We start from the raw sequence: 72,089 nt of genomic DNA on the forward strand, positions 1-72,089 counted from the left end.
AAATAAAACCATGTTGGTGTATTGTGTTAGTGCTGACAAAGCGCCAGAATAATTTTTTTGGGTATGATATCGCTAACTTAAGTTATTTTTGATTGAAAATCAAAGATATGATAAAATCCACAGAGCTGTGCAGTTTCCTTTGTTCCTCAGTGTATATTTGGAATGCAACACAGCGGTGTAGCAAGTTAGCAACTACGTGGCACAGCAAGCGCTCACACTTTGAAACCGTGTTTCTGGACGACCCAGAGTGGAAAGTGTCGTTTATGAGTTGACTCGATATCGTTGTTTGATTGTTGCGTTAGTTTTTAGGATATATGGGTTTGATCACAGTGATCAAACTGAGATTTTATGAAAGAAGTTATTAATTTCCCAGAAATTTCGTGAAAAGAATAATTATGCTTCAGGCTTTTGGGTAAAAACGATATTGTTTTCCAAAACAATTAAAATAACCCATAATTATCAAGATCAAATATTTAGGCTCATTTTAATTTTAATTATTTCTAAAAAATATCTTGTTTTGCCTCAGTAGCTGAAGAATGAAGAAATATCTAAATCTAAATATGGTCGGTCCCTTAGGATGTATATAGCGTGAGTCCACTTTAAACAGACCAAATTGCTGGGTAAATCACTACGTTTCAAGTAAACCATTGGTGGGGGGAGGGTGTAGCGTTGGGGTAGCTTTGAGGTGGTTAAAGCCCCGTAGGCCCGGGTTCGATTCCCCACATGGGTACAACCCGTGAAGATCCGCGTTATAGCTCTTCAGCAACCAATGTTTGCAGTAAAAGGCGACTATGCTTGTCATAAACATGGCGTAAAACCGAACTCACTCACTCAGAAGATATGGGGAAAAGGGGAAACAAGCTGGAGTTACAGAAAGGTGCTAGGATTAATAATCAGTTTTATAATGATTTATGCAAATACACTGCCACATGCACAAAGCTCTGTAGCTCACCTGTTTTTGCTGGAATATTTAATAAAAAAATAAAACTATTTATAAACAAAATTAACACGAAAATGCCGAACTAAAATTTTTCACAGAAGTTTCAATACAACAAAACAACATGCATATTTCAGAGACACCCATACTGGGATTATAAACAGTAAATATTGCGCCTTGTGCGCATAACAATTATGAATGGACGCAAATAATATACATTGGACACACAGGAATATGGATGCTGGAATTATTTTTTTCAGGTGAACAATTGACTTGCCTTTGCATGTGTTTGGGACGGGTTCCACCGGTGGGGCAGGTTACGCTCACCTTTTCGCAAAAACCTGGTATCTTTACTTTTTGATAGTGCTTCATAAACACATGCTCATGATATAGTCGGAATGGTACAATCGACTCTGTTTTGTGCCGAGATATTGATATGGAAAGGGTTTTGTCGCTTTATTTACTCAGTCATTAAATTTCGTTTCAAACCAGAAAATCCCTTTCTGAAAAAAGCAAAAGGCCTCACACATAATTTGTATGTTTTTTTGCTGTTGGTACAGTGGTCACTAATATAAGCTGGTACCCGATTATATTCCTGGGACCATCAAAATTCATTACCTAGAGTCCCCAGGACTCGCAATTACATAGGTAAGTCCATGCGGTACCATTGCTGAGATGATCGATCAAAGTCACTGTCTTTCTGCAGTAAACGTTCATCACGTCAGAGTAATGTTTCATATGGATGCCTATTCCCGTTTTTTTTCAGGTGAACAATTGACTTGCTTTTGCATGTGTTTGTGACGGGTGCCACCGGTGGGACAGGATACGATCATCTTTTCGCGAACACCTGGTATCATTACTATTTGATAGGGGTTCATGAACACATGATCATGAAAGTGTAGGACTCGTACATTGGAATCTGCGTTTAGCAGAGAATTCTTATGAATGTAGAAAGGGTTTTGTTGATTTTATCTATTATTGATACGTAAAGGTTAAAAGTCGTATGGTTTGTTTGTTTGGGTTGTATACTCCCCAGGGAGATGAGAATGAAAATCGAGTGCTTACTGATCCATTGACCGGGGTAAAAATAGTGTAGCATCCACTTGGTGAATGTAATCTGGCGCATTTTGAATGCATTTATTATTATTGTATTATTGTATTTATCATTTGTTGTTTAACGCCACACTCAGCAAAATTACAGCTATATGGCGGCGGTGTGTAAATAATAGAATCTGGACCACACAATCCAGTGATTGACATCATGAGCATCGATCCACGTAATTGAGATACGATGACATGCATCCACCAAGTCAGCGAGCTTGACCACCCGATCCCGCTAGTCGCCTCTTACGACAAGCCTAGTCGCCTTTTACGGCAAGCATGGGTTGCTGAAGACCTATTCCGACCCGGCTGTTCACGCGTCAAAAGTCGTATGCAGATAGATTAATTGTTAGGTGATGTGGGCCATTGATTGATTGATTGATTGTTGTTGTTTAACGCCACACTCAGCAATATTCCAGTTGTATGACGGCGGCCTGTACATAATCGAATCTGGACCAGACAATCCAGCGATCGATGCTGAGATCACGCCGTCGAAGTAGACGCAATGAAAAAAATATTCGAGTCTGACCACCCGATCCATTTAGTCGACTGAACGACCACCATAGGTAACTGGGGGCCTATTCTAACCCGGAAACCCACGGGGCATTGAGAGTGTTTGGGTCAAAGGAGAAGAAACAACTTCAGGTGTATGGTGGTTATGGGTTGGCAATGCTAAATGCAAAAATGTTCTGGTGTTTTGGTGGAGATATATGGATGTATATATATACTGTTGACGTCATTTATATGTTTGTTGCAGGAGTGAAAGTCTTCACAAGAGGTTTTTCCAAAGAGTTCACACACACGCATAATGTGTGCATGATGATTATTTTTCACGTATGGGTGTATAGTGAGTGAGTGAGTGAGTGAGTTGGTTTTTACGCCGCTTTTAACAGTATTCCAGTTATATCACGGCGTGTCAGCTTAATGTGGGAGGAAAGCCCGAAGTGATGCAGGTCTCCGGCGTTTACCACTTTGGTGAAACCCACGATCACGGGTATGGTGCTGACAAACCTAGAAACATAACCGGGGCGGACTGGGATTCGAACCCACAATCATAGGTTTTGGGCGTGCCCAAGGGACGCAACTCTGCACAGCGAATCGCGGCGCCTTAGACGGCTGGGCCACCCGTGCCTCCTAAGGGTGTATAAATAACAGGGTTTGTTTGGTGACTGAAATTCAGCATGGCTGTCATGACGACCATGTTTAAATCAGATTGGAATTCTCTTTGAGATAGAAACGGGATATTTTTCTCTGAATGCTTCAAAACATACAATTTCCTACTTTGAAAAGGATAACTAAACACTATACACGACAAATTTTATATAGAACATCCACTGAACAATTTACTATCAAAACTTTTGGAAAATTATTTTCCCAGGTTTTCGGTGGGAAAATATTAGAATATGTTAAGGTCCTCGGATTCATCAGTACGGCAAGGAAGGCAAACGTAAAAACGTTCGTTCCGGTTTGGGGATCCAAATACTGCAGTCTACCCCATAATTTCTCATACCAGAATCTGCTTACTGAACTGTGACTTAGATACACGTATAATGCTTGCTGTTTAACACTGCACTCCAATATTCAAACAATCTCATGTCAGAAAGAAAATAATTGAAGAGCTTAGAGCCAAAAGGGCCAATGTCACGTGGAGTCCCATACCCATACCCACATGCATGCTAATTAACTCTTTTTTTACCGTTAAATTCCTGGACATTAATGCATTCTGACAGCAGAAATATAAATGTTGTTATAAAAAAAATCAAAAAAGGAAATAAACTTACGTTTTTAATTTGTGTAAGGGTGGAAAGGGCCAATGTCTGTATTCTGGCCCTTTTTTACCCTCAGGCATTTGTATGGGATTTAACATGTGAGATTGATAAACTACTACTGGAAGTACAAACACATACTATTGAAGTACTTTTAAATGATTTAAACTAATGCCAACTTTGTTGTAATAGTTGAAACATAATAATAAGGTGTCCAAACTTTCAAAATCTCTCTGAGATAACCAGTCTCAACCACACACGGAGAGCGTACCGAAGGTGTCACGCGCTGGGAAGGAGCTTGATGACGTAATTGGTGCCAATTTAACTGGGTCCCTGTCTAGTCTCAACGCAAAAGATATCAAGTACCAGTTTTCGGTAAAACAACATGGCCTTCGAGTCCGACTCATCATCGTCTGATTGCGAAGAATTGCCATTAGACCAGCAAGAAATTATGAAGCCATATGCCTTTGAACCTACACCAGCCAATTTCCCTAATTTCAAGATAAAATCAGGGTATGGGGACGAAGAGGAAACAAGGGAAGACCTTTTGTTCGTGTCGTCAAGCCCCGACCCATCTACGCAACTACCGACGAGGCCACAGTGGTAAGAATAAACTAGGCCTAAATATCTCATTACAGTTCATTGTATAATCGGACCCTTTGGCACCGCGGCATTCATCGTATCGCGGCATTTGTGATTTCCGGTAGTTCACGCGGGACACGCCTCTTAGCGGCTGTCTATTAACGCAAATCAGTAACCAGGAAGTGCTTGCTTCGTAAACAATTTCAATTTCCTCGGAATGTTCCGTCTTCTGTAAGTAAGGAGTTATTAACGCGATAATACTTACTTCTGGCATCTTTTTTAATATTGCCTTACCCCAATCTATCAATGGCCAACGATATAAACCGCAGTTCCCCAAGTAAACTTGCTCTATCGACCTGAACAAGATCATCTGCATATTCACGGCGACTATTAAGGTAACGGAAGTTAACGGAAGCACATTTTTGTCCCCGCTCTGAGCCCAGAATCTATTAGATCATAAGGGCCATAATGCCATACTTAGAAGTACATTCTTCATTAGGAGCCAAAAGATAAATACATTCTTTGGGCATACTAGAAGTGTTTTTTTATATATTTATTGTTAACTTTTAACATTTTTCCATTTTGTTTTACAAATTATTGTCATCCAATTTTTTTTTTAAAACAATCTTAAAATATCATTTGATATTTTGTTGTTGATTTTTTCAAATATTTTTCTCTTACTTTTCAGTAAATACATCTTGCATTGAATACCTTTTAGGTCTCATTCCGAATTTTACTTGTGCTGTCTTTGCACTTATCTGGACAAATCACTAAAGTCTGGCATCCTTATACACAATGTACTTAGTGGTTAGAATTATGTCCTGTTTTTGTCCAATTTGGACCTGCTACACAACTTTTCCCTGTAGCGCGATACGATGGAGTTCTCTCCCTTGTCAAACTGAGCACGAGGCCCAGCTTTTACTTGCCACTACTAATGTAAATAATGAACTTCTATTAGTAAAAATGCATAGTTAGATAAAATAAATGACATCTGATTACACGAACACGAATAATTATAAATGTTAGTGAGTGCATTTTGCTCTGTTTAGCATACATAACAAGTACGGAGATGCGCCAAGGTTGCAGGCTACTACCTTTTCAGAAGCGAAACATATTCTTAGAGATATTTGGCCTGCCTGGTAACCCACAGTCTTCTTTAGCTATTTATCATGTTCCATCCTGTTTCGATTCTGTGGCAATGTCATACAATCTTAGCTTATCAAAGATGAGACCCGTGAAGATCCGGGGTAGTGAGTGAGTGAGTTCAAATTTAACGTTGCAACGGCATTATTTCAGCCATATAGCGACGAGACCAAGTGTAATATGTTAACAACTGAGTCATCTATGCAAAGTATTATTTAAGATCAATTCATGCATGCTATATTTAAAACCAATTTATGAAACATATTTGAGCATAATATAATACAGTTTTAAAACACGGGCTACAGGCCACCAGTAACCAAAGCTAGGCCACCTCGCTGGGGATCATGGGGACTTACAGTACCTCTGCTTCCTGCATGATACCCCAGCAGGATTTACGTCATCACTTTAGCCACTGGTGGTTGTGCATAATACTAGCCAATATTAGAATAGGCCTTCAGCAACCCATGCTTGCCGTAAAAAGCGACTATGCTTGTCGTAAGAGGCCACTTACGGGATCGGATGGTCAGGCTTGCTGACTTGGTTGATGCATTTCATCGATCCCAATTGCATGGATCGATGCTCATGATGTCAATCACTTGAATTTCTGTTCGAGACTCGATTATTTACAGACCGCCGTCACATAGCTGGAATATTGCTGAGTGCGGCTTTAAACAACAAACAAACAAATGTTTCGCTTTCGGCCTACCTTTAGAATACAGTGCCACAAACCTTTCAAACACATGACAATACCCTATGACATAATTTGTAGTATTTTGTTGCAAGTCACACCGGCGAAACAATGCCCTGTGACGTAAGGGGTCATCGAGTGTGCATAAGCTCCCCCCTAGTGATCCATTATCTCTACACACAATGTCATTGAATACGCTGTGCGATGTTGAGAGTTTTGAATATTTGTTTACTAAGTATTACTATAGTCTGTGGCGGCGCATTTTATAGCAAGCGCTAGTTTATAAAAGCACTTTTATTTTCAATATATTTTTATCCCCCCCGGCATATAATGCGGGGGGATACAGCGATCAGCCAGTCTGCCTGTCCGTCCATCATCATTTCCTTTTACGGGGCAGAACTCGAAAATTATTCAGTGTATTTGATCGAAACTTGGCAAATCTATCAGTCACATACTGAAGTTGTGCCTTTTGCTATTAAGGAATTTTATAAATTTTTATTTTTTACGTTTCCTGGTCCATGGCAACAAGTTGGACTTAGGTTCTTTGGTGTTTATTTCCGGATCGTAACTCAAATGACGTTCTTACAAAACTTTGTATATCTACCAGGCACATACTGAACTGGTGCCTTTTGCCACTTAGGAATTTTAAAAAAATTATTTTTTACGCTTCCATGGCAACAAGTTGGCCTTAGGTATTATAGGGTAGAGTTCTTTCCGGAGCATAACTCAAAAACCATTCAAAACTTTCTGACCAAACTTTGCATGTCTACCAGGCACATACTGAACTCGCGCCTTTTGCTATTTAGGAATTTTATAAATTTTTATTTATTTACATTTCCATGGCAACAAATTGGATTTAAATTTTAATATAGGGTGGGTTCACTTATGGAGTATAACAAATATACTGTTAAATATTTCCTTGCCAAACATTGCATGTCTATATATAATGCACACACTGTTAAAATGGGCAGGGGATATAGATGACTTCGTTAACTATACGCTTGTTTAGTTATTGTTTCTTGTAATTTGTCATTTGTTTGCATAAAAAAAACACAGAAACACACTTGTTTTACTTTCCATTTCATATGGATGTGACCATGGTGGATCTTTTTCGGGTAAACAATGTAAGCATGCTTCTTAAAGAACATTCAACTCTTGACTCATTACATACAGAATTGTACATTTACTTGTGGTTACTTTATAGACAGCTGCGGGGGGGATATGTCATCTTTCTGATGACTCGTGTTTATTTCATGTCTTTCGCAATTGAAGTGGCTAAAATGATGATAAATAGAAACTATTACACATGCATTATTTTTTCGATTCATTAATTTTCATTATAATGCACAGGAATGCAGTTTATTAGGTAGAATTATATTGGCGCCGAATACATCCAAATGTCACTGGCGTTAGGGTCCTTAGCCCTTGGATCCCCTTTACGATCAATCACCCCTTTACGATCATTTGGGTTAGGTACCCGTTTAGTGGTTATTAGATTACCCCGAACTCTATACTTAGCCCTTGGGTCCCCTTTACGATCAATCACCCCTTTACGAGTTGGGTTTAACACCGCTTTTAACAGTATTCCAGTTATATCACGGCGTGTCAGCTTAATGTGGGAGGAAAGCCCGAAGTGATGCAGGTCTCAGACGTTTACCTCTTCCGTGAAACTCACGAGCACGGGTATGGTGCTGACAAACCTAGAAACATAACCGGGGCGAACCGGGATTCGAACCCACAGTCATAGGTTTCGGGCGTGCCCAAGGGACGCAACTCGTGACGGGGAATCGCGGCGCCTTAGACGACTGGGCCACCCGTGCCCCCTACAGGTGTAGCGTGGTTGCTGTGGTCACATGCAGTCTGAGGTAGAGGAGCTGTGTTGTTGTGATGTTGCTCCTGTCAGGAATAAGGAATGATGCATCAACCTGTAACGGCTACAGCCGCATCACTGCTCACCCTGGCAGCCATGAAGTACCTATCACTCAGCAAGTACAGTATAGAGGCGTACTACGAGTTCATTGACCCCAGTGGTCCGATGATGATGAACCAGTACACAAGTATGATACATTCTAATAATTTTTTGAATAATTGTTTGCTATATTAAGAGAAGATTACATATTTGTAGACTAATTTGAATCCGCAAATTTCACAATAATTGAAATACGAAATTTAATTTCCATAATCTCGTATATCCAGGGATGAGAATTTTCCTCAGATTTCGTTATGTCAAGGGAGAAAGGGTTTTCTTGCTAAAACCATCATTTAACTTTTTTGAATGCATGTAGCTTCAGGAAATATTAAAAAAACTGATACAAATTTTAGAAAAAAATACCTGATTTATTTTCATGAAAGACTGAAATCTTCTATTGTTTATTGTAGACTACGAGTCAAATTTTCAACTTGTTTTAAGATGTGTATTTGGTATTTGAAGATATGTCATGTGAAACAAACAAATCTGACGAGTGAAATAATCCTCCAATCCATAAAATGTTTATTTCTCGGACAAGTTGTGTAATCATATTCAAAGCAATAGTATTAAACATACCATGACAACATGATCAAATGCATTAGTCATTACTGAATCATTGACAAGGCACCATCACAAATCTTTCAAGGAAATTGTTATACCTACGTCATTTATCATCACATGATTTTATTGGAACAGTTGCCTCAGCTTTTTTGGACATTTGTGAATTCATTATGCATCTTTGAATTGACCAGTTAGATGCTGTGTTGGTCAAGTAAGGCCCCCCTCTCCTCCACCCCTTCCCAGACAGATTCTACATTTATTGATAGAATAATGTAATAGGTCTAACACGCTGGACAATCTAGTATGTATTGTTTGTTTGTTTGTTGTTTAACGCTGCACTCAGCAATATTCCATCTATATGGTGACGGTCTGTAAATAATCGAATCTGGACCAGACCAGTGATTGATATCATGAGGATCGATCCACACATATGGGATCGATGACATGCATCAACCAAGTCAGCGAGCCTTACCACCCGATCCCGTTAGTTGCCTCTTACGACAAGCATAGTCGCCTTTTATGGCAAGCATGGGTTGCCGAAGACCTATTCTACCCCGGATCTTCACGGGGGAGACAAGCATGGGTTGCTGAAGACCTATCCTACCCCGGATCTTCGTTCACGGGTCCTAGGATGCATTATGAAGTGCATGTCGTCACTTCAGTCAAAATATGTAGGAAAGCAATAATACTTTTACATTCACATGCTACTCAAATAATTAATAATTAATACTATGCAGTATTATCGAGCCCAAATTATTTTATATAATTAAGTTTAATACGAATACTCAGGAACTAAATTATTCAAAAGTCACCAATTGTCAATATCATTTTTAACAAGAGGACAAGTCACCAACATCCCTGATGATCAGAAATCACATCACTTTCATGATCTGGTAAGCAACGCTCTGATTGGTCTGATGAAAGGTCGTTCTGACATGATCCCTAATGGGATGTCCTCAGATCTTTGTTTAGCGGTAGCGAGAACTAAGATCTGATTTTAATGAGATTGTGATCAATGAAGATTCTGATAGTACAAATGGCGCATGTTAATTTCTTCAACCTAAACAAACCGACAAAAAGAATGGTGGTGGCTCATGAGATGTTGTTGTATGGAAATACCCTTGATGGTTTTAGTTAACAAAAAATGTATCGCTGCAGTAAAAGCATTTTTGGATTTTGGATTGTGTGGAATACAATTGCTACTCCCTTTTTGTCATCCCTGTATCCTGGTATAACCCTACACCTGTGTATTTGTCGTCATTCACTTGATGCTCAGTGAATGAATTTATTGCAGGTATAATTAGTGGTAGCACCACTCAGATCACCTGATAGGTTCCTATTTCGCCTTTCCTGTGTCTGGGGTAATTATTCAATCTAAATCCAGGTTTGAAGTGGGGTGAAATGTATTTTATGTTATATGCATGCCCGGTACAGCAAAGCAGGAGAGGAATGATCACCTGATGTAAAAAAAAAACACCGATCAAAGGATTACCCGAAAATATGTTGATTGATTAATCACTGTTATCTTGCAAAGTGGATTTGTCAAAATTAAGTGTATACATGTGTAGGTTTACTAAATCTCAGAAGGAATACACCCATATCTGGGCATGAAGTGCCTATGTAAAAACAACATACTAGCTGATCTGAGTCCGGTGTTTGCAGTGTATGATCGACCACCCTCCTTTTCCCTCATTACCCTCTACCGCCTTGTAGACGTTGTGGTTCTTGGACATGTAGGTACATTTAGCACATTAATCCCATCCCCTCCCCCAGTCCAGTTAAGACCCCACTGTTGAGTTCCATCATGAGGTCACCCTCATACATTAGAAATTTCTGGTTCTAATTCACCTTATAAAGAATGTGACATTGATCTACTTTACTAAATTATCTCCCCTGTTTAGTAAAATGCATTGTTACATTTGTATATTTCTGTTCCCGACAGGTTCTACCACACCAAATGAGAACCAGTTGTGACTGTGCAGTTTTTGAAGGGAGCCTTCAGTGCAGATCGAGAGATATCTGCTGGCTGTGATTGGATGATATTGTGTAAGATTTTTATGGTTTTTTAAATGTACATCCATCCAGTAGTTAAACTGACCATGTTTTTCTATATTTAGTACTGTCTTTTGCAACATGATGACTTATGCTGAATGTGACCAGAGATATTTTCAAGTAGGTGACATTTGGTGCGAAACTGGGGGTGGTGTGTTTAGCTTCCTGTACTCGGAAAAGGAGCTGGCTAAGCTTGTCATATTTTTTGTTTTTATTGCTGCCTTGAGGCCAAACTGTGCACACACATACAGGTAATAGCTTTTGAATTCTTAATTATTTTAAAAAATATATAACGTTACTATAGAAGTCTATGGGAAAACATTGTGTTTAACCTGCAGGGTGAGTGCACATTTCAGTAATTCATACTTTTTAGGCTTTTCTGTTTATAATTCACCATGGATACATATTGGCATGAATGTGGAGGCAAATTTGAAAGTAATGCCAGTGAAATTGGGGACAGTTTGGGTTGAATGGAGCAGTTGGATGGCCCGGAAATGAACGTCTTCACAAGACAAGAGAGTTAACTGACTTTAAAAGTCCAGTTTCCACCCTTGCCAAACTAGGCTGGTATTATGGAGTTACATTTTGGCTGGACTAACGAGTCTATGCATAGTCCAATCAAAATCGTGCACCGAAATCAAAATCCGGTTCATAAACTTCATGCAGATTTCGGTCGACTGCAGGATTTGGAAAGCATGTGCACCGCTAACTCGTTGTCAACAGATATTTTCTAAATCTTTTTATGTTTTTAATCAAGGTGCTCACGTGATTTGATGCACTTCGCTATGTAAGATTCGTTTTATCACAATATAGATACTGCTTATCAATCAGATCGTCTTGACTGGGTGCCACCTTTTTGTTTGAAGCAAATGCAAGTGGTACGAGAGGTGGAATCTGATTGGTCCATAGGAGAGGCGTAGAAGGGACATAACTCGTAGTAGCCACTGGTGGCGCTACGATCGAGCCAAGTAATTCCAGCTTAGTTCGGCAAGGGTGGAAACTGGACTTTAAAAGTCAGTTAACTCTCTTGCCTCGTGAAGATGGGAAATGAATGCTGCTTCGTATAGTGGTAGAACTCGGCACGAGCCCCCGAGGGTAGCTCTGTCCATCAAGACCTGGCCCCCTGCCTTCTGAATTTGTTGAAACTGATGAATTTGACAACAAATAAGGATAAGGTCACCACTGCCACAACACCTTCTGTCTCTGTGTTAATCGTCTGAATGTCAAGTCACGTGATGCTGATATCTTGATAATGATACATGTCAACTGCTGACAGCAGAATATGTCACAAATTCCCTTATTGAATGTATAATTATCAGCATATTACAGCGCAGGTAATGTTGTGTTAGAAAGGATTAGATAAGGGTGACATTCTATTTGAGATTATGTTGGTAGTAGGTTTAGATTGAATTAATGTGGCAGTAGATTACTATGTATATTATTTTATGATATTTATATTAAAGTTAGAATGACATGTGTATGTTATTAATAGATGGATCTGAGTGACGAGTGATTTGGCCTACTATCACCTGAGTGCCATACATTCGGTAGGCATAATAATTTAGTTATTCATTGTTTATATTTCATGTCTGTATTATATACATCTTGTATATAAAAGTGCATTGATGCAGTTGAAGTATTATGGAAAACATCATATAATAATGTGGTGAATGCATTTTAATTATTATATCAATAACGGTGATAAGTGCAATGTTTCAATGTGTATAACTATTTATTTATTATTTGTTCAATTATGTTCCAGGGTGAATATTGGTATGGAAAATAAACTTGTGGCTTCTTGGTCACAAGTCACCCCCAGCAGGCGTTGGTCTTAACTGTGAGATTTACACCACCCTAACCAGCTACATAAACAATGTAGCATACCATCAGTCCTTTCTGTTAGGTGTTTTGTGTGAATGATGCTATTTTTCTATTAAGTTTCTTAAAACAAACTTTTTTTTCACCAATATGACTTTCAAATAATTATTTTTTCCCCTCAAGAACTGTCTCCTTGCTGTTATATCCAAAATGGTTGGACATTTAATATTGTCTCAACACTGTTTTCAGCTTTCAGCATGCCTGATGTTGACTGGGGAGGTATATGTGCACTCATGCAGAAGAAAGAATTTGGCATTAAGAGAAGCCGATCTGAAGTCCGGTGTTGGCAGTGTGTGATCGACAACCCTTGTTTTGCCTCGCTACGCTCTATTACCTTGTGGAAGTTGTGGAACTTGGACATGCAGGTACAGTAAGTACATTTAAGAACCCCAGTCCACTTAAGGCATCTTTGTTGCTCACTATCAAGTTCCATCATAACATCACCCTCATGCATTAGAAATATCTGACAGTGCTCCCTCAATGCCTCACTGTGCAGTTTTTCAGTTTGCAAACATGAAGTAAGGGCTATACACCAGTCCCAGAACCTGCTTAGATGAAAATAATACCCACTGGCTCTTTTGGAATGTAACATTATGGTTCTGAAATCTTCTGTAAAGAATGTTATAGTGTTTGACATTACTAAATTATCTCCCCTGTTTAATAAAATGCATTGTATCTTTCCATCCCCCATAAACTCATAAATTATCGGAGAGAAACACTTTTTAAAGCTGGTATTGCATGACACTGGTAATTGTGAATAAAAAGGATTGCATTTTTGTCAGGATAAGCTGTACATTTTCTAAATTATATGGAATTTTGACTTTGTTTGCTTGAAACTGGCAAATAACTGAAATAAGCCAGTTAAGCCTCCTTGAAACATTAATCAGTAAGTATTTTTGATTTCCTGGGAATATTTTAAGGTCTTATCTAAATAAATCAATAGAGTTAAGTGTAATTTCTTTTCATGTTGTGGTTTCAAAGACGTCTCTTCTACTTAAGGTGCCCTTTCCATTTCTCCGGTTCACTATTTTCTGGTAAAGTTCATTATCCTGCCTTACATATATGATGACTTTAAAGCTGCTTAATGTGTCCCTTGCTAATTGTTGGCCTGAATTCTTTGCTCTCTGTCCAACTTTGATATTTTTTTCTGATTCCTTTCTATGTGTACTTATCACTCAAGCTTATATCATATAGGTACTTATACTTTTGATTTTTGGAATAAATGAAAGCACAAACATTTGTGATAGCCCCTCCATAGATGATTAACCAAATGCTGACAGTATTTTGAGTGTTTTATTATATAAACAATGCAGGGTGTCAGTTCAAACCATCTCAAACAATATCAATCGCATCATGTCATGAGTGTCAAAACCATATTCCATGAATGTAGCAGACTCTGCTATGTTCTGATGATGTCAGCAAAGGAAGGTAAACAACAGACCACTACTCAATTTTAAATATGTATTGTTACTGGTTTTGAGGTTTAAAGATTTGTTCATTTTTTTTAGTTGAAAAATTTATTTTAAGGTGATATGAAACTGAATCTCAACCAGAAACGAAGTAACACAGTTACAATCATTGTTCAACAATAAAATACGTTGTACACTACCATATAATAATACGACGCTTGGACATATCATGATCCATGTCACATGTAGAATTAACAATACACGTAAATGACACCTTTGTCATTCACACCCACTTATACATCCTGTTGTAAATGATGTTCACACACTCACAAATATAATCCCGAACAATATCCAGATGTTACAAAGACAGGTGATACTGCCATCAAGCTCCAAAACCAAACTTTACCGATATTGTTATGATAGTGAATCCATGCGTTACGAGCAAGGTAACATTATCAGCTGTGGATATCAGTTGTTGTTATCGGGACGTTCATCTTCATCGCCAATATACAGGACGTGACGTATGTTCACACCCACATACACGATTCACCGTCAACGTGTGAAATCAAGGAGGGGGAGAGGGGGTTGTGCAATAACATATAATGTAACCTGTTACTAATGAGATATGTGACAGAGACTGGCGCAGTTGAAATACAGTGGTGCAGGTTTTAGACAGAAGATGTTCGCCACGCTGTTGTTCGTTTTGATGTTCACTCTGACTGCTGGGAAAGGTAATATGTTTTCTCTTCTATTATAGAGTAGGATTTCCAGTTTGTTTTGTTTCAATACAACGACGCTACTGCCAAGATATTCAGTGTCCGTATACGTGTTGAAGGCACATGGTTTACGCATGTGACACGGATGCTCCATGGGTTAGACATTGGTTGAAAACCCGTTGACCACGCATGTGCAACGTGCGTTAGCGCAGCAACTTGTGAAGGACCCTTGCGCAAGCCTGACCCTCTCATAGCCAAGGCTTTTATACACAAGGAATACGGATGCTGAAGTCTAGAAGGAAATTAAAAGATAAACTATTCTCTATCATAATACAGTTCCTAGGTTGCCAGCTACAGCGGGAAGTTCTGATACGAATCATGAGATAGGTCAGGTGTAAGGGTAAACAAGCCCCTGATTCTGTTAATACATTAAATGTTGGGAATAAGCACCTTCTGACAGTCTTGGTCAATTTGTTCCTGTAACACGATGTAAAACGCATCAAAGTAGACGCATACATCTGAAAGAATTCATGTTTCAAAGCAGACAGTAAATTAAGTTTACACATTTTATGACACATGTCTTGCCCAGAAATGACGTTATAACAAGAGAAAGATGCAAGAACAGAACTGTCGATTCACATGTCAGTAGTGTGTGTGTGTCCCCCTCTCGCTTGGATGCATGCAATGCGGGATCGCCTTCGCATTGTTTGTTTGTTTCTTGTTTAACGCCGCACTCAGCAATATTCCAGCTACATGACAGCGGTCTGTAAATAATCCAGTGATTGACATCATGAGCATCGATCCATGCCTTCTCATTGAACGGATCAAACGTCTAACACAGTATTGTTGGATGGCATCCAGTATCTCCACCAACCTGTCTTGCAGTTCCTGTACAGTAGTCGGAGCATGTGGCAAACGTCGGAGATGGCGGTCCATTTCATCCCACATATATTCAATTGGATACAGATCCAGAGAGCGAGAAGGCCAGTCACGTTGTTCTGTCCAAGTGCTTGTTGGATAATCCCGGCTACATGGGGTCGGGCGTTGTCATTGCTGAAAAATCATACCAGGTCCATGTTGATTGCATAGTGATGCAGTTGTCAAGAAAAGCAGAAACAATGCATACCGAATCCCAACAACACTCATGCTTTTATACCCTGGTTTACATATTAATTGCATAATTGCTGCATGAAAGACACTTTTTGCCATCAGATCACAAATACTCATTTGTGCTACATATGCATGTTTTCATATTTTCATGTCCGATTTAAACACAAGAAAGTGTTTTTTTCGAGTAAGGAGCCGATTGGAAAGGGGTGTCACAAGAACTTTTGTTGCCGAGTATATTTATCTTGATTTTTAAAACTGAACATGTATCTGATGTGCGGCTATTTATATGAGAGAAAAAAAGAAAAAAATGTAATCACTTTGGCCCAACTTCTTATCGGCCCATAACTATTCTTCGTTGTCTTGGAAAATTATTTACTAGTACATTAACAATTATCCTTTCAAGGTTTCTTGATATCAATGCAGTGCATCCCAATCTCACGCAGGGTTCCACAAAGGGTTATCAACAATTGATGACATTTTATTGTGCATATTATGAACATTCTTCTCAAAAACAATAACAAAAATATTTTTTATTTGGAGAGACCTGACATAAAAAGCTGGAACATGGCATATGGGGCAAACTGTTTTCATTAGTGAGAAAAATGACATGTAAAATAAATTCATGTGTCTAGCAGAACAATAACGTTTTTTTAATATATCCCAAATATTTCAGGTATACGCCCAGGAGAAAAAAAAAATTAACCTTTACAATATGTTCACAATATATTCAAAATAATTAGAAGCTTACCTCTTATCACGACGAGTGACGGTAATTACGTAGAATACGTCAATGATGATATGATGTGATGCGCTTAGTTTGTTCAAAGACGACACCGTATGGTCCTCTTTCTTTACGGCACTCACTGAATGCCATTTATACTGTTATAGTATATGGAAACTCACTGTTATGAGAAGGAACGTTGCAGTATTTCACAAAAAAACATGTAATTTTATTTTAAAGAATAACAACATAAAGTAGCAGATAATCATTATAAATAAGGTAATGCAATTCCATACAAAAAGCAAGGAATATAAATTTACCCTCAGATTATTTACTTAACGCTTTCGATGTCATGATTGTACTAATGTTTTATCTGCATCCGAGGTTTTGGGTAATGCAAAACATATTATTGAAAAGGTTAACCTAAAACACTTAAAACTTGCTACATGACCCAGACTGTCAACTCCATGGCATTTGCAGTTTAACAATATAGATCATTCAATACCCACCAGCCATGGAAGATTAACAACATCCACATTAGAGAGTTGGTGTACTTTCACTGATGAATGGGGATACTGTCTAGACTTCACAGATCGCCGTACTCGAGTGTGACGTAGACCATGACTTTTTTTCAGAATTCCAACCAAGCGGAACATGACGGCTGTGGAGGGGGCGCTATCATGATTGGGGTGGGATCAGTACAGCTAAAAGAACGAATAGCCATGTCCTACAGCTTAGTGCGATGACAGGGACGGCATTCTGGATGTTTAGCAATCAGACCAGACGATAACGCATAACTTCATCGGCTTAAGTGGCCAGCCTGGTTACTAGACCCCGACCCTATCGAACACACGTGGAACGAGCTGCAGATCGCCCTCTCACTACGCCCTGTCCTTCCGGCAACTCTACGGGAACCCAGCAATGTCTTACTGAAGAGGAATATTGCTAAAAGTTGCGTAAAACCATTTCTCTCAATCACTCTTACTGACGAGTGGAACAGTCCTCTCTTGGCAACCATCTAGACACTTATAGGGAACATGAGACGATGGTGCCAGGCTGTCATCGCATCACGTGGATCACATACCCGGTACTGAATGTTGTTGTTCAGATAATAAAGTTGTTTTCGTGATTTTTTTGTACGTTTCAGTGTGGTCAGATATTCTCATTTTGACAGTTGATCTGACTAGTATTTGTCGAATGTTTTTGGCATTATGGAAACGGACTTTTGTTCATAATCACGTCTTCCTGCAATAGTATCTTTGGCTATTGCAACATATGCACACACTTTGACGCAATGCCTTTAAAAGTTGTGATCCTTGGCACACTTTCTGTAGTATAGTTTTTTGCAGATATCCGTTGATTGATGTAAAGTCACATATATCTATTCAGTCAGAAGGTTTTAGTGAATAATGCATTTCAACATTCCTTCCTTAGATATAATTTGAAATGTGACTGAAAGTAATCTCATATCTTTTTTTATAAAATTAAAAAAGCCTAAGCCACAAAACATGATGAAAACAACATGACAACCACTCACACAACTACCCACCCAAGTATTAAATGGTCCGCCCCTTAATGATACTAATGAGTGGTTTAACAATTCATTACTGTTGTTTTACGTGTAGAAACACATGACACAAGGAACCCCACAGCGGAAGAGAGGGGATGTTGCTTTACCATCAGAAAGCAATAAAACACGAAATGGGAAAGCGATGTGTACTATTGCCTTCTCGTCTCGTGCTATGGCTTCCTCGTCCCGTGGTATCGTATTTGAAGTTGATAAACCGAGAAAACAGTAACAAAATTACGACCTGTTCTAAAACAAAAAAAACGATCCAAATTGTAGCATGTCAACTTTTCAATGACAACCCATATCTAAATAGTTTTTACTGATGTTTAAACAGGAGCAATGAAACGGATACAAATATATAACATATTCTGTCATAATATCTTATCTAAAACGGGGCAATCAGCACATAAACAAATATCAATTGTTCTTTTTCTCTATTAACTGAACACAGGACCACCTCTTTTCAGTTTATTTCCTCCGCTATAACTGGGTCACAGGTTGCACACTCGTGGCTACATGCACCTGTTGAACGCATTGCAAGCGGAATGCAGACGTGTGGTAAACGTGTTTGACACTCATGGGTAGAAATTATGTAGCTTACTGGTAGAAAGCGTGTAGCTCATGGGTAGAGTGTGTGCAGCTCATGGGAACACTGTGTGTAACTCATGGGTCCAAAATGTTTAGCTTATCAATACAATGTGTGCAGCTAATGCATACAGCGTGTGTAGCTCGTTGGCATAGTGCATGTAGCTCATGGATACAATGTTTGTAACTAATTGTTACAGTATGTGTAGCTCGTGGTACAGTATGTGTAGCTCGTGGTACAGTGTGTGTAGCTCATGGGTACAATGTGTGTAGCTTGTGGGTACAATGTGTGTAGCTCATGGGTACAATGTGTGTGTAGCTCGTCGGTACAGTTTGTGAAGCTCGTGGGTACAATGTGTGTAGCTCATGGGTATAGTTTCTGTAGCTCGTGGGTAAAATGTGGTTTGCTCGTAGGTACAATGTATGTAGCTCATGGGTACAATGGATTTAACTCGTGGGTACAATGTGTGTAGATCATGGATACTATGTGTGTAGCTCGTGGGTACAATGTGTGTGTAGCGCATGGATACAATGTTTTTTAGCTCGTGGGTACATTTTTTGTAGCTCAAGGGTGCAGTTTGTGTAGCTCGTGGGTACAATGTGTGCAGCTCATGGGTACAATGAGTGTAGCTTGTGGATACAATGTGTGTATCTCAAGGGTACAAAGTGTGTACCTCGTGGGTACAGTGTGTGTAGCTTGTGGGAACAATGTGTGTAGCTCGTAAGGTACAGTTTGTGAAGCTCGTGAGTACAATGTGTGTTGCTTGTGGATAAAATGTGTGTATCTCAAGGGTACAACGTGTGTAGCTCGTGGGAACAATGTGTGTAGCTAATGGTAGAGCGTTTGAACTCATGGGTACAAAATACAACTTGCGGTGTTCATATTGGGAAATTTAACAATCCCATACATAACGTGATTATATGTCCATCTCTGAGTAGTCATTAACATTTCAGCGATGAGATGCCCACTTGGATTTATGAACCTTGGCCCAACATGCTACCTGTTTTCGTATAGCAGTGCCACCTACGCTGACGCCAATGTAAGTTTATTGTATTAACTGCGTAATAAGCATTTTGTCCCCTGTGATTAAATGACAAGCATAATCCGCTGTACTTTGTGGCTTATTAAATCTTCACCTCTCTCCATGGTGAACTAATATCTAAAGTAGAAGTCTTTCAATATGTTTAAGTCATAACGAATTCACTACTTCAGTTGAGTAACATCAGTAAAACAACTCTCCACAGTCCTTCTGCCTGTTCTTCGGGAGTCACTTGGCCGACATCACCAGCAAGAATGAAGATGACTTGATCAGGAGCTACCTTCTCAGGCATGGCAAAGGTAACTGTAAATATGACTTGACATACAGATTTGAAGTGTCAATGTCACAAGAACAGACTAGATTTTTATTGACATCAACGATGATTTTTATACACATTTCCTTCAAACAATCGTATCTCTAAAATAATAATAAAAAACAATAATAATATCAATGAAGGCCTTCTGTTTGTTGCTCAAGACCAGTCACTGCCCACTCGAAACCGTCAATGTGTGCTTTTGCAACAAAATGAAATATGAAATGTAGAATATGCAATGAATTTAATGAGACTGTCCTGTCAGTTGATGCCCAGCTTTGACACAAACACAGTCTCGTAAGCAACTTGATGGAATGGCTCGATCTTTTTATAACCGTCTTCACCATGCTTGTGGTTTTGACACAGAGGTCGATCAATGGTACGACCCAGCATCTGTAGAGTGCCATATGGAAAATGATAAATACAAAATTCTTTGGAATAGGCCTCAGACGCATCAAACAAACCCGATCTTGTCATTCTTTGTAAATCGAATGAAATCATTAATATCATTGAATTTTCTGTCCCTTTTTATATTAATGTGATTGACAAGATTCAGGAAAAACATGGCAAATATGCTGACCTCGCTTTCGAAATGTCACGGTTGCATCGCAAGTACCAAGTTGTCCGACTCTCCATTGTTCTCGGTGTCTTATGTTTGGTACCTCCCAAACTGTTGCCTGACATTGGGAGAGTATCCGGGTTCGCTACCAAGAATACAGCCGTTCTGACAATCTGGGTAATGCAGAAGGCTGTAGTGTTGGGGACTCTCCACATTCTCCGAAAGGTTCTGGGTGGGTTTGACTAGGCAGTACTTCCTGGGAGAAGTCCCATTCGCTGTCTTGTGCGTTTGGGTATGGTAAATATCCTGTATTAGGAATAAACACTATGTATTTAGCTCGCCTCGTCTCTCGCTCGTCTCTCTATATACACTGTTTATTCCTAATACAGGATATTCACCATCCCCAAACACACTCGCGTGATAACCTCTATTTATGAGTAGTAAGCAGTACGTCGGGTGACGTCAATAATGACCGTGGTGTTTTACTTTCGCTCGTCACATACGATTTGAAACAACTCGTTGTAAGATATATGATAGCTGACAGACACCCGTGTGGTAATCTCTATGTCTTATCTTGCAAGCAGGCTCTCACTTCTTCATCGGCGCCACTGACCTGAGATCAGAGGGCATCTGGACCTGAGAGCACCCCTTGAGGAAGGTAGTGGGCTACACCAACTGGCACCCAGGTGAACCCAATAACAGCGCGGGGAAAGAACATTGCATGGTGATGTCTGCTGGGTATAGTTACAGGTGGAATGACCGTACCTGCAACAAGGAGTTGCGGTTCATTTCTGAACAGTCTCATATTTGATTTTGGCATACATGCACGAGGAAACTGCAAAACAATGAACTACTGTGTTTAATTTAATTTATAGTAACCTAACATAAGTCACACATAGTAACATAAATATAGCCAAACAAAGTTAACTGGTAAGACTTGAATTAGGTTCGAAACATGATGTATATCTGTGTCATATTCGGTCCGGGTAACACTACAATTGATCCGTCAAAATATTTTTGAAAGCTCTACACTGCTAATAATCTAAACTGTTTATGTGAGTTAGAACACAAGTTATCACGTATTTTCACATTGATTTTCAAAACATCATTGACTAAGCGCATCCATAATTTTTACTTCCAAGCTATGAAAAAGTTCAAAATTGGCAGAAAGTTCGAAAATTCGAGCTCCTGAAAGATGATTTCGAAAGTGGGAAGTGAGACGGGATGTAGAGCTTTCGAGCTTTTTAATCTTTCCTAAACAGATTTCGGAAATGTTTACAGGAAGTGGAAGCTTTCCAGCTTTAAAAAATAAAGTTTCAAGGATGAATTGACAAGTGTTACCCGGACCTTACTCGTGTCTCTGTAGCCGATTTAGTTCAGTTGACGCTTTAAGACGCTTCCCTAGTCTAGTGGTAGAGCGTCCGCCCGAAAAGCGGAAGGTATGGAGTTTGATCCCCGGCCGCGTCATACGGAAAGACATTAAAAGATGGTACTTGTTGTAACCCTGTCTGGCGCTCGGCATAAGGGGCTGAAACAAGGACTGGTGAGGTATTTATGGTAAATCTAGGCATGGTATCTCAGTGGACTAGCACTAGAACAAGCAGCCATACACACTTGTGCATGCACGTCGCTATATAGGTGCAATTATGTTGGACACGACTTTAAATCCAATTTCACCTCACCTCACCTATCTACTTGACACTGAAGGCAAACACAGGTTACCTCGGACCAGTTCTAGTCTAGAATGGCGTCAGAATATCGGGTCACCAGAAAGTGTTTATGCTCAAATGAACGACACGAAATTACCTAAGTGGGATAAAAGTACAGTAAACACGGTATAATCCTGACCTGTTGCCTTTACTAACGACGTCTGTAATCCTAAGACCACGTCACACCCGCCCATTTAGTGGACACCTGGTGTTATCACTTGAACTAGTGCAGTGATTCTTGTGTTTGAAACTGTAGTGTCTGCTTAGACCTGTCACAGACGTGCTCTAAGTGAGAAGGTCAAGATTCATAACTGGCCATTGCATTTTGGTGACGGTATGCTGCTGGAGGTGGCCAGTTACGATACGTGCACGGTCGACACGGGCGTTATCGTCTTCAAAAACGTGGACCAGTATGGCGTGCAGACGGTACACCTATTGGCGACAGTATGTTGTCTGGGTAGAACTGTACTCTATGCAGTGGCATTCTAGCAGTGAGCGTGATATCAACCCATATCATTTCAGATCCAACCTAAAATCTATAATGTTGTCTTACGTTGACTTTCACAAGACGTTCGTTAGGACGCCTACAGACTCTGGACACATAGCCCTGTGCGGAGCCGATCATTAACATTTTATGTCTGCAGAATCCTGTTCTAAAGAGGCAAAGAACATATTGGCTTGATCTGCTTGACTTCCATCAGGCATGTCAATATCACATTGTAAACGACAAACAACAAAATGCATTAACAACGTGAATACTTCAGTTACGAAACCTATAGTCAGTGAAACATAGACGCTGTCAAGAAAAATTCGTGCGGCTAAATTTACAATGAGGTGAATACCCTATTGTTGTTAGACTTCTTTAATTTCAACATATTAACATTCAAAACTTATTTGTTTTCCTTGAAGCAAAAATGAATAAAACGTGTGCATGTGAATGTGAGTATTCTAAAGTCACATTTAAGAAATAAACGACTAGTGGGAATTGTTTATCGTATGATAAAACAGTGCAAGGAGAATAAAATCGGGGCGTACATATAGGGTGGTTTATGCTCCATGCAGTGTTTTATAGTACGATAAACAACGACTACGATATAAGATATCACATTAACAGCCTCATTAAATATGTTTAAGAACTAAAAGCTTTAAAAAATAATATCCGTAATTAAATAATAATCACTCCCTGAAAAGAATTCAATCTCGTCAATGCAGGACAAGCACAGAGGTTTAGCTTGGTCTTTCCTCAATAGCCTCAAACAAGGAAACATCAAAACAATGACTATTTCATTTTCAACCAGGATAACGGAAATTTTGAAGCATTGAAAAAAATAGCAACATGTATTAGAACATTTCTAACAGTCGACAAATGCATTTGAACTATGAGATTAAATATCAAGTTCAAGCGAGTTCATTCAGATTTGTTTTGAATCTGAAGTGCAAATTATGTGCGAATTATTGAAAGTTGCACTGCTGACAAAATCCCGATGCCGACTTTCTGATTGGCGGATACTTCGATTTGTGACAGCATATTTGGTTCGGTAATTGCAACAGCTATAGTTTAAAAGTTGCTAGATTCTGTTGCTTGCATAGGGTAACCTGATGAACAGTTTTCTCCTGAAGTGTGTGGCTTAATTTCCTTTTCTGTTCTACCGATGTATTATTGCAGTAACTTTACTGAGAACATCTTCATCATTTTGTTGAGAGCGTTTTCACCACGAGGTTCTTTACCATACCCTGAACCTTCAACTGGCACCTTTCTCAGTGGATACTGCGAAACATGCAGAGCTTTCTGGATTTAATTTGGACGTATAAATAATATAACTTGATTGTTTTGTTGGGTTACACACTAGGTTCTATCACGTATAGATTTCTGTACACGTAACGATAGACCAATTTTTCATTGTGAAAAAAACACGCTTCGTTCTTGATTGTTCTTTGCGATTTATGGCGTAGGTATCTTGTATTCCCTGATTTAAAAAACCCACATAAACATAAAAGAAACAGCAGCGCACACTGAGGCAGCACCACGACTTACTGATGGACGTGCAGCCAGGCAACTCAAGTACATAAAACTACTGTGCTACCCGCATGGATCCCTGCAGGACTTACACCATTACACCCTTAAGTCACTGGTGATGATGGACACTCAGCCAGAGATTAAAACGAATAAATATTCTTCGAATAAAACTCTGGTAAACATAGCAATAATTGAATAACGCGGGCTTACATACCCACTCAGAGGCACAATAATATTACACTACTTCAACCCCAATCAACTAACAATCTTCGTTAGTTGTCCAATACTACCAATTTATAAAAATACATAACATTCCATATTCAAATTTATCAATTATTCCATTCTTATTTTTAGAAAGAACAATAGTTAAAGGTGCTCATATCTGATTAAAAGGATCCCTTATAGGCGAAAAATTAAAATATGTATTCTTCATGATGGAAAAATGAACACAGGCAAGAAGGACATGCTTGCCCTTGATTATGTCATCATAAGGGATACAGAATGGAGGATCCTCAACTGTTAATAAATGTTCATGTGTACACGACATCGGTGTAATATGACCTCTTCAAGTCTGATTGACAACCCAAGTAGGGGTAACCGATATTTAGTTTGATTTCATGTAATTTATCAATACCTACTTGGGTGTCTCACTTTTTTTACAGACCCGTGAAGATCCGGGTTAGAATAGGTCTTCAGCAACCCCGGCTTGCCTTAAAAGGCGACTATGCTTGTCGTGAGAGGCGACTATGGGATCGGGTGGTCAAACTCGCTGACTCGGTTGATTATCGATCCCAATTGCATGGATTGATGGTCATAATGTCAATCTTTGGATTGTCTGGTCCAGACTCGATTAAGTACAGACCGCCGTCATATACCTGGAATATTGCTGACTGCGACGTTAAACAACAAACAACAACAACACATGCGATCTCGGATGTAACATCTTATCACGGGTTTGTAATCTCTGTACAGGATAAGTGATGTCACAGATTTGTTGAGCGCTGCTTTTGCTCCACAATGCCATTTAGTAAGAGGTAAAATGTATCAAATGGTATATTTGGGATAAAACTTTCTAAATAAAATACAGATTCTATTACTTTCTTGGGTTGAATCCCATCCCAGAGTGAGGTACCTAATCGCCAGCACACAAAGCCAGCGACCTAACCCACTCAGCCACCTCAGGCTCCAACAAACTGTTCAACAACTGGTTGTCTAGATGACAAACTTTGTGTACCCCTTTCTAAATGGCATTGTGTATTCATAGTTTTCGGCCAAGTGATGGGTTCCAATTTACACTCCTCAGAGGGGTACATAAAGTATGTGATCTAGAATAGACTACCAGTTGTCGGATTTTCAGTTTGTGGAAGCCTCGGGTGTGTGCTGGCGATTAGGTGCCTCTCTCTGGGAGTGTGGATTCGAATCCCGGATGGTCTTAATCCTCAATAGAGTATCTGTACTTTACTAAGAAAGTGTTATCCAAAAAATAAACTTTGGTTAGATCAGTCATTGTGTTTCACATTTCCTGTTGTTAAGCATTTGAACACACTACACCGCCCAGTGATGAACAAATCAAGATTAGACGTAGAAAAGTAAAATTAAGTTCACAAATATATTATGCATGTTTACCTCCGAATGAAGAACATTAAACCGTTAATTCTGTCGAACTCTTGCAGCACACACGCTACCATTGTATCTCTGGAGAGCATTCCCTTGTGGTGTCATACATGGGGATAGGAGAAAAGGCCTGCAAGGGTATCCACTATAGAAAACAATCTAATATTGACGTGTATGATCCCTCTTAATATGCACACAAAGTGGATGTTCTAAATATGTTGCTGTCATGGCTTGATCCCGGCCATTTGTTTGTTTGTTTGTTTGTTTGTTTGTTTGTTGTATAACGCTGCACTCAGCAGTATTCCAGCTATATTACGACGGTCTGTAAATAATCGAATCTGGACAAGACAATCAAGTGATTGACATCATGAGCATCGATCCACGCAATTGGGATACGATGACATGCATCAACCAAGTCAGCGAACCTGACCACCCGATCCGGTTAGTCGCCTCTCACGACACTTCTTGCTGAAGACCTATTCTACCCCGGATCTTCACGGGTCTCCCGTCCATTTAGCACACACATTCGTAAATTTTCCTACAAAAAAGATAAAGCATCAGACTTTAAGAAATGTCGAGAATGGATTAATTGCATTTCCACTATAAGAGTATATAATATTATAGATAAGAAAATTTATTCAGCAATATTGTCTAAGAACAAATTACCGACTCTTTGCACTGTTTCTAGCAAAGTTGACAAAATACAATACTATGTTTGCTGTCGTGAACATCACATTTGCATTCATTGAGAGCATTTACGCAAAACCTTCCATTCTTCGTTTTCCGAATCTTTTGAATACGTACTTTATTGGCCTTAGAAGGGAAGCTACAGACCGTCACGAACTCTAATTGCGAAAAAGGGACAGTACTCTAATATCACAAGACGTGCCTTCGTAGTTACACACTGCCTGTACGTTGATATCGTGGCATCCTTTCCGTTTAACGTCAGCTGGTTTGTCTGTAGTCAGCTCCTGAATACGTATACGCGTTCCATCAATGCAGCCAAGGACACTCGGAAAACCACCAAGGGCGAAAATCCACCTTGAACCTGACGTATGTAACATTTTTGTGTTGGCCATGTTATGAACTCGTTCTCCCGTTTAACCAAAGCATCAGTCACATCTACAATGACACGGGAAACTGTACATTTGTCAACACCCATCGTAAAAGTAAGCACTTAAAGGAAACTGCCACTTGCACAGTAAATTAGCAATTCAGTTGATAGATTCCCGTCCATATCTGTACTTGTCATGAAGTTCACTGTTCAGTTCATACATGCAAAATTAACAGTTCGGAATCGCTTCTGTTGCATCGAATATGCCTCAGGAACCATGTAAGGGGCGCTTGGTCAACCAATGAACGCCATTTCGTTTTAAAGATAACCAAGATGTTACGTATCAAACAGAGGTCGGGAGGAGTGTTTACCTCAACGGTCATTTAACCAATCGTTACAGATAAGCATGCTTTGCGAAACAACAATACCATTTGGTTAAACGTAAGCAGAGTCTACGGCTCGTTAAGAGTTAACCGGGTCCTGAACAACAGGGCCCACATCTTTATGAATTGCGTGGATTGATGCTCATGATGTCAATCACTGGATTGTCTGGTCGAGACTCGATTATTTACGGACCGCCTTCATATAGCTGGACTATTGCTGAGTGCGGCGTTAAACAACAAACAACAACAACATCTTTATGCTGCAGTCCTATCATAACATTAATATTTCATAATCACCTACGTTTCGGAAAGTGTATTTGTTTATGACGAACTCATGGTCATGGTGGCTATGTTTATCTGAAACCACATTACCAACCTGCGATGTCAATCGGATTTGTAAGCACTAGAGATGTTGACCGCGATCTTCATTTGTGTAGTTGCCGTTAGAATGGTCAAGTGGCAAAGCGTCCGCCCAGAGAGCAGGGTTCGATCCCCGGCCGTGTCATACCAAAGGACGTTAAAAGATGGTACTTGTCTGGCACTTGGCTTATATTAAGCAAGGACTGCCAGCTCGGATTCAGTGTACTGTGTCTGAGTGTGATATTCATGTTAAACTGTGGCATGGTATCTCAGTGAGCTTACACTATAAATCGGCATCAGTCCAGACTAGTACAAGAAGCCACACGCACGTGCATTCACGTCGCTAGATAAGTGCAATAAACTTGGACGCGGCGTTAAACCCCATTTCACCACATTTCAACGCGGTTGCCGTCGGTAAGGAATCCGTGCTACAAATATAGCACCAGGAATCAGTTGCTCACCTGGAGGTATAGTCACTGTCATCTTTTATATTAAGATATGTTCTGCATAAATACTGAGGATTAAAACTAACACAAAAAATTTACAATTTGAACACAAGATGTACACAAATTCCTTACCTTGGCATGGTGAAACATTGATCAATAGTGTAATTGCATCGGACATCATTATTGTTTTGACTGATGCGTCAGATTTGGAAACGTTGTCCTAATTTTCTACCATGAAACATAAAGCAAGACTAAGGTTTTGAATGTTGTAATGCTACAAAAAGGACCAATGAGCGAGAATCTTTAAATTCTTCTTAAGAAAGGCATGCTCCTTCGTACCTAAAAAGATGTGAGCACACTTTTTTTTAGGGAGAGATCAACACGAAATTACATTCCGTGCATCGTTGACAGTTGGGGTATGGATAGACAACGGATTGTTGTTGTTTTTTTAACGCCACATGCGACCACATTCCAGCTGTATGACGGTGGTCTGTTAAAAATCTGGACCAGACAATCCAGTGAGCATCATGAGCATCAAGCTACACAACTGGGATAAGATGACATGCATCGACCAAGTCAGCGAGCCTGATCCCGTTAGTGTCTTATGACAAATGGGTTGCTGGGTATTTATATTCTTACCCGGATCTTTACGGGTAGGACACATCAGGTAGTCAAGCCCACTATACAACAACGCTACGTCCTTACACAAGTCCATTGTTCTGTGCTACTAGACAATATTTCTATCGAACGCGTCCTGTCGATGGCATATACGCATGCTGAAAAGTGAATACATTTAATTTGTTGGAGTGATATAATAAATGGCAGATGTATTGAATTTAATCAGGGCACCTATTGTATTCCCATCTATTCACTTTTGTACATGAACCAACTGCAAGGACGCATGTGGTGTCACAGACTTGGCGTCAGGAGGGGATATTATTACATTTTGGATTGTGTAAACTGCCGACGTTGAATATATGAACATGCTGGTTAATTCTTGTGATATAATAAATGGCAGGTGTATGGAATGAAATCAGTGGACCATGCCCAGGGAATCTATTGTATTCCCATCTATTCACTTTTGTACATGAACCAACTGCAAGGACGCCTGTGGTGTCACAGACTTGGCGTCAGGAGGGGATATTATTACATTTTGGATTGCGTAAATTTTCGACTTTGAATATACGAACACGCTGGTGTATTGTTAATTATTGTTCACTTTATAAGCGGCTTATTGCAGAGAATGAAACACACGTCTAGGAACACATTTCCCGTTCTCTAGGCATGAGCACAGAGTATGTTTGAACATAAATGGTATAGAGTGTGCTATACCCTTCTAAGCCAGCTTAGTATAGTGTCTGATATGTCCCGGGCTCAATTAGGTACGGACATTAGGCGAGGTACGTAATAGTGTATTTGAGTCATGACGAAATCAAGGGAGGTAAAGTTAAGATATATTTTGCGGACCAACGTGTTTAATATATTTATAAAAGTGGAAGCAAGAAAAGGACCTATCATATCATTCATGGCATACCGTTTTGTGAAACCGTGGTATATAATAGATTAGTACAAGTGGTAGCTGGCATGAGAATGAAGGTGAAATGTTACGTTCTTCACGCCTGCGATGTACGCTTTTGAAGGGGCTTTATATTTACACCCGTCAGAATTCCATGATCAAACATATATAGAGTGTCACATACTGAACCTTTTGGGGACGGAAAACGTGTAGCATGTACACAATTCAAAGACCATTCTTAAAAGTCTGACCATTCAAAAAGACAGTATCTGTAAATATCCCTGGATGGCAGATACTGTATCGTGGATACCCTTGCAGGCCTTTTCTCCTATCCCCATGTATGACACCACAAGGGAATGCTCTCCAGAGATACAATGGTAGCGTGTGTGCTGCAAGAGTTACAACAGAAATAACGGTTTGATGTTCTTCATTCGGAGGTAAATATGTATAGTATATTTGTGAACTTAATTTTACTTTTCTACATCTAATCTTCATTTGTTCATCATTGGACGGTGTAGTGTGTTCAAATGCTCAACAACAGGAAATGTGAAACACAATGATTGATGTAACCAAAGTTTTATTTTTTGGATAACACTTTCTTTGTAAAATACAGATACTCTATTGGGGATTAAGACCATCCGTGATTCGAATCCAGACTCCAAGAGTGAGGCACCTAATCACCAGCACACACCCGCGGCTTGGTAGCCTGCACCTAACTGGTAGTCTAGATCACATACTTTATGTACCCCTCTGAGGAGTGAAAATTGGCACGCCTGGGATGGGACTCAACCCAAGAAAGTAATAGAATCTGTACTTTACTAAGAATGTGTTATCCCAAATATAACGTGTTACATTTTACCCTAAATGTCATTGTGGAGCAAAAGCAGCACTCAACAAATCGGTGACTGTACAGTGATTACAAACCCGTGATAAGATGTTACATCCGAGATCTCATGTAAAAGAAGTGTTGTTGTTGTTGTTGTTTAACGCCGCACCAGAAAATCCAAAGGCTGACATTATGACCATCGATCCACGCAATTGGGATCAATGACATGCATCATTCAAGTCAGCGAACCTGACCACCCGATCCCGTAGTCGGCTCTTACGACAAGCACAGCCGCCTTTTAAGGCAAGCAGGGGTTGCTGAAGACCTACTCTACCCCGGATCTTCACGGGTCCTTAAAAAAAGTGAGACACCCAAGTAGGTACTGATAAATTACATGAAATCATACCAAATATTGGTTACCCCTACTTGGGTTGTCAATCAGACTTGAAGAGGTCATATTACACCGATGTCGTGTACACATGAACATTTATTAACAGTTGAGGATCCTCCATTCTGTATCCCTTATGATGACATAATCACGGGCAAGCATGTCCTTCTTGATTGTGTTGATTTTTCCATCATGAGGAATAAATATTTTAAATTTTTACCCATAAGGGATCTTTTTAATCAGATATGAGCACCTTTAACTACTGGTTTTTTTTCTATAAAAAAAATGAATAATTGATAAATTTGAATGTGGAAAGTTATGTATTTGTATAAATTGGCAGTATTGGACAATTAACGAAGATTGTTAGTTGATGGGGGTTGAAGTCGCGTAAAATTATTGGGCCTTGAGTGGGTATGTAAGCCCGCGTTATTCATTTATTGTTATGTTTACTAGTGTTTTATTCGAAGAATATTTATTAGGTTTAATCTCTGGCTGAGTCGTGTCCATCATCACCAGTGACTTAAGGGTGTAATGGTGTAAGTCCTGCAGGGATCCATGCAGGTAGCACAGCAGTTTTATGTACTTGAAATTGTTGGCTGCACGTCCATCATTAAGTCGCGGTGCTGCCTCAGTGTGCGCTGCTGTTTGTTTTATGTTTATGTGTTGTTATTTTGTCAGGGAATACAAGATACCTACGCCATGAATCGCAAAGAACAATCAAGAACGAAGAGTGGTTCTATTGTTACGTGTACAGAAATATGTACGTAAAAGAACCTAGTGTGGAACCCAACAAAACAATCAAGTTTTATTATTTATACGTCCAAATTAAATCCAGAATGCCCTGCATCTTTCACAGTATTCACTGAGAAAGATGCCAGTTGAGGGTTTAAGGTATGGTGAAGAACCTCGTGGTGAAAAGGCTCTCAACAAACTGATGAAGATGTTCTTAGTAAAGTTACTGTAGTAAGACATCGGTAGAACAGAAAAGGAAATTAAGCCACACACTTCAGGAGAAAACTGTTCATCAGGATTCCCTATGCAAGCGACAGAATCTAGCAACTTTTAAACTATAGCTGTTGCAAATACCGAACCAAATATGCTGTCACAAATAAATCCGCCAACGTGAAAATGATGAAGATGTTCTCAGTAAAGTTACTGCAATAAGACATCGGTAGAATAGAAAAGGAAATTAAGCCACACACTTCAGGAGAAAACTGCGCGTTCCACACGCTATTCATGAGGTTACCCTATGCAAGCGACAGAATCTAGCAACTTTTAAACTATAGCTCTTGCAAATACCGAACCAAATATGCTGTCACAAATAGAAGTTTCCGCCAATCAGAATGTCGGCATTGGGATTTTGTCAGCAGTGCAATTTTCAATAATTCGCACATAATTTGCACTCCAGATTCAAAACAAATCTGAATGAACTCGCTTGAACTTGATATTTAATCTCATAGTTCACATGCATTTGTCGACTGTTAGAAACGTTCTAAAACATGTTGCTGTTTTTTTAAATGCTTCCAAAATTTCGTTATCCTGGTTGAGAATGAAATAGTCATTGTTTTGATGTTTCCTTCATTGAGGCTATTGAGGAAAGACCAAGCTAAACCCCTGTACTTGTCTAACATTGACGAGATTGAATTCTTTTCAGGGAGTGATTATTAATTAAATACAGATTATTATTTTTAAAGCTTTTAGATTTTATAAACATATTTAATGAGGCTGTTAATGTGATATCTCATGTCGTAGTCGTTGTTTATCGTACAATAAAACACTGCATTGAAAATAAACCACTTTATCTTTACGCCCCAAGTTTATTCTCCTTGCACTGTTTTATTATACGATAAACAACTCCCACTCGCCGTTTATTTCTTAAATGTGACTTTAAAATACTCACATGCACATGTACTCATGTTTTATTCATTTTTGCTTCAAGGAAGACAAATAAGTTTTGAATGTTAATATACTCTTCAAAAAGAAACTTGACATAGATGTAAAACAACTTTTTCCCAAATATCTAAAATAATTACATTAAATGAGAACCTAATAAGTCAAACAGAAAGATGATGTGTCTATAATTCGCGAAAACACATGCAAAGCACATAAACGTAGCGATTGGGGATCAGTTTTACAGCTTCATCCAAACGCAACCGCCTGTAAAAAACGTCCAGCACAGGATCCTGCATTTAGGCATGCAGGCCCCCCTGCTGAATGGGTCTAAAAATCCTCATCAACGGCTGTTCATACAACCCTTCTAACGGCAGTAGAGGCGGTGACAGAATGCCAAGACTGAATGCAGCTCAACGGAACAACGCGATTGGGAGATTACAAGCTGGAGCAACTCAGCAAGAAGTGGCCAGGCACTTTGGCGTGTCCAGACAGACAATCTCCGCACTGTGGACCCGATACAACAACAGACAGACCAAGGTTAGGAAGACAAAGGGTGACAACCCAAGCACAAGATCGATACATCCGGCTGCGACACCTCCGAGACAGCACTACCATGGCCACGTCTACAACCACACAGGTCCCTGGGTAACGCAGAATATCAGATCAAACGTTACGCAACAGACTGAGGGAGGCTGGACTTTTTGCACGAAGACCTGTTCGACGTCATGTATTGACCCCACGTCATCTGGCGGACGGTCTGCTTTGGTGCCAACAGAGGGTTAGATAGGCACGTGCAAGGTGGAGAAATGTATTGTTTACTGACGAGTCTTGTTTCCTACTCACACATGCTGAGGGGCGCGCACGTGTCTACAGACGTCGGGGTGAACGTTACGTCCCCAACTGTGTGCAGCAGGTTGTCCCATTTCGCGGCAGGAGTGTCATGGTATGGGCCGGAATTCATCACGGTGGTAGGACGCCTCTCGTGCATGTGGCAGGTGCATTGACAGGTGTGCGTTACAGGGACTTGATCCTACAGCCTTACGTTCTTCCTCACGTCAACGTTCACGGCGGACAGTTCTAGCAGGACAACGCTCGACCGCATATTGCACGTGTTTGTCAGGACTTCTTACAGCACATCAACATCCAGACATTACCTTAGCCAGCCCAGTCACCAGATTTGTCCCCGATTGAGCATCTGTGGGACGAGTTGGATCGACGCCTTCGCAGAAGGAATCCACCGCCCCAAACACTTCCGGCGCTTCTTGATGCACTTCAGCACATCCAACATCGTGTTATTGACAACTTGATTGCATCTATGGGTCGTCGGTGTCAATAGGTGATTGATGCACGTGGTGGGCACAACCGATACTGACATTTGCTGTACCCCTGTGACATTAACTGTATCTTGTACGTGTGTCTGTCTAGGTGTTACGATTAATGTTTTGACCATTGTGTACATTAATCTTCAAACAGTGTTTCAATTATGGTTTCTGTGTCCTATTTTGAAACAATCGCATTATATTACATTTTGAAAGTCAGTTTTTCTTTTTTTGAAGAGTATATGTTGAAATTAAAGAAGTATAACAACAATAGGGTATTCACCTCATTGCAAATTTAGGAGCCCGAATTTATCTTGACAGCGTCTATGTGTCACTGACTATTCGTTTTGTAACTGAAGTATTCCCTTTGTAAATGCATTTGGGAATGTGTCGTTTGCAATGTGATATTGACATGCCTGATAGAAGTCAAGGAGATCTAGCCAACATGTTCTTTGCCTCTTTAGAACAGTATTCTGCGGACATAAAATCTTAATGATCGGCCCCGCACAGGGCTATATGAGTCCACTGTCTGTAGGCGTCCTAACGAACGTCTTGTGAACGTTAACGATAGATTTTAGGTTGGATCTGAAATGATATGGGTTGAGATCACACTCACTGCCAGACTACCACTGCATATTGTACAGTTCTACCCAGACAACATACTGTCGCCAATAGGTGTGCCGTCTGCACGCCATGCTGGTCCACGTCTTTCAAGACGATAACGCCCGTGTCGACCGTGCACGTATCGTAACTGACCACCTCCAGCAGCATACTGTCACCAAAATGCAATGGCCAGTTATGAGTCTTGACCTTCTCACACAGAACACGCCTGGGACAGGTCCGAGCAGACACAACAGTTTCAAACTCAAGAACAATTGCAACAATTCAAGTGGTGGCACCAGATGTCCGCTAAATGGGCGGGTGTGACGTGGCTTTAAGATTACAGACGTCGCTTGTAAAGGCCAGAGGTCAGGATTATACCGGTTTTACCATACCCTTATCCCACCTCTTGTTGTTCATTTGAGCACAAAGACTTTCTGCTGTCCCGATATTGTGACTCCATGGTGATTCTTTTGAGTAACGGGGCGGTCAGGTAGTCTAGTGGTTAAAGCATTCGCTCGTCTCGCCGAAGACCCGGGTTCGATTCCCGACATGGGTACAATGTGTGAAGCCGATTTCTGGGGTTTAACGTCGCGTCCAAGATTATTGCAGTTATATAGCAACGTGCATGCACGTGTGTGTGTGTGTGGCTGCTTGAACTAGTCCTGAATAATGCCGATTACATAGTGCCAGCCCACTGACATACTATGCCTCAGTTTAACATGAATACCCCACACAGATCCCGGCAAGTCATTGTTTAAGCCCCTTAATGTCAAGCGCCAGACAGGGTAATAACAAGCACCATCTTTTAACGTCTTTCGGTATGACACAGCCGGGGATCCAACCCCGGACGTTGGGCTCTTCGGGTGGACTCTCTACCACTAGACCACAGAGGCGGCCTAACGTGTCAACTAAACTAAATTAGCTGGAGAGACACGAGTAGGGTCCGGGTAACACTTGCCAATTCATCCTTGAAACTTTATTTCGAAAGCTGGAAAGCTGTAAACCTCTCCCTGCTTCTCATGTCAGAAATCTGTTTTGAAAAGATTAAAAGTTCGAAAGCTCTACATCCCGTCTCATTTACCACTTTCGATATCATCTTTTAGGAGCTCGGATTTTTTAATTTTTTGCCAATTTTGCACTTTATTTTTCATACCTTTGAAAGTAAAAATTACGAATGCGTTAAGTCAATGATGCCCTGTGCAAATATGTGATAACTATGTTCTCACACACATGAACAGTTTAGATTATTAGCAGTGTAGAGCTTTCAAAAATAAATGTTTGAACGATCAATTGTAGTGTTACCCGGACAAGCGTGACACAGATATACATCATGTTTCGAACCTAATTTAAGTCTTACCAACTAACTTTGGATATACATGGATATATATCATCCGTCGCAATGTCCTCCAATTGAAAACAGTTGTACATATTTAGACGTTTGACGTTTGTATTCAGCAGAGACACAATAACTGACTTTTGCAGTTTCCCCTTGCATATGGATAGTCTCATTAAATTGCATATTCTTCATTTCATATTTACATTTTGATGCAAAATCACACATTGAAGGTTTCGAATGGGAAATGACTGGTCTTGAGCGACAAACAGAAAGCCTTTATTGTTATTACTATTGTTTTTATCATTATATTAGAGAGACGATTCTTTGAGGGAAATGTGTTTCAAAATCATCGTTGGTTTCAATAACAATCCAGTCTGTTCTTGTGACATTGACACTACAAATCTGTATGTCAAATCATATTTACAGTTACCTTTGCCGTGCCTGAGATGGTAGCTCCTGATCAAGTCATGTTCATTCTTGCTGGTGATGTCGGCCAAGTGACTCCCGAAGAACAGGCAGAAGGACTGTTGAGAGTCGTTATACTGATGTAACTCAACGGAGGTAGTGAATTCGGTGTGACTTACACAATTGAAAGACTTCTACTTTAGATACAAAGGTGAAAATAGGTTGTGTACAATAGTTTAGAGAAATATTAATATCGAAATCAGAAACAAGTAACCGCATGCAATCTTAAGTGAAGATACCAAACAGATAATAACGATGGCAGAAACTCGTCAAACAACTTGCCATCATTTTTAAATAAAATGCAATGGGTTCCTTCAATACATTTACAGTACTTTAACATTAGGAAGTTAATTTCTGGATGTCAACTTCTTAACTTTGAGGGGCGGTCGGGAAGCCTAGTGGTTCAAGGGTTCGCTCGTCACGCTGAATTAACTGACTATGAAAGTCCTGTTTCCACCTTTGCCGAAACAGGCTGGAATTCTGGAGTAACATTTTGGCTGGATCAACGGGTTTATGTATGGTCCAATCAAAATCGCGTAACAAAATCGACATCCGGTTTGTAAACTGCTGTGCAGATTTCGGTCAACCGCAGGATTCTCAAACCATGTTTATATTGTCCAAATCTTTTCGTGTCTTTAATCAAGGTGCTCACGTGATTTGATGCACTTCATGAAGTAAGAAAGACCCGTTTTATTATAACGCTGATCTTGATTATCGATCAGATCGTCTTCGCCAAATGCGGGTTATATGACAGGTGGAATCTGATTGGTCAAAAGGAGGGACAGAGAAAGACTTAACTTGTAAAAGCCACTGGTGGCGATACGATCGAGCACACAAATTCCACCCTTCCCTCAGGAAGATGATGTAATATAAATGTGTAGTCGTGAAGGGCTGTGTGATGGTCACAGTGCAGTCTGTGTGATAAGACGTAGAGTGAATGAGTGATTGAGCTTATTCTATTTCTGAGAGATGGACAGCTTCTCGAACGTATATAAATAGAGCAGCCAAACATAAAAATGAAATTATATCAATAAACGAAAAGAGAAATCATATCAATACAAAAAACAGAAATTCTGTGAATACCAAACTCACAATAGATTTGTGTACCCTACTCACACACATGTGTCCCAAAGAGGGACAGGTCAACCGAAATTGCTTAGGCAGAAGGCGACCTCTTAAGCACTTAATGCAACAACAACAAGAACAGACGTTGGGCTTGTGCTAAAACGACAACGTCATTCAACGTGTCTTCGTCGTGGGGTTTTAACCCGTATTCATCCACATTGTGACAAGGATTTCATGTATGGCTTTTCCCTTCACCAAACTCGTCTTCACTTCGGCGTCCCAGCAACAGATGCTTGTCGTAAGAAACGACTGAATGGATCTGGGGGCCAGGGTCGGTGGATTGGATGACACTGAATCCCAATTGTGTGGATCGATCCTCACCTCTCAATCACTTCATGGTCTGGTTCAGACACCATTATTTACAGACCGCCATCCAATCCACTGAGCCTGACTACACGATCCATCTTCCGACCAGCATTCCTAAGGGTCCTGTTTGCACGTATGTGCCCCTCTAGAATGCACATTGTTATTGTTGAGTTCACAAGATGAACACACGACAGCAGAAGTATAAATTCAAGTGTCACAACATAAGACTCCAACATAACATTATTTTTGCAGTCAAATCAAACAAGCGTGATCAAAATCTGCTTAATAACTTTGTTTCCAAAAAATGACGACATGTTGAGACCCCCACTGATCATTATGTAAAGATATAAGAGACCTATTTTCTGGTACATAATTCCTAGGGCATGTCTGTGGACGTGTGTTGAAGCGAGCTGCTGTGAAAGCAACACCAAACATTCCGGAGACAAATTATACAAGGTGAGGTGAGGTGAGGTGAAGTGGTTAACGCAGCGGCGAATCTGCAAACAATTGCCAGCTTGAATCTTGCTCAGAAGGGACTCCGGCATTAATCCTACACTTTAACATAGATTATAATTTGTTGGTCACAATCTCCATGAACAATCTCTCTGTGAAATGTGCATGCGAAGCACACATTTCCACAGCATGCATTATACTGTAGTTATAGATTACAGACAGGCTAGCCCACACAATATATAAAATACTTAGTTATAAATTTAAGAGAGCGCCAGGATTGTCCTTCTGATAAGATTAGTGTTTATTTATCAGCACTTCCGGGTTGTTATGTAGATGGTTGCCAAGGGCCGCATGTCAAACGTCGCGTCTAAGATTATTGCACTTATATAGCGACGTGCATGCACGTGTGTGTGTGTGTGTTTGTGTGGCTGCTTGTTCTGGTCAGGACTGATGCCGATTTATAATGCTCGCTGACTGAGATAACATTCCGCAGGTTAACGTGAATACCCCTCTCAGACACAGAATACTGACTCCGAGCCGACCAGTCCTTGTTTTAGCCCCTTAATTCCGAGCGCCAGACAGGGCAACCATCTTTTAACGTCTTTTGGTATGACGCAGCCGGGGATCGAACCCCGGACCTTCCGCACTCAGGGCGGACGCTCTTCCACTAGACCACGGAGGCGGTCTGTCATATAAAAATGTTCTAACAGGTATGGTTGGTCATTTGTTGACTAGCTAGCTGATTACCAAACCTTGGGTCGTTGCTAAACAGTAACGCGTTCCTTTGACCTTACACAATTAATGGATCACCGATCGAACATTTTGTTTTGCTTAACTCACCAACCCCCACCCCCAACCCGAACCCCCACTCCCACCTCCTGCCCCTACTCGTGTTTCCCAGAATCCTGTTTCTTACTAAAGGCGAGTATCATGATAACACCAACAGGCCGGCCAGGTTGAAATATATACAGTATTTGTCAATGAATCAGGATATCATCAATACAGATCAGTTCAAAGATGAGACACGCACTATTCAGGCCTTCTTGTACGGGTTGATGTCAGAAATTAGAATTGACATTATTGTTCAATCTTCCATAACTCAATGTCTATTCAATGTTTTGTGCTTCCGAGGTCTACAGGTCAGTAGTCACTGACATGACGTTTATCTCGCGGTGTATTTGATGAGTAGTGTTGTGGCAACTCGGACTCGGTGCAACAGGCCAATCACTGCACATAAGTAGTAGATATACACTCATAGTACTGCCGCTTATCATACACAAACTTCGAGCTATATCCTGCATTCACTTGGCAACACATAAGGCATCTGGGTCGATGTGGTTGAGGTATGTATCTTTCCGAGTATCGCGTTATGAGTTTGTATGTGCACAATTATAAAATTATGAAAAAGTGAAAAACATCACTTTAAATGTTAATTCAGTGAACAATGGATTGAGGTATTGTGTTTTTTTGATTGAGTTTAGACTTTGACATTATATGTTGTGAATCATATTATTGTATTTCCTTAATGAAATTATTAAAAAGTAAAAACATAAGTCGGTGTGGGGGGTGTGGGGGTGGGGGGGGGGGTTGCTTATATTTACGGACCCCACACGTAAAAATTGTTAGTATGTATTATTATATGGGGGATGAAGGTTATTAGGAGCTTTAAATTAGCTTGAAATTCGGAAGTCATTTGAGATGTGTGTGTTGCTGCTTGTAATAGTCCGGACTTTTGTCGGTTCTTATTGCTAACCCACTGTGATACCGTGTCGTAGTTTAGCATGAATACCCAACTCAGACCATGCGATGACTCCGAGCCTACGGCCAGGCAGGGTAACAGCAAGTGCCATCTTGCCATCTAGGGTGTGGTTTGTGATTCAGCTGGCTGTACTGACTGTAGGGTGTGGATGGTATAGCAGATCCAAACCCCGCCCAAGCAGATCCAACCCCCTCCCAAACATATCCAACCCCCGCCCGAGCAGATCCAACCCCCGCCCAAGCAGATCCAACCCCCGCCCAAGCAGATCATTACCCCGCCCAAGCAGATCCAACCCCCGCCCAAGCAGATCATTACCCCGCCCAAGCAGATCCAACCCCCGCCCAAGCAGATCATTACCCCGCCCGAGCAGATCCAACCCCCGCCCGAGCAGATCATTACCCCGCCCGAGCAGATCCAACCCCCGCCCAAGCAGATCATTACCCCGCCCAAGCAGATCCAACCCCCGCCCAAGCAGATCCAACCCCCGCCCAAGCAGATCATTACCCCGCCCAAGCAGATCCAACCCCCGCCCAAGCAGATCATTACCCCGCCCAAGCAGATCCAACCCCCGCCCAAGCAGATCATTACCCCGCCCGAGCAGATCCAACCCCCGCCCGAGCAGATCATTACCCCGCCCGAGCAGATCCAACCCCCGCCCAAGCAGATCATTACCCCGCCCAAGCAGATCCAACCCCCGCCCAAGCAGATCCAACCCCCGCCCGAGCAGATCCAAACCCCGTCGAAGCAGATCCAACCTCCGCCCGAGAAAAACCAACCCCCGCCCAAGCAGATTCAAACCCCCCCAAAGCAGATCCAACCCCCGCCCAAACTGATCCAACCCCCGCCCGAGCAGATCCAACCCCAGCCCGAGCAGATCCAACCCCCGCCCAAGCAGATCCAAACCCCGCCAGAGCTGATCCAACACGCAACGACCCCAACCCTCCACTGAAGCCCACTAAAAAGAAGAAGAGTGATGCGGTGCCTTCTCCGGAAGCGTTTGCTGCTATTGATGCGCATGCGTTGAAGGTGAGAACAGGCGGAGGATGCGTTTAAGTGACTGTATTCTTGAAAGATGCCGGTCAGTGTACCGTTTCTCTGTGGAATGAGAATCAAATATATACCCTTAGAAATGTAGGGGGGCATGAAATATAAATGTTTATACCATATTTTAGAACAAAAATTAATGTTGACGACAAACATCCTTTGCAAGAATGTTTATGTCTGCAACACGTAACACCAAAACACATCCCATAGTTTGCACGTGCCTGACGCAGTAGCGCCACACACGTGCGTTAGGTGTCATTCCTGATTTTGACCATTATTTATGTCAATCGTATTGATTCTGCTTATCTGCTTATTCTGCTTAGTTGACTCAATTCATTGTTTGTGTAAGGGGGCACGGGTTGCCAAGTCGTCTAAGGCGCCGCGATTCGCAGTGCACAGTTGCATCCCTTTTTGGTACGCCAGAAACCTATGATTGTGGGTTCGAATTCGGGTTCGCTCCGATTATGTTTCTAGGTTTGTCGACCATACCTGTCCTCGTGGGTTTTACTTCGGGCTTTCCTCACACATTAAGTTGACACGCCGTGATATGACTGGAATGCTGTTAAAAGCGGCGTTAAACCCAACTCACTCACTCATTGTTTGTGTCTGACCAAGCGATGCGGCGGCTGCAAGGTGCAGAGCGTCTATGGGCTGTGTCATGCTGGAAACTGTCAGAAGTCAGCGTACAGTGACCAATATGTTCAATGTTTCACAGTCTGTAATTAGCAGACTATAGAACAGGTATTAACACACTCAAATGTTGACGATCGACCCCGTTCAGGGCGTCCGAGGTCAAAAACAGCACAGGTTCGAGTGATCCGGAACCAGGCTCTATAAAATCCAGCTCCAACGACGAATCAAATTGCTACAAACTTTCATCGGGCTACTGGAGTACGAGTAATGGATCAGACGATTAGAAATCGTTTACGTGCAGCTGATCTCCATGCTTAGTGACCACGTATTGCGCGCCTCACAAATCGCCATATTCCCCCCAAAACATCAATGGTGTACACGAAATCGAAACGCAGTACTTTTCCCTTTTCACGTTTGCAAATGAGTCCCGATTCACTTTGCACTTTGATAGGCGTGTTCGTGTCTGGCAACGTCGAAATTAACGTCAAGCCAATGTCAACGATGACAGAGTTGGAGGCGGATCGTTTGTGGTGTTGGGTGGCATCACTATGGCAGACCTACCCCTCTCCATATTGTGCCGCGATTTGCCGTGAACGGTTGCGTCCTTTGAGCAGAAACCTAGGATTGTGGGTTTGAATCCCGGTTCGCCCCGATTATGTTTCTAGGTTTGTCAGCACCATACCCGTGCTCGTGTGTTTCACCGAAGTGGTAAACGTCTGAGACCTGCATCACTTCGGCTTTCATCCCACATTAAGCTGGCAGGCTGCGATATCATTAGAATACTGTTAAAAGCGGCGTTAAATCCAACTCACTCACTCACTCGCCTATCAGTTCTGTCTAGAAACTTATATACATTCTGGCAGCAGCGACAATTACGTATGACGTACTTTTAGAGGACAAACACTTTACGGGGTTGGCCTGCAGGGTTTAACACGACTTTTAACAATATTTCAACTGTATCTTTATTGTCAGAGTGAGCTTAAAGTGACAGATAACGGATCGTGATTATTATGAATCTTGGATTCGAACACAGAACCAGCAGATACTAGCAAGTAAGTTTGTCCTGTCGATATCCGGAACCTTTAACCACTGAGTCACAACAATTGGTACCCTTGGGCTGTGATATCCAGTTTAAACAACGGACACGTCCCTGGCCGTAGAATCAAGTTCCTGATAATTGAATAATTATGACAGTTAAGCCGTTAGAACGGACCGTTTGTCCATGAAGCCCGCTTTCAGGGAATTACTGAAATGAACGTCTTCATGCATGTATAAATCTGGAAAACGGGTTTATCTGTTGACAGTAACGTACTGTGCGGGGTAACTGTCTGTTCTAAGACTTGTTTTTGCACTTTGTCTAGACTCCGGCCAGTGCTCGCTCATCCGTGACCTCCCTAGCACAGTACCTGGTGAAGCCAGCCCGGAATGACATGGAGAAAATCCGGGCCTTCTACAGATGGCTTGGTGACAATATCAGGTGTGTTCGGTACAGGTTTGTTGTGTGTAGTGGTTGTTTGTTTGTTTGTTTGTTGTAAAACGCCGAACTCAGCAATATTACAGCTTTATGGCGGTTGTCTGTAACTAACCGAGTCTAGACAAGATATATCAGTAATTGACATCACAAGCATTGATCTATGCAATTGGTACACGATGTCATGCATCAACCAAGTCAGCGAGCCCCATCCGATTCTGTCAGTGGCCTCTTACGACAAGCATCTTCATGGGGACGATCCATTATGTCGTATGGTACAATAAGCACAGGATCTATTCTAACCAGGAATCCAAAAGGTGCTGTATGTGTTTCAAATACATCTTATTACTTTCATTACAATTCGTTGAGATCCGGGATAGATTAAGTCTTCAGCAACCCATGCTTGCCGTAAAAGGCCCCTGTGTTTGTCGTAAGAGGCGACTAACGGGATCGGGTGGTCAGGCTCGCTGCTCGCTGACTTGCCTGATGCATGTCATCGTATCCCAACATCCCAACTGCGTGGCCATGGATCGATGCGCATGATGTCAGTCATTGGATTGTCTGGTTCGGACTCGATTATTTACAGACCGCCGTCATAAAGCTGGAATATTGCTGAGTGCATCTTTAAACAACAAACAAGCAAACTTCCATAACAATTTCTAATCGTTTTCTAGGTGTCTTAGGAATGTGGGCAAAATGGCATGTACACTTCGTCCTTTCTTATCTCATTTGCTTATTCAATTTACAGTTACGACGTATCCGGGTTCTTTAGTGGCAACAGTGGCTCTCAGGACCCCGATGCAGTGCTGAAGCGTGGATCTAGTGTCTGCGAGGGATATGCCAGACTCTTTCAATCTCTCTGCGAGTAGGTCATCCTCAGGACATAAACACACTGCGTTTTCAATTATAATATAAGTTCACTGTAGCGACCCTTAACTAGATGTGAAATTTCAAATGTTCTCCATTCCAGTATGACAAAGTAACATATTTTGAGTAAAGCAACACTTGTTGACACCGACCCGTGAAGATCCGGGTAGAGAATAGGTCTTCAGCAACCCATGCTTGCCGTATGAGGCAACTATACTCGACGTAAGAGGCGACAAACGGGATCGGGTGGTTAGGCTCGCTGACTTGGTTGATGCATGTCATCGATCTCAATTGCATGGATCGATGCTGATGATATCAATCACTGGATTGTCTGGTCCAGACTCTATTATTTACAGACCGCCTTGATATAGCTTGAATATAGCTGAGTGGAGTGTTAAACAAACAAACAAAGCATACACATGCAATGCATTTCTATGTCTCATTAACACATGAATAACGGTTTTATGTTTACCTTTATTGTTACAGCGAATGCAAGATACCTTGCAAACAGATCTCTGGTTTCGCCAAAGGGTTCGGCTACAACCCAGAAAATCCCTTCACACTAAACACGCAAACGGACCATGCGTGGAACGTCGTGTATGTTCAGGGAGAGTGGCGCCATATTGAGTGTACGTGGGGAGCCGGACACCTGAACAACGACCATAAGTACGAGAAAGAGTTCGAAGAATTTTATTTCCTCACTGATCCTGAGGATTTTGTCATCGAACATTTTCCATATACTGACAAGAATTTAGAAGCCAGTATCCCTCTGCAGCTGTTGAAAAAACCGTTATCTCTCGAGGAGTTCAGCAATGCTCTTTCTCCAATGACCAATGGTATCATATGGGGGTTTGAATGTACGAGCCACAAGACTTAAGTTATCACAGTAGACAAGGAATGTGAAATCAGCTTCAAGACTCGAAATGTAAATCTCAGTGGAATATTGTGTCACTTGAAGGAGAAGAACACACAGAAGGAATACAGCCAGTATGTCCTCTTAAGGAAACAAGGAGACAAGTTTACAGTAAGAGTTACTCCACCTGCCGAAGGCAAATACAACCTGGCGATCTATGGCAAGCCAGAATCGTCATCAGGTACCACACACGACTCACTCATCACCTTTGTTTTGCGGTGTCAGACTGTTGCCAAAGGTCTACGCCCATACCCTAAGAAGCAGGGATCCTGGGGTGCAAGTCAAGACGCCATTCAATATGGCTTCACCAGCGACATATTGGGAAAGGATGTTCTGACTACATCGACTGGAGAAGTAGAACTCAGGATCAAGACGTCGAAGCTTGTCCCCATCTCACTGCGTCTTGAACAAGCAGACTCTACTCAGACTGACCTGGATCGATACGTATTTGGCTTTTATGAGGGCAATACACTTGTTCTTAAAGCAAGAGTACCCGACGTTGGCTTTTATAAGTTAACACTATTTGGAAAACATCCCGAGAACTCAGAGTCATCTTCGTTTGACCATGTTGCTGACTTTTTGATTGAAAGCAAAAAAGCTGTAAGCAATGTTCTCCCTTTCCCCAGTGCTTACACTGCTGCTCAGAAATATGGCTGCCATCTGCACGAGCCTCTCTCTGGGGATCTTCCAGCCAATCAGGATGTCCGACTTAAGCTAAGCTCAGATAGTTTAACTGAGTTAATGGTCAACAAACAAGTGGAGGAGAAGGAAGGTAAAGAGTTCAACTTTACCTTTAAGACGCCGTCAAAGGGAGAAGAGTTAAGTGTGTATGGTACCTCTGGCAATAGTTCTAGCTTTGATGGCCTGTACTCGTACAGAATTGTGTGACTTAAAGGTGCATTTCAACAAAGACATAGAGCTAGCTAATCGCGGACAGCCTTGACCGCTTGATAAGGTTAAGAAGCAGATTAGGTTTGTGATCACTTTCTTCAGTAGAAAAGAAAACACCAGATTTGTGTTTGTTTTTATATTTACCTCTGGTAGTTATTAAAATATATCAACAGAGAATATACTTATTGACTATTACAGACAGTCCGTCCAGATGTTTGATGCGCATGCATGTATTTACTGCAAACTGACATATGTTCCTTTGGTGTGGAGGTCTATCTAGCAGAGGAGTCCACCATACGACTCAACCATAATCATGTGAGGGGCAGTGGGGTAGCCTAGTGGTTAAAGCGCTGGCTCGTCACGCCGAAGACCCGGGTTCGATTTCCCACATGGGTACAATGTGTGAAGCCCATTTTCCGGTGTCCCCCGCCGTGATATTGGTGGAATATTGCTAAAAGCGTAGTAACATAATACAAACTCGCTCACCCACACACTATAATATGTATATTATCCAGTATCGTATGTTCGACTCATCAGCCTTAATTGTAGCGTATGGTGTTGAAATGAAATCTTATTCCCGTTTATGTGAACACATCTAAACACGATTTCTTTAAGTTATGTTTGTTTCTGAAATAAGGCAGGTCGCGAGGACCACAATGATCCCCTTCATGCCATATCGCTTTTTAATGAGGAGGAATATTTAGCTCGCACGGGGTGCAGGAGAGGGGGACTCCACGGGGTTGCAAAAGAGGGGTCCATCAAAGGGTGCAAGAGAGGGATCGTCCACAGGGTGCAAGAGAGCAATCTTCAGCAACCCATGCTTGCCGTATGAGGCGACTATACTCGACGTAAGAGGCGACTAACGGGATCGGGTGGTCAGGCTCGCTGACTTGGTTGATGCATGTCATCAATCCCAATTGCGTGGATTGATGCTCACGATATTAATCACTGGATTGTCTGGTCCAGTCCCGATTATTTACAGATCACCGTCATATAGCTGGAATAATGCTGAGTGCGACGTAAAATAACAAACCAAACCAAACCAAATCCATGGTTAACCCCACAGCTTCCAACGCGGATGCAGCAGGACAGGGTTAAGAGAACAGCAGGTACTGCAGCGGAGACGGATCACTCATCCCACTTCAATCCATGTCATCCTGAAGTCATCCCACATCTCAACATGTACGTCGGTCTGGGACTCCCAGTAGTGGGAAAGTAAGCGAATGTGTCGGTAACAAGGGGCACGCGGGTACACGGGAGTCGGGATGGTGCTGCACGTCATAACGTCCAGTCTCCATCTTCACTGCAGAAGGGAAGTTGGACAACCTTACGTCCTCGGACACGTGACGGTTCACGGTCATTATTTGATCTCGCTCCAGTTCCCGTTTCTGATCATAACAACAAATAAATAGCAAAGTTTGAGATATGACTGATTTTTTTTTTCTTTACCCGAATAATTTAAGAAAAAGAAACTTCCACATCAGCAATTACCACCACTCATGATCAAAAGAAAAACAATTTCTGACAGCGTTGAATGTATTTTATTGATATGGTAAATACAATCGAAACTTGCGATATTCCTAACTGAAATCGATACTATTGATCGGAAACTGATTAAACAATCGATGTATTGATTTTAAGTGCTCACCAATAGAAATACATCGATAGTTCGATTTATCGTGAGACCCCTAGTATACACTGGTATTAAGCTTGTCCATTTAACATATGGAGGTAAAGCAAGAAGTACATACTCCAGCATCAGTCTGCCGCTGACTTCGTGAAGGACACTCTGGATTATTGGTTGTCCCTGTGACATCCTGGTCAGTTCCCTCCGCATAGTTCTGAGGATCATCACCATACTGCACAGCCCCATCTGAAGCAACCATAACTGCATCATCCGTACCCCGATGCTTGCTAGATATTCATCACACATGCGACCAACTTCATTTCTTTGAAATAAACTGTTTAAAGGAAAACAATGGAGCTCTCGTATATGTAGACATGTAAACACAGAGGAACGACCTTGCCAGTCTACCACCACATGAATGATTCCAGGGTGTGAGTCTCATCCTCCATTCTTCAAACGGCATTATGAAGGAACACACTACCTTCCCTCTGAGAATATATGATAGTAGTTACAATTTACGTACGTGAATGAGGATGCTTTTGCGCCGCTAATAGAAATGTTCAAGCAATACCACGGCGGGGAACACCACAGATTGACTTCACAAAGTGTTCTCATGTTATGAATTGAACCCGGCGTGACAAGACAGCGCTTTGAACAAGTGGCTACCCCACCGCCCAGTTGCAATTTAAAATATGCTGAACCAAATTAAAAACTTCACAATCCTTAAATTTTAACATATTGACCAGTAATGGCCAGGTCTTCAGATTACACCCGTTTTTGTGCAGGTGAATCGATCAAAATCATGTGCACAGCACTGTAGTGGCAAACGTGTTTTTTCACGTGCAACTGGTCACGTGGCCATAAAGCCGCATGTGTTTTCAGCCATACTTGTTAGCAGTCATTAACAAAAAAGAAAAATACAAGAAAACAAAAGTCTTTACAGCCATTTGTCATGCCACGCCTTTCAAATGTGCAACGTGAACGTGCATTCGGCATGTAGCAGACGGGAACGTCCGTAGCTGAAGTCGCAAGGACGATGTGTTGTAGTCGACGGACTGTTTATGATTTACAGACGCGTCTGTACCATTTGTCATGCCACGCCTTTCAAATGTGCAACGTGAACGTGCATTCGGCATGTTGCAGACGGGAACGTCCGTAGCTGAAGTCGCAAGAACGATGTGTTGTAGTCGACGGACTGTTTATGATTTACAGACGCGTCTGTACCACTGCTGATCGCCCTCGGCCAGGTCGACCACGTGTGACGTCACATGCAGAGGATCGTCAGATTGTCTTACGTCACCCCCATATCCGACTTTTGACGGCTACATCAACCAGAAATGAACTGTTAAAGGGTAGACCGAGTGCGCAACCTGTTTGAAACCGTCTAAGAACAGCTCACCTTTAAGCACGACGGCCATACTGCGGGCCGGTTCTGACTCAATTACACAGACGTCAACGTCAATTGTAGGCACAGCGACACTTACGATGGACTCAGAAGAATTGGAATCAAGTCGTCTTCAGTGATGAATCCCGATTTAATCTTCGATTTGCTGATGGTAGGGCGAGGGTGTGGAGGCGCCGTCATGAACGTTACGCCCAGTGTTGTGTACAGGAAGTTGACAGATTTCGAGGCGGAAGGGTCATGGTGTCAGGTGCTTTCTGTGGCAATGCACGTTCCAGGGTTCTTGTCATCCGTGGCAACCTCAACGCTGCTGCTTACCGCGACCAGGTACTGACACCAGAACCTCTGCCTTTTATGGCAGCACATGGACCCGTTTTGATTTTCCAACACGACAATGCCAGACCCCACACAGCAATTTGGACAAGGAATTTCCTTCAGAATGCGGGTGTCAACGTCATGGACTGGCCGTCAAGTTCTCCCGACCTCAATCCCATCGGACACGTCTGGGATGCTCTTGGCAGAAGTCTGCGCACTCGCCAGAACCAACCAAAGAATTTGCAAGATCCTGGCACCATTTTGCAGCAACAATGGCGTCATCTTCCCAATCATGTGTTCACAAGCATCACAAGGTCCATGCGGAGGCGTTGTGTGGCAGTTGTCAACGCACATGGTGGCCATACACGCTACTGAACTTGTGTGCCATCAGATTCTCGTGCTTGGGACTTATGATTTAAACTGTTGATGTCATTACCGAATACCGTAGGTGCTTCGAACAAATTATGGTTACCACTGTTAATTAAAATCCTTCTTTGGACATTAATGATTAAAAATTACCTTCTCTGATACACGTGTATATCCGTTGTATATCATATATGGGATTACTTTTACAAATGTGATGTTTTTTTTATTTTGACCTAGTAGTTTTGACCTTTTAGTTTAACCTAAAATCTATCATGTTGTCTTACGTTGACGTTCACAAGACGTTCGTTAGGACGCCTACAGACAGTGGACTCATATAGCCCTGTGCGGGGCCGATCATTAACATTTTATGTCTGCAAAATCCTGTTCTAAAGAGGCAAAGAACATATTGGCAAGATCTGCCTACCAGGCGTGTCACATTGTAAACGACGCATTCCCATTCTGATCACAACTTCTGCAATGAAGCTTGATTAGAGAGAGTATGCGTTACTGTTGGTAAGGAAAATCAATAATACTCATGGCCCAGAGCGATTTGACGACCTTTCGCTGAAGGATCAAAATTTAAAACAAAGTACCAATACCCACGTGCACGGAGCAATGTTATCGTCCAGTCAACGTGCAATGTTTCGGGTGTGTTGCTTGCGGTTCCGAAATCGTCCAATGGCTGAGCCCGATTATTTTTACATCTCGTTAACTCCTAACCAACCATAAATATTTAACTACACATCCGTTAACCAGCCGTTATATTATTCTTGCGGGATCGATAGATAACCTTTAGGTTACCTAACCACTCGGTTAAAGTTTAACATATTGATTGAAGCATCACTCAGGTAAATATTATTCCAGAATTCCTAGCGTTCGTACATCCGTCACTGTGTCGTATCGAATAATGCCGAAACAGTGTCAATGACTGAGGAAACTCCAAGGGAAATAACAAAGAAAAGAAATAGGAAATTATCTGTGGATGAAGAAAATATAATTCAGTCATTGGTCGAGAGAAATTCACACGTACTTCATGAAAAGCAGTGAAGTAACCAATAAGAAGGAGCCTGCTACATCGATGGCTATCACTGAGGCAGTACATGAAGGGCGTACCGCTTCCATCTGTTGAAGAAGTGAGGGAGAAATCGTGCAACAAGAAAGGCCAAGAAAACCTGAACGGACTACATGCTGCAACGTTTACAGAAGAGGATCGGAGGGGGGTCCCAATCCTCCGAACCGAATCGGGCTCCTTCTCGAATTATTGAGATAATGTAAGATTCAGGGTTGGTTTGGTTGGTTTGTTGTTTTACGCCGCACTCAGCAATATTCCATCCATATGACGGCGGTCTGTAAATAATCGAGTCTGGACCAGACAATCCAGTGATTGATATCACGAGCATCGATCCACATAATTGGGATCGATGACATGCTTAAATCAAATCAGCGAGCCTGACCACCCGATCCCGTTAGTCGCCTAGTTACTTTTTACGGAAAGCGTGGGTTGCTGAAGACCTATTCTACCCCGGATCTTCACGGGTCGCAAGATTCAGGGAGTATCAGTGGCATATCAGGGTGATTCGAATCAGAAAGGTTGGTAAGGCAAAAAACTGTGAAGCGGTAGTAAAAGGTTTCTTCATTTTAACAAAGTGGCTACTTCAGTTACGAAACAAATAGTCAGTGAACACGTAGACGCATTCAAGATACATTCGGGCTCCTGAATTTGCAATGCAGTGAATACCCTATTGTTGTTATACTTCTTTTTATTTCAACATATTACCATTCAAAACTTATTTGTTTTCCTTGAAGCAAAAATGAATAAAACATGAGTGCATGTGCATGTGAGTATTCTAAAGTCACATTTAAGAAATAAACGACGAGTGGGAGTTGTTTATCTTACAATAAAACAGTGCATGGAGAATAAACTCGGGGCGTACATATAGGGTGGTTTATTCTCCATGCAGTGTATCACATTTACAGCCTCATTTAATATGTTTATAAAAACTAAAAGCTTTAAAAATAATAATCCGTATTCAAATAATAATCACTCCCTGAAAAGAATTCAATCTCATCAATGTCAGATAAGTACAGCGGTTTAGCTTGGTCTTTCCTGAAGAGCCTCAATAAAGGAAACTTAAAAACAATGAAAGATGAGAATATACTATTTCATTGTCAACCAGAATAACGGAATTCATGAAGCATTTACAAAATTAGCAACATGTATGAGAACATTTCTAACAGTCGACAAATGCATGCGAACTGTGAGATTAAATATCAAGTTCATTCAGATTTGTTTTGAATCTGAAGAGCACTATTACTGTGCGAATTATGGACAAAATCCCTATGCCGACATTCTGATTGGCGGATACTTCGATTTGTGACAGCATATTTGGTTCGGTATTTGCAACAGCTATAGTTTAAAAGTTGCTAGATTCTGTCGCTTGCATAGGGTAACCTCATGAATAGCGTGTGGAACGCGCAGTTTTCTCCTGAAGTGTGTGGCTTAATTTCCTTTTCTGTTCTACCGATGTATTATTGCAGTAACTTTACTGAGAACATCTTCATCATTTTGTTGAGAACGTTTTCACCACGAGGTTCTTTACCATACCCTGAACCCTCAACTGACAACTTTCTCAGTGGGTACTGCGGAATCGGCATAATAAAACGTGATTGTTTTGTTGGGTTACACACTAGGTTCTCTTACGTACAGATTTCTGTACAAGTAACAATAGAACAATGTTTCATTGTGAAATAAACCGCGCTTCGTTCTCGATTGTTCTTTGCGATTTATGGCGTAGGCATCTTGTATTCCCTGATAAAAGATGAAAAGATGAGTTGCCTTGTAAGAGTGAGTATGGTTTTACGCCGCTTTTAGCAATATTCCAGCAATATCACGGCGCTTTAACCACTAGGCTACCCGACCACCCCGCCTTGTAAGACGTCATGGTGTCCACATCGTGTTCAGACTGTGGTAAGACATTTTCTAGAAGTCTTACTTCGTCATAAAAAACACGTCCATGGCTTATCACCAACACCATCACCTATAAGATCAGTGACAGCACCGCCACCACCACCACCACCACCACTGCAGTGTGTCAGTCAGCCAGAACACAGGATGACGTCACGTGGTGGTGAGGATGATGATGATGATGATGATGAAGAAATCATGACTTCCCCTTTGACCCTACGGCATCCTTTTCAGGGCCACCCATCTCTCCCGAAAGAATGCTTTTCATCCTTTGCTTTGACTACCCTCTCACCACCCACCCACCAAAACAAAAGAAACCCTCTTCCTCCTCTTCCCTCCTCCTCTTCCTCCATCCATCCCCCCTCCTCCTCCCACCCTCCACCCTCCTCCTCCTCCCTCCCCTCCGCCGACGCCGACGCCGCCTCCCTCCCTCCCCTCCGCCGCCGCCGCCATCTTGGAGGCGCCGTGCCGCCCTCTTAGATGGGGAGATGGCCCCTCGGAAACGGACGTGCCGCCATCTTGGAGGCGCGCGCAACCGGAACAGAAAATGCCGCCATCTGAGCATCATGAGCACGCGCCACAATGACCCACAAGTACATTGCATGGGGATGTCTTTTGGGAAAACCTGCAAGTGGAATGACCTCTCTGCAATGCGGAGTTGCCGTTAATTTGTTAACGTTCTCGTATTTGATTGGAGGGGTACACCAACTGGCACCCAAGGGAAACAAATAACAAAGGGGGTGAAGGACACTGTATGGAGATGAAAGCAGCCTGCTGGAATGATTATCGTTGCAATGCAGAGTGACGGTTCATTTAATTGTGTCATAAATCCACAAGGAAAATGCGAAAGGCAGTACTTGTGTTTTGCTGAATATAAACGTATAACCCTCCAAAAATAAACTTTTTTGTGTTTAATTTGAGAGATATCCGCATGGCTCATCCCTAGGTTTGTCATTAATAATGAGTGTTGTAGTTACTTTGTAAGAATTGAACTGACGTCCATTGGAAACCAAAATTATAAGAGACGACTGAAGCAAAGTGAAAGCAGGTTGGATGTTAAACGATACAGATACTAGTATATTTAAAAAGAATGGCGTTTTGAAATCATCATGATTCACTCCATAAAAGCAGAATCATTACGAGTGACTATGACACAAAGATACAAGATACATTGCAATTGTCAAAACACTTGTGTAACAACAGAGTTGAAAGTCATGGAGGCCCCCGCATGCATCAATGCCGGCCATAACACCTCGCCGCACCAATAACGTCAAACGCCTGATGACGTCAGAGGGAATACGTTGCTATGTCTCCAGGTCCTGACGTTTTACCGGTGGTACTGGTCGCCTTCTAACTTGCCAATGAAGATGGTCCCACAAATGTTCAATGCTGCCGAGGAAGTCCCTTGTCCTTGTCAAAAATGGGGTATAAACTTAGAAACGGTGGATATCTACGGCAGTATGAAAAATGGTATTACAGGGGCTCTCAGATCGAAACCGTCTCCTTTTATAAATATCTTGGTCTTTATTTTACACCTAAACTAGTTTGGACGAGATCGAAACAGGTGTTGGCAAAGCAGGCTGAGAAAGTATGCTTACTCATACACAGATTGCACTCTATGTGTGGTGGCTTACCAATTACCACTGCACTAAACATGTTTGATAGGATGGTTCTGCCCATCCTAACACACGTCTCCGAACTTTGGGGATACGAAGTCGTGGATCAAACAGAGAGAGTTCAGACTAAGTATATTAGAAGAATTTTGTATCCGCCTCAGGGTGCTTGTAAAGATGCTGTCCTTGGAGAAAGTAGGCGACCTTTATTATTTCTCACTGATGTAACAACATGTGTAAATTATTGGGCTAAACTAGTCACTATGAATAATGGCTGACTTCCGAAGCAAACATATCTGATGCTGTATGGATTGGATTGCGTTAACAGAACTTCCTGGGTAACTAAAATAAAAAATATCGTATTCCAGTTTGGCTTTGGCTACGCCTGAGTTATGCAAGATGTTGGACATGTTTATCTTTTTATATCTAAGTTTAGGCAACATGTATCTGATTACAACATCCAACGATGACATTCATCAATATCATCAAATCCAAAGCTAATGGCATATTCAACCTACAAATCGGTTTTACAGGCCGCGGTATATCTTACACAAGTCGACTCTGTCAAGATTTAGATGTGGCTGTCATCAGTTGAGGATCAAAATTGGCACACGCAAGGGAATCGATTTAGAATGTCGCTTGTGTAGATATTGTTTTCAATTAAATTTTTGTCTAGTAGAAAATGAATATAATTTTGCACTTGCATGCCCTGCATTTAATGATTTAAGATATCTATACATTGATCTTAAATACTTTGTAAATCCATCCCCGGAACCCTTTGTTCGTCTGATGTCTTCAAATCATAAACCTACTATTATACAGTTATCAAAATTCATATTGAATGCCATAAAAATTGTATAAGTCACTTTATCAGTAATTTGTATTCTGGCAATGTTATGTTCTGTGGCCCTGTGGCCTCTAACTTGAAATAAAGGTGTTGACATAGAAAAAAAACCATAACCTGTTTATAAATATAATAATATTTGTTAAAACACATCCTTGACGGGTGCAAGTGTTACCGGTAAAACAACTATATACATCTTTAGGAGTTTTTACACAAGCATATAAATTATTATACATTGATGTGATTATATCCAAACATTTACCCTCGATACCAACTTCACAAAATGACTGCATGAGAATATCATGTCTTAGAGAGTCAAATGCCTTGGAAAATGAAGAGGCAGTAAGATATGCCCCTTTTCTTACCAATGATTTTTTAAACAAAAACCTGAATGAAAATATATTATCAATAGATGAGTTAATGAGCCCTAACACAACTTGACATTCGTTAATAATATTATTATTCTTGCACCAGTTCTTGTAAACGGCTGTTCAAAATAGACGTAAATATGTTACAGGTTGAGTCTATGAGAGAAATGCGTCTTGACTTTATAGGGTCATTTTTACAACCAGGCTTGAAGAGAGGACATATAAATACCCTTAGCAACTGGGGAATCTACCACTTTAAAAAATGTGATTAAGAGTGTTAATGCCTAGAAGCTTATACAAATTCAGCAGTCAATGAATCCGGTCCTGGTGATTTGTTATTTGCAGCATTTAGTATATGAAATAACAGTTCTCGATTCGTGATTGGTTGATTAAGTTCTCCAGTGGGTCATTTTACAGAAGGAAGAAATCATCTTCAATATCAAGGGGAAATAGATTGACTGGTTCAACAGAGAGGAGTGACATGAAGCGATCCACCCACTGCTGACTAGATAGTGACTGCGAAATGCCACTTGACATATTACACTGTTTAAGTATTTTCCATCAGTATTTTGAATCCTGACCAGTTGATACTAATTTATTTCTCTGACCATTGAAATATTGTTCCTTCTTAAATCTAAAGGTATTCTTAAACGAAATCCGTAACTGTCTCAAATCACCTATATCCTGAATAAAATCTCTATGCCCTCTCAGAGCTCTGTATTTCTTGTGTTTTAGTTCCTGGAGCTCCTGATCTCACCATGGGAATATATGGAATTTTTGCTTTGTCTCCTTCAAACTGGCAAATAATTGAAATTGGCATGTTAAGCAACCTAAAAACATTAAACAGAAAGTGTTTTAGATTTTCTTGGAGTATTTCAAAGTCTTAAGTAAATGAATCATTAAAATTAAGTGTAATTTTCTTTCATGTTGTGGTAGGGGCACGGGTGGCCCAGTCGTCTAAGGCGCCGCGTCCCTTGGGCACGCCAGAAACCTATGATTGTGGGTTCGAATCCTGGTTCGCCTCGATTATGTTTCTAGGTTTGTCATCACCATACCCATGCTCGTGGGTTTCACCGAAGTGGTAAACGTCTGAGACCTGCATCACTTCGGGCTTTCCTCCCACATTAAGCTGACACGACGTGATATGACTGGAATACTGCTAAAAGCGGCGTTAAACCCAACTCACTCACTCACTCACTCACTCACTCACTCATGTTGTGCTCTTAAAGCGTTTTGTTTTTTCACTTGAGGGGGTTACTTCCCTCTATCGACTGTGACATAGTATGGTAACAATCCACCCCTTAACTTCCTACTTTCTGGTAAGGTTCATCACCTCGCCTCACATGTAGGAGAACTTTAAAGCTGCTTCATGTGTCCCTGGCCAATTTCTGGCCTGAATTTCAGGCTTTTTCTGTCCAAATTTGAATAATGTTTCTGATTTCTTTCCAAGTGTACTTATGTCACAAGGTTTTATCATAGGTGCTTCTACTTTTGATTTTGGGAGTAAAAGAAAGCACACCCAATTGTGTTAGCCCTTCTATAGTTGATTTACTAAATGTGGACAGTCATTGGGTGCTTGATAGTAGAAACAATGCAGGGATGTAAACTCGAGGAATCTCGAACAATGTCAGTCATGTCATGACTGTAACAAACATATACCTGGAATGTTGAAGACTCTGCAATTATCTGATGATATCAGCACAGGGAGGCAAACAACTGACTGTTAATGAATTTGAAATATGTATTTCTATTGGTGTTGAGATTTGTTTATTTTTTATAGTTGAAAATATTTTTGGGGGTGAAATGAGATCTCGGCAGCCTCAACCATGTTTGGAACTGATCCATGAGCCCCTTCTATCATGAAATATGAATAAGCCCCCATGTTCTGTGTTTGATTGTCGAAATTCCTTATTATTACAGAAATACATTTTGTAAAACATTAATGAAATATATATCATTTAACTCTTACAGCTCTTTCAGTGCATTAAAACTTTGTACTCTGGTGCCATATAGACATGTTGGATAAGTTAAATCCAATTTTCATTTTTTTTTTTTTTTTGGAGAAGCTACATATATATACAAAACATAAATCCAATGTTTTCTTATTTGTCTGCAGGTCCTACAACACCAAATCAGAATCAGTCGTTCAACAAGCAGATTTCATTGAGAGCCCTTTTTGAATCGTCTGGCAGCTGTGAGTGGATGATTTTGTGTTTTGTAATGTGAGTTTTTTGTAATGTACTTCCATCCAGTGATTAAAACTGACAATGTTTTTATATATTTAATGCTGTCTTTTTTAACATGATGACTTACAGATATGAATGTGACGCAGATATCTTCAAGCAAGTGGCATTTGGTGCGGAACTTGGTGTAGTGTGTTTAGCTTCCTGTACTCGGAAAAGGAGCTGGCTAAGCTAGTCAATTCCTTTCGTTTTTATTGCTGCCTTGAGGCCAAACTGTGAACACATGTGCGTTTATTAAAAGGCTGCTTAATGCTTAGTTATTTTAAAAAATTATAAAACGTAACTATAGAAGTCTATGAGAAAATATTTGTTTGGGTGTAACCTATATCATGTTAAATAAAGCCCTGATTGTGAACTGTTTAAACTTGCAAACCCCTTTCATTTTCCAACACTACACCTATCTGTTCAGATATAATGTATGTTGCATTTTCACACTTTGGCTTTGGTGTTTTCACAAAAAGACGTTTGCGAAGACGACCTTTTGGAATATTGAGGGGGTCTAATAGATGAGGAAAGGGCAAAGGCGTTGCTGGGGCAAAGGAAGGGTGCTAATGTTCTATTTTACATTTAAAGAAAAGCAAACATGGTATTTGCAGATTTTTGGCATTTTTATTTGTCTCAAAAGGGAGGGGTAGGTGATGTTTACAGAGCACAACTTGAAAACTGTTAAAGACTTTTCATCCATACCAGGTACATGTATTAACCAAGGGCGGAAGTGGTGCCATTTGTTAGTTAGGAATTTTTCCAAATTTAATTTTTCCCTGTTTCTAGGGAAACAAGTTAGACTCAGCTGAAACACTGGTAGGTGTCGTTTGGGAGCAGAACTAATATACTAATTAATATTATTCACACAAATAGGTTCATGTATTAATCAAGGGCTGAAGTTGTGCCTTTTGTTATAAGGAATTTAAAAAAATCCTGTTTCCATGGCAACAAGTTTGACTTTGACTCTGTTCATAGTGGTGTGTTTGTCTGGACCATATCTCTAAAACTATTAGGTATTCTCTCATAACACTTTACACACACAGACCAGGTTGTCAAATGGTGCCTTTTGCTTCTTAAGGATGTTTAGAATTTATATTTTTTCTGTTTCCATGGCAACAAGTTTAATTTTGACTCTGTTCATATTTTAGTGTACCTGACATAGACATACAAAGTTCCGAATCACAATTCTATGGTATTGTTTTGATAGCTCAATAACTACTCATATATATGGACAGACAGATCAGATAGAAATTCTCTCATCAAGTTGGACTTAAAGTAAGAGTCAGAATAATTGTTCTTTCCAATTTTGGGGGGGGGGGGGGGGGGGGGGTTGTCATCTTCTGATGACTCTTGTTTATTAATGTAGCAAGAGGCGTGGGACTTTGCTTTTCAGCTGTACAGTATGTTTCAAAACATGAAGTAATATATTTCATGCAGAAGTTGGGTAGCCTACTGGTTAAAGTGTTCGCTTGTCAAGCCAACGATTTGGTTTGATTCCCCACATGGGTACAATGTGTGAAGCCCATTTCTGGTGTCCCCTGCCTGATATTGCTAAAATAGCCGTAAAACAACTCACTCACTCACTCACTCACTCACTCACTCACTCACTCACTCACTCACTCACTCACTCACTCAATCCATCAATCTCCCAATGATGATATTATTTGAACATGCTGCTTGAAAACAAACTACAACAGATGTTCCTGTAAAGCAAGTTGAGCATACATGTCACCTTTCTTTTTGGGGAACTCCGCAAGCTCCGACATTCATACAGTTTGGCCATCACTCTAGCAAGGTTCATACTCCAATGAACTCACACAAAGTTAAAATCATTTCTTAATTGTATACGTGGGTATTGTATGTATGTAGCCATAATGTAGGTGTCATTGTATTGTATGTACGTGGGTATTGTATGTATGTAGGTGTCATTGTATTGTATGTATGTGGGTATTGTATGTATGTAGGTGTCATTGTATTGTATGTAGGTGTCATTGTATTGTATGTATGTAGGTGTCATTGTATTGTATGCACGTGGGTATTGTATGTATGTAGGTGTCATTGTATTGTATGTATGTGGGTATTGTATGTATGTAGGTGTCGTATTGTATGTAGGTGTCATTGTATTGTATGCATGTAGATGTCATTGTATTGTATGTATGTGGGTATTGTATGTATGTAGGTGTCATTGTATTGTATGTACGTGGGTATTGTATGTATGTAGGTGTCATTGTATTGTATGTATGTGGGTATTGTATGTATGTAGGTGTCATTGTATTGTATGTATGTAGGTGTCATTGTATTGTATGTATGTGGGTATTGTATGTATGTAGGTGTCATTGTATTGTATGTATGTGGGTATTGTATGCATGTAGGTGTCATTGTATTGTATGTATGTGGGTATTGTATGTATGTAGGTGTCATTGTATTGTATGTATGTGGGTATTGTATGTTTGTAGGTGTCATTGTATTGTATGTAGGTGTCATTGTATTGTATGTATGTGGGTATTGTATGTATGTAGGTGTCATTGTATTGTATGTAGGTGTCATTGTATTGTATGCATGTAGATGTCATTGTATTGTATGTATGTGGGTATTGTATGTATGTAGGTGTCATTGTATTGTATGTATGTGGGTATTGTATGCATGTAGGTGTCATTGTATTGTATGTACGTGGGTATTGTATGTATGTAGGTGTCATTGTATTGTATGTATGTGGGTATTGTATGTATGTAGGTGTCATTGTATTGTATGTATGTGGGTATTGTATGCATGTAGGTGTCATTGTATTGTATGTACGTGGGTATTGTATGTATGTAGGTGTCATTGTATTGTATGTATGTGGGTATTGTATGCATGTAGGTGTCATTGTATTGTATGTATGTGGGTATTGTATGCATGTAGGTGTCATTGTATTGTATGTACGTGGGTATTGTATGTATGTAGGTGTCATTGTATTGTATGTATGTAGGTGTCATTGTATTGTATGTATGTAGGTGTCATTGTATTGTATGTATGTGGGTATTGTATGTATGTAGGTGTCATTGTATTGTATGTATGTAGGTGTCATTGTATTGTATGTATGTAGGTGTCATTGTATTGTATGTATGTGGGTATTGTATGCATGTAGGTGTCATTGTATTGTATGTATGTGGGTATTGTATGTATGTAGGTGTCATTGTATTGTATGTAGGTGTCATTGTATTGTATGTATGTGGGTATTGTATGTATGTAGGTGTCATTGTATTGTATGTAGGTGTCATTGTATTGTATGTATGTGGGTATTGTATGCATGTAGGTGTCATTGTATTGTATGTATGTGGGTATTGTATGTATGTAGGTGTCATTGTATTGTATGTAAGTGTCATTGTATTGTATGTATGTGGGTATTGTATGTATGTAGGTGTCATTGTATTGTATGTAGGTGTCATTGTATTGTATGTATGTGGGTATTGTATGCATGTAGGTGTCATTGTATTGTATGTATGTGGGTATTGTATACATGTAGGTGTCATTGTATTGTATGTATGTGGGTATTGTATGTTTGTAGGTGTCATTGTATTGTATGTATGTGGGTATTGTATGTATGTAGGTGTCATTGTATTGTATGTATGTGGGTATTGTATGTTTGTAGGTGTCATTGTATTGTATGCACGTGGGTATTGTATGTATGTAGGTGTCATTGTATTGTATGTAGGTGTCATTGTATTGTATGTATGTGGGTATTGTATGTATGTAGGTGTCATTGTATTGTATGCACGTGGGTATTGTATGTATGTATGTGGGTATTGTATGTTTGTAGGTGTCATTGTATTGTATGTAGGTGTCATTGTATTGTATGTATGTGGGTATTGTATGTATGTATGTGGGTATTGTATGTTTGTAGGTGTCATTGTATTGTATGTATGTGGGTATTGTATGTATGTAGGTGTCGTATTGTATGTATGTGGGTATTGTATGTACGTGGGTATTGTATGTATGTAGGTGTCATTGTATTGTATGTATGTGGGTATTGTATGTATGTAGGTGTCATTGTATTGTATGTACGTGGGTATTGTATTGTATGTAGGTGTCATTGTATTGTATGTATGTGGGTATTGTATGTATGTAGGTGTCGTATTGTATGTAGGTGTCATTGTATTGTATGCATGTAGATGTCATTGTATTGTATGTATGTGGGTATTGTATGTATGTAGGTGTCATTGTATTGTATGTATGTGGGTATTGTATGCATGTAGGTGTCATTGTATTGTATGTACGTGGGTATTGTATGTATGTAGGTGTCATTGTATTGTATGTACGTGGGTATTGTATGTATGTAGGTGTCATTGTATTGTATGTACGTGGGTATTGTATGTATGTAGGTGTCATTGTATTGTATGTACGTGGGTATTGTATGTATGTAGGTGTCATTGTATTGTATGTATGTGGGTATTGTATGCATGTAGGTGTCATTGTATTGTATGTATGTGGGTATTGTATGCATGTAGGTGTCATTGTATTGTATGTACGTGGGTATTGTATGTATGTAGGTGTCATTGTATTGTATGTATGTGGGTATTGTATGTATGTAGGTGTCATTGTATTGTATGTACGTGGGTATTGTATGTATGTAGGTGTCATTGTATTGTATGTATGTGGGTATTGTATGTATGTAGGTGTCATTGTATTGTATGTATGTGGGTATTGTATGCATGTAGGTGTCATTGTATTGTATGTACGTGGGTATTGCATGTATGTAGGTGTCATTGTATTGTATGTACGTGGGTATTGTATGTATGTAGGTGTTATTGTATTGTATGTATGTGGGTATTGTATGTATGTAGGTGTCATTGTATTGTATGTACGTGGGTATTGTATGTATGTAGGTGTCATTGTATTGTATGTATGTAGGTGTCATTGTATTGTATGTATGTAGGTGTCATTGTATTGTATGTATGTGGGTATTGTATGTATGTAGGTGTCATTGTATTGTATGTATGTAGGTGTCATTGTATTGTATGTATGTAGGTGTCATTGTATTGTATGTATGTGGGTATTGTATGTATGTAGGTGTCGTATTGTATTGTATGTGGGTATTGTATGTATGTAGGTGTCATTGTATTGTATGTACGTGGGTATTGTATGCATGTAGGTGTCATTGTATTGTATGTATGTGGGTATTGTATGTATGTAGGTGTCATTGTATTGTATGTAGGTGTCATTGTATTGTATGTATGTAGGTGTCATTGTATTGTATCTATGTATCTCAGCTAGGCTCCAGTTTATGCATTGTATTATATTGTGTTTATTGTGTGTGAAGTTTTGCTAGAGTGTGGAAAAGCGGCTTAAAACAATACTCACTCACTCACTAATTGAGTGCGACACTTGTTTCATTACAATTTCTCAAGCTATTAAGCTGAAACTTTTCCAGACTTTGTGGCAATCTGAAATGCAATTGTTATTAAGGTAACCATCTTGCAAAACCCATTAGTGGCCAATTTTGCAGATGATAGAGTTAAATGTTATGTTAGAATAAAATGTTCTGTAGATATATAGATCGGTATGTGATAGTTGTCCCAAAGGCTTACTTTCCATACTATGTTTTATTGATAATTACATATTCAAAACACTGTGGTTTCATAGATTTATTTTTTTATTGATGTTTTTTTTATCCCATTGTATATACAAACGGGATCCGTCCGCCAGGTTTCGTTTCCGGAGCATAACTCAGAAACCGTTCAACATTTTTTCATGAAACTTTGCAGGTCTGTCAAGTACATGCTGAACTGGTGCCTTTTGCTGTTTGGAACTTTTAGAAATTTTAGAAATATTTTTTACGTTTCCATGGCAACAAGATGGACTTAGGTTCCAAACTCAATGACAAGTTCAACCTCGGTTAAAAAAGGTTACGGTTTCTTTAGATTTAATTATGTCATAAATTCTGCAACAGGGGCGGGGGATATACCCACGTTAGCGGCAAACTCTTGTTTTTTCTTGTTCCTTACTTTATTTGGTTTTAGGTGAGCTTTGTCAAAAATTATAATAATTAGGCCATGTATGTTGCACTATTTGTCCACACCACACGGGCATGCTCAAAGTGCGCACAAATTGCAAGGGAATCTCGGGGAATGCCAATATTGCAGTCGAGGAAATTCCCTTTCTCCTCTTGAGTATCGTCATGGCAGAGGACATTTAGGTAGATTCATGCATATTCATTGTCCAATCAACTCTTTGAGACCGAAGACCGAGATGGAATGAAACAACAAACGTACAGGCTCGGTCGCCTTTTTTCTGCCCGCCTGGTTTTTTGTCCGCCTGGGTTCCACAAAGTTCATGTCTGCCTGTTTTATTTCCAACCAGCATTTTTCCAACTGTGTCTTCCTGTTCTCAGGGAATTAATGTTCGAATCTGGCGGTAACTGACCTTGTCATTTGAAACAGCCGCCTTCTCCCGGACATTTGTTCCTTCTCGTTACAGTCTGACTGTTGTGGTTCTTCTCGCCTCTTGCCTTGATTGACAGGTCCTATGAACTTTGTTTAGATCCTACTCTCCGTTGATTGGCTACTGACTTTGTGGGAGTGTCAAGTTATGTGCATAAATTAAACAATCACCTGATTCATGTAACGCCACAGTATGTATTGCTACACCTGGAATGTTTATCATTTTTGTCTGCTTTGAAATATAAATGTGTTGTTGGTTAATCTATTGTAGATAACACATGTTTTCGTTGTCGAGTTTAATTATAAGGATTGACTGTGGATTTTTGTTCGGTTCATTGAGGTATGAATCGAAAAGCCGATGTACAAACTTTTGTAAGAATTTATACAGTTTGCACATCGGTTTTTCGATTCATACCTCAATGATCCGAAAAAATCCACAGTTAATCCTTAAAATATATATATTATGTTATACAGTAACCATTTGTGACATAGGTATATAATACTGTATTCGACTTAATAAGCACCCCACTGTAATAAGCACACGTTAAGTCAAATACGGCATATTAAATACGCAACCTTTGGGTGACATATATAATATATTAAATAAGTAACCATTGAAACACACACACACACACACACACACACACACACACACATATATATATATATATATATATATATATATATATATATATATATAGAACCAATGGGTGAGACCCATGATGATCCGGCGTAGAGTAGGTCTTCAGCAACCAATACTTGCCGTAAAAGGCGACTATGCTTGTCGTAAGAGGCGAACGGGAACGGGTAGTCAGGCTCGCTGACTTGGTTGATACATGTCACCGTATCCCAAATGCGTAGATCGATGCTCATGATGTCAATCACCGGATTTTATGGTTCAGACTCAATTACTTACAGACCGCCGTCATATAACTGGAATATTGGTAAGTGCGGCGTTAAATAACAAACAAACAGACCCGAAAAGGGCAACGGACTCCAGAGCGCAAGTTCCACATAAAATTGAGTTCATTTATTAATGGTGTCTTCTGGTACTGTTTTTGGTTACTATGGAAACCGTCTTTGGGGGTTTCGTCAGATCGTAGTCTGCAGAGAGACATTAGAGTGAAAGATCTGAGAGTGGGGACGAAAGTTCGTGGTGTCACAGAAATTGAGTCAATTTTTTTCTTTGCTCATTATTCACACAAAAATGAGATTAGTAATGTATTAGGCTTTTATTCTAAATATTGAAGAAATAACACAAATTCATTGGCGATACGACCGCCTCCGTGGTCTTGTGGTAGAGCGTCCGCCCGGAGAGCGGAAGGTCCAGGGTTCGATCCCGGGCCGCGTCATACAAAAAGACGTTAAAAGATTGTACTTGTTGTTACCCTGTCTGGCGCTCGGCATTAAGGGGCTAAAACAAGGACTGGTCGGCTCGGAGTCAGTATACTGTGTCTGAGTGGGGTATTCATGTTAAACTGCGGCATGGTATCTCAGTGAGCTAGCACTATAAATCGGCATCAGTCCGGACTAGTACAAGCAGCCACACACACACATACACGTGCATGCACGTCGCTATATAAGTGCAATAATCTTGGACGCGACGTTAAACCCAATTTCACCTCACCTCATTGGCGATACTTGGTCGATCGCCAGTCTCGAGTTTGGAAATATAACATATAACAACGAGAGTAATCGCTAATTTATAAAACATGGTTGGTTGATAAGTTCTGAGACTAACATTTTATTATTTTTTAATATCAGGTAGCTGGTTGGTAAATAGGTGGGTACACGGGAACTCGTTATTGGTCAGTAAATAAAAAATATATACCCCCTATATGTAAGTTGAAATAAAGAATGTCACTCGCCATCTTGCCGTTTGTTTACATTCGATATCAAGGTCGATTTCTTTATGATATGCTTATTGGCAAGTGCATTTCTGGTCATAGATCAGTAGATAACACATTTCTACAAAAAAGTAATCTAAATTCGATTTATGTCCCTTACTTACCGAAATATCGACAGTTTATTTCACGAGCTAAAAAAAGGTACGAACCCCGAGCGGAAGTAGATTTCAGCTGCGGGCAGAATGGAGCGAGTCACCTGATTGGTTGACCTACTTACGTCAAAACAACAACACATGCTCAAACCATGATAGTTTTGACTGAAGAACAAGTGTTTTCATGCAATTTGATCAAAGATGGACACAACACTAATCATTGGCTAGGTTGGCAAAGGAAAAACTGTTCTTATCGGGAAATAGGGGAGAGAGTAAGGAGCAATGGAAAACTGGTGTCTGTTACTGCAAGCACTGGTATGGCTTCTAAACAGTTAAAGGGGAGAACTCGTCATGATTGAGGAAGACACAGAAATCATGGCACAGAGTCCTTCTTAATGGTGAAAGTGAGCACGGGTGGCCCAGTCGTCTAAGGCGCCGCGATTTGCCCTGCAGAGTTGCGTCCCTTGGGCGCGCCAGAAACCTATGATTGTAGGTTCGAATCCCGGTTCGCCCCAATTATGTTTCTAGGTTTGTCAGCACCATACCCGTGCTCGTGGGTTTCACCGAAGTGGTAAACGTCTGAGACCTGCATCACTTCGGGCTTTCCTCCCACATTAAGCTGACACGTAGTGATATAACTGGAATACTGTTAAAAGCGGCGTTAAACCAAACTCACTCACTCACTCACTCACTCACTCACTCACTCACTCACTCACTCACTAATGATGAAAAGAAGGATGTACACAGGGCGATTAAGGAGACATCATTGATGAGATAAGTATGATCAGCTGAAAATATTTGAACAGGTAAATATAACATGTATTATATGTATATAATCCAAGCTAAATAATCTTCACAGTTCCATCACAAATCACAATATTAATACCATTTAAACAGTTTAACTCTGGACATGTAATCCTCAACATACCACAACAAAGGTTATCTTGAACATATTAATATGTTGGAATTATCCTCATGAATATGGCAGTCACAAGATTAATATACTTGTTATAGTAACTGTCCCTGAGACAATATTTTTTCAAGTGTGACATTTCACTTTGAATACTTTCATATATCCTCAAAAGTTATATTGTTTTGGACTACTTAATATATGGCCAGTCCCATGATTTTTTTTATAATTCTTGTGTTAATAAATGCACCATATACACAATCCATTCTGTTCATTTTCGGCTTGAATTCATATGCAGGAGTATCAGAGACCCATGTCTGAATTTTGGAGGATTGCCGGTGGTGTGTGTTGTCGACCTCTTTCCGAATGTTTCAAGAACTTAACATGATTAAAATTGAATTATTGTAAAATCACAATAGCTGCATTGGTAAAAATTCAAATTTCATGTTATTATTATAATTGCAGATCATAAGATTGGGGTAGGTTTGGAAAGTGCATATGATCATGTAATGTTGTAATTTACTTATTATTCTCAAATACATTCATTACTTTTCCATTAATGATAAATATTAACTTGAAATTATCTGATCTAATTTTTTAGATGAGGTTGTCCAAAGTTCTTGTCTGAATCACTCCAGGTTAATACCTTCAAATTTTGCGCTAATTGCTTTAATTAGAATACTGCACATATTTAGCCAATCAGGTGACTCGATTGATTCTGCCCACAGCTGAAATCTACTTCTGTTCGGGGTTCGTAACTTTTTTCCAGCTCACGAAATAAACTGTCGATATTTCGGTAAGTAAGGGACTTTAATCGAATTTAGATTACTTGTACATGTGTATCACGGTGCTATCTACCAATCTATGACCAGAAATGTGCTTGTCAACAAACCAGCAAGATGGCGAGTGACACTCCTTTTCTCTACAAACATATAGGGGGTATATATTTTTATTTACTAAACAATAACGAGTTTTTACGTGGCAAGGAGAGTTTTGAAAACGACCCTCGTCCTGGAAGGCCTGTGACGCCAGCAAGACCAAAATGATATGACGATGACGGACTGGGAAATGACTGAGGGTCATATTGCTATTTCAGCATGTATTTTCCAGGAGAGATCATAATCTAGCTGTTTAAAGCTGATCCAGAAAGGTTCTTGCAGCGTTTTCTGACAATTGATGAAACAATTGGTTGACCACTTTGCAGACGAAAAAACAATCGAAACCGTGGAAGCATTTGACATTCGGCTGCGCCATCAGCTGAAAAGACTGTGGCCTCCCCTTTTAGGCGAGACATTAAACGGAGCATATGCTGCACTTGTGAGTCAACTACGTGATGAAATAAGAACCGTGGGAGCAGTGATGATGTGTGCTCTTCCACCAAGACGAAGTGGCAGTGCACCAATCAGTCATCACCATGGATGTAGTCCCCGAGTGTGGCTTTGATGCACTCCATCAGCATCCCCGTTATTCTCCTGATCTGGCTCAATGAGACTTCCATCTGTTCCCAAACACGACGAAAGCCCTAACCAGAACCCTCGACTGGAACGATGACGTCATAGCAGTAAAAAAGAACGTTTTGGTCAGTTAGTTTAGTTTGTTTGTTGTTTAACGCTACACTCAGCAATATTCCTGCTATATGACGGCGGTCTACAAATATTCGGGTCAATCCACTGATTGACATCATGAGCATCGATCCACACAATTGATATACTAGAACGTTTGGACAGCCAAGAAAAGGAGCGGGTTAAAATCCCCCAACACCGTTAGCAAATGTGGAAAGTGATTATTTTAATGTCTTAAGGTCTTGGAAGATCCGGGGTAGAATAGCAACCCATGCTTGCCGTAAAAGGCGACTTTGCTTGTCGAAAGAGGCGACTGACGGGATCGGATGGTCGGGCTCGCTGTCTTGGTTGAACTATGTCATCGTAGTCTAATGCGTAAGGGTAGACTGGTGGTTAATGCGTTCGCTCGTCACGCTGAAGGCCCGGGTTCGAATCCCCAAACGGGTACAACGTGTGAAGCCCATTTCTGGTGTCCCCCGCCGTGATATTGCTGGGATATTGCTAAAAGCGGCATAAAACAATACTCAATCAACAAATCCAATTGCGTGGATCGATGCTCATTAGGTCAACCGCCGTCATATAGCTAGAATATGGCGGAGTGCGGCGTTAAACATCAACGAAAGGAAAGGTCTTTCAATGTGTGCATCAGAACTTATGAACCACCCCTCGTATTTAACTCCTCACCCCAACCTCTCCCTAAAAAAATTCAAAAAGCAAAACTCTTTTCTGAATGCTACCTACTAATATTCTATTACACATATCCAAACTACGGTGGCCCATACCCGCCACTGGTGAGATCATTTTTCACTTTATGCCTCTATATTTTATCTGGCGGCAGCCGGAAACTTCCACTGGTGAGATTATTTTCCTCTGTAAACCTCTATATTTTATCTCACCAGTGGAGGTATCTGTCGGCCGCCAGATAAAATATAGAGGCATACAGTGAAAAATGATCTCACTAGTGGCGGGTATGGGCCACCGTACCAAACCACATTGACTGAAGTGAATGTGGACTTAGTAGTAGAGCATATGGTCCAGCTGTATATATGTCTCGTTGATGACCTTGTCTACTCCATTGACGGGCCAATACATCTTATCTGCTGCGGCAGTGATTGCTCCTCCCGAACAGCTGGTTGTGAACCACCACCCCCCTCCCTCTTTACCCGCGCATCCCCCACAGTCCCGATCAAAGGTACAAAACTTTCTCGGCTTCTGGCTTTGGTCAAAGGCGTCATCTCCATGTTCAAAAGATCTGGTGAAAATTCGAACAAAATCAATTGTATAATCAGTTGCCTCTGATTGGAGGACTGTGCTCTCCAGGTAGATGCTAGCTGCCGGAAACGGCTTTCCGTCCACCAGGTTGTATATGTTCCATTGGAACTTTTCGTACGTGTTCAGTTGGTAGATGGTCTCCAGGCCGAGGAAGTACTCACAGTTGATGTCCCCGAAGCCTTTCTTGTACTCGTCCCACGTTCGGTTGTAGCTTATGGGTTGACATGATGGAGGAGGGGGGATTATTCTCTTGAAGGCGAAGATGGTGCCGACCCACATGCAATTACAGTATACGATGTATGAAATTGGGGAGCCGAATGGTTGAATTTCATAGAATCCCATTCCACGTACGCCAAGCACGTAAGCCTCTCTGCAGCCTGTAATAATAATAATAATAATAATAATAATGTAACTAATGTTGTGTGGGATAACACTTTCTATGTAAAGTACAGGTTCTCGTACTTTTTTGGGTTGAGTCCCGTCCGGGATTCGAACCCACACTGCCAGAGTGAGGCACCGCACCTCATCGCCAGAACACAAAGTCAGCGATGTAACCCACTCAGCCACCGTAGCTTCCACACAAAAATAATAATGATGCTTTAGACTGAAAGGTACAGGGTTGATTTATCGAGATTTCAATCAATGAGATGATAATTGCATGATTATTTTTAGTTTTATAGTCAATAAAAAATAATGGCATCAGATAATTTAACTAAATAAGTAATACCATATATATATACACCATGATTTAATTTGCTCGGACTGGGGAAAAAAAATTAAATAATATTATGCATACTATCTTTTATCTTAATTGCTGCCTCCAAATACGTCAACCTTGAATTAAAATTGAAAATAAAACCCGGTTAAGGTGTATTTAGGCCAAGATGGCCAACCCCGTTTTCGATAAAATAAAGTAAAGGTATTTGGAGGTTATAAGAAGACACAACACATTATGTGTCATCAGATTATTGTAAGTGGCAGCAAATGCATGAAGCGCTCGTACAATGTGACTACTTATTTCAGTGGTCTGCGGCAATCAGAGAACTTAAGCGGTATTCGACTTCATATGTCAACATCTGGACAGACTACATCATTTACCAAGTATCGTGAGGTGAGAGTTTGTAGGAGGCTGGTTGTAGCTATCTGGGAGCTACGAGGCGATTCGAGGTCTTCCACGATCTGACTTGCCTAGTCCGGACAGGGAAAACATAGACTCTCTACCAGCTTCCAACACTGTTACAGGATTCAAGAACGGGACACGTACCCAAATCAGGACATTCGACAGTGACAAATTCCCAACATTCGTGAGTGCACTGAAATCTATGTTAGGTCTGTTACTGATGCTGTTGATTGCCCTTTGTGATTTAAACCGTGGGCACGGGTAGCCCAGTCGTCAAAGGCACCGCGATTCGCTTTGCAGAGTTGCGTCCCTTGGGCACGCCAGAAACCTATGATTGTGGGTTCGAATCCCGGTTCGCCCCGATTATGTTTCTAGGTTTGTCAGCACCATACCCGTGCTCGAGGGTTTCACCGAAGTGGTAAACGTCTAAGACCTGCCATCTTCCCGAGGCAAGAGAGTTAACTGACTTTATAAGTCTAGTTTCCACCCTTGCCGAACTAGGCTGGAGTTACTGGGCTCGATCGTAATCTTACGAGGATCTTACATCGCGAAATGCATCATATCATGTGAGCACGTTGATTAAACCATGAAAAGATTTGGAAAATATCTTCCGTCAACGAGTTGGCGGTGCACATGATTTGCAAATCCTGCAATCGACCGAAATCTGCATGACAGTTTACGAACCGCATTTCGATTTCGTTGCGCGATTTTGATTGGACTATGCATAGACTCGTTAGTCCAGCCAAAATGTAACTCCATAATACCAGCCTAGTTCGGCAAGGGTGGAAACTGGACTTTTATAGTTAACTCCCTTGCCTCGGAAAAATGGTGACCTGTATCACTTCGGGTTTTCCTCCCACATTAAGCTGACACGCCGTGATATAACTTGAATACAGCCACATATTTTCGTATTGCCCTTTGTGATTCAAACCCGAAACTTGAGTGTTTCAATATAATGACTCCAACTATATGACGGCGGTCTGTAAAT

The 72,089-nt window shown here is 40.7% G+C and overlaps 1 protein-coding gene and 2 pseudogenes across 1 annotated transcript in view; 2 read left to right on the top strand and 1 right to left on the bottom strand.

Annotated features, from left to right (window-relative positions):
• The first annotated feature begins 14,704 nt into the window (after positions 1-14,704).
• LOC139448523 (perlucin-like) lies at positions 14,705-21,511 on the top strand (annotated as a pseudogene).
• Positions 21,512-22,745: 1,234 nt separating this feature from the next.
• LOC139449026 (kyphoscoliosis peptidase-like) lies at positions 22,746-46,088 on the top strand (annotated as a pseudogene).
• Positions 46,089-69,723: 23,635 nt separating this feature from the next.
• Positions 69,724-72,089, bottom strand: part of LOC139449119 (fibrinogen alpha chain-like) — a 4,431-nt gene continuing 2,065 nt past the window's right edge. Inside the window, exon 3 of the mRNA XM_071230603.1 lies at positions 69,724-70,358. Coding sequence (XP_071086704.1) covers positions 69,724-70,358 — 635 coding nt within the window. The remainder of the gene's footprint in view (positions 70,359-72,089) is intronic.

This window comes from Haliotis cracherodii, unplaced genomic scaffold (genome assembly GCF_022045235.1).
Source record: "Haliotis cracherodii isolate W230 unplaced genomic scaffold, xgHalCrac1.p SCAF_7, whole genome shotgun sequence".
Lineage (NCBI taxonomy): Eukaryota > Metazoa > Mollusca > Gastropoda > Lepetellida > Haliotidae > Haliotis > Haliotis cracherodii.